Source organism: Accipiter gentilis, chromosome Z (genome assembly GCF_929443795.1).
Source record: "Accipiter gentilis chromosome Z, bAccGen1.1, whole genome shotgun sequence".
Classification (NCBI taxonomy): Eukaryota; Metazoa; Chordata; class Aves; order Accipitriformes; family Accipitridae; genus Astur; species Astur gentilis.
The window spans coordinates 3,209,626-3,281,714 of NC_064919.1; the positions used below are offsets into that span (position 1 = coordinate 3,209,626).

At 39.6% G+C, this 72,089-nt stretch overlaps 1 long non-coding RNA gene across 1 annotated transcript; it reads left to right on the top strand.

Annotated features, from left to right (window-relative positions):
* The first annotated feature begins 4,195 nt into the window (after positions 1-4,195).
* On the top strand, positions 4,196-21,125 carry LOC126036154 (uncharacterized). The gene is made up of 3 exons (XR_007505104.1): positions 4,196-4,302; positions 16,374-16,571; positions 21,012-21,125. It is a non-coding gene; the product is annotated as an uncharacterized LOC126036154 (long non-coding RNA).
* Positions 21,126-72,089: the final 50,964 nt, after the last annotated feature.

The following is a 72,089-nucleotide window of genomic DNA, read 5'->3' on the forward strand; positions in this document are numbered from 1 at the left end:
CATCCCCTCGAATTCTTGCCTGTTTGTTTTTCTTTGTCTTTGCTGCCTTACACTGAAGTTTCCAAACTTGATTGTGTATGCGCTAACATAGGAGTTAGGTGCCTGTTTTCAGAAATAATGGGTTTCTATGAATGCTGCTCAGTTCACACAAAGGCAGATGTGACCTCAAAAAACAGCTATACTTTGGTGCTGGAGATGATATTTCTAGCTTTAGATTTGGAGATATTGGTACTTAGAGACCGGCTCTGATTGCTCTCATATTGCACAGGGATCTGTTCTCTCAGTACAGCCGGTGCTGAGACAACACTCTTTGAAGTCCATGGAAACTCTCCCACCAACTTCTAAAACAGACTGAGTTCTGCCTGAAATGTATGGCCTATTTTTTCCATCTCAGTCACCAGCATGGTCTCCCTGCTGGGTATCATGTGTATGAAAGCTAAATTAGCCACCCCAAAAATTTAACAGACCGTTAGAGAGAGGTGCAATTTCTGTAACAGTAGAACAAAGGTACCTATAAATTTTAGAGATCTTTATAGTGCCAGTCTGCTTTCACTGCTACCCATTTTAATATCACCTGTGATCAGAAGTACAAGTACTCTCTACAGGGTACTTTCCATATACTTTTACTGGACTCTGCCTGGCACATTCACTGATCTCTGCAGCACTTCAACCTGTTCTCTTCTTATAGATGTATCAGACATCTCACTCCTTTAATATATGGCATACCAATAGATGGATGCACCCACATGGACTCTGTTCCATCAGTGTGCATTGACATGGCAGTCAGGCATACAAGTAGAAAGACTGGGGTTTGACATGAATAAAAATGTACTGTCATGTTGTACATGAGATGATCTTTAGTGACTTTATCCGACCATTATTTTCCAAAGCCTGAGCACCCGTGTATGCTTTGTTGGTTACTCACTGTTAAGCACACTATCGTTAAGTTCATACATACCTACAGTTCCAGTTTTTAAATAAACCTTCCTTCAGTGTAAGCAAAAATGGTGAAGGACCTAGAAGAAAAACTTTGCTTTGGGGCTTCAGAGTCCCTTGGCTCATAAAGTAATGCTGATGTGCTATGTGTCTACAACTGGTTGTCCAGGTTAGAGCAGGACTAGAAGGTCTCATAATGAATCCATGCAGAATTGAATGCTTTCTGCATCTCCTCAGGTCATGAAAAGTCACTGTTGCACGCAAAGGTGAAAAGGTTGAATTAAGCCATCATTTCAGGCAGTATGAATCCATCCAATCCATTGCCTGATTTTGGATGGTCATTTTGATACCTACCAAGAGCTGCAGAAAATTTCAGAGGGCAGCCCAGTGGGATTGCTCCTTGCTGGATTTACAAGGAGCTCTTCTGATCCTTCGAACACACTGCAGAAGGTAATCAAGATAGGTACAGGCTTCCTTACCTGTAACTACTACTGTTCATCTTCCCTTTGGCACTTGTCTCACCTGTGCACGTGTTCAGCACAGACTTCCCTGGCTGTGCATTCAGTATGATCTGAATACAGCTGTCAAAATCTGGATCAAGGCACAGTTTGAATTAGATTTCTCTGTCATAGTGAAGGAAAGATTCTTGGAAAGTTGCTCCATGCCATATTTCAACTACCTACAGCTAGTTGTTTTGGATGAAAGTTTTGTTATGGTTAAAAACAAGTATATCTTTCTAGCTAACTTACTGCTTTCGCTTAGAAAAGACATGTTAGAGCAAAGGTGAAGACCACAAAGCTTAGCCTGAAATGTAAAGGCTTGAAAGTAAAGGTTAGAAAAATCTCAATACTTAAATATAGGAGTTTAAAATGGAAACTGGTACACCACCTTAGCCATGGTTATATTCTGTGCTAATCTACCTGTCTGTATGAAACAGGGGGAGACAGACACATTACCAATTTTATGTCATTTTCATTGTCAAGAAAGGGGATGACTCTAACAAAATAATTATTTGCATGATAATATTAATAATAATACCAGAAAAATTAATGCCACGAAGTACAAAAGAATGTGTGAAACAAATAAGGGTCAGGATCAGGAACAGGAACACTGAAATGCGAATATTCAATTAACAATAATAGAAAAAATGTGGGGCATGGTATGTAAATGAAAGCTGCCTGGGGCCAAATGTTCTCAATAGCAAAGCCAACAAGATATTAAAAACACCCCACATGACTTTGTTTTTCAGCTCATGAGCAAATCCATGTTGAAAATATGTTTATCTGTTCTAACAGCAAAAACAAACACATTCCATAATGTATGTATTAAGAGGATGTATAACTTGCACAGCATTCACGGCTAGGAAAATGTGACTACATACAGTAAGTGCTGTGGAAGGGGAGGGGGGAAGAAGGAAAAGTGGTAAGAAGGACAGATGCTTGAGTAGAAAAAAACTTGCTAACCAGAGGTTTTTACATGGACCACAGCATCCCATGTCCCACATGTTGATTTCTCGAGTAGACCTGTTGCCAAGATAAATTTTTTCTTGGACTTTAGAATTTATAGGATGTGCTTGGCTTGCATCAGGAACACAGCAGTTCCTTCCCCACACAAACAGCTCTATCTAGCTAGGCTGGATATAAACAGAAAGACTGCTTCACTAATTATTTATACAAAGACAAAGATAGCTGCATTCTGGAAGGTTTGTAGGAACTGGATTTTTTTTTTTTGGGGGGGGCCTTATTATGTTTTTTACTTTCAGGGCTGTCAGACTCCGCTGAAAACCATCTAGACCTTCATCCAAAGGAAGGTAATTCACAACTTTACTACTCCGAATTCAGGCAGTGATTTCCTCCCCACCCCTTGAGAGTATTGAAACTGCTTATTTAATAGCAAGTTATTTATATAAAGCAGGATCTTTACCTGGACAAGGAGTTTCTCTTCCTACCCACTCTCCTGGCTTTTGAGACTACCTGTGTGATCAAGGAGTACTGCGTAGCTACCGGCACCAACCTCACTGTACATGTTTGCATGATGAGAAGACGACTTTTACATGTCCTGGAAATGCACTACACTGACGTGTTCCAGCAAACAGTGTCTTTTTAAAATCAATATGACTACTTTTATGAGTCAAGGAAAACTCATTCATAAGTGTTTTCAGATTCTAGCCAACAGTTTTTTTTTTTAAATTATGCTCCATCTTCTTTCCCTCTTTCTCCCCACTTTTAGACCAAGGACTTGAAATACTGAAACAGGCTTAGCAAGGGGAGTAAGAGGAAAATAATTTTCTGAGTGCTTCACATACCATTATCCTCATCCTCTCACTTGTGCATGGAATGCAGCTGAAGTATGGAATATATGAAAAAAGTTCCTAGAAGTTTACAGCAAAGCCACAGTGAAAGGTGGTGAGAGAAGAGAGAATAATGCAGCCAGTGGAAAAACAAGCAGCATTTTGGACAGGCAGAACACTGTTGATCTGCAGTCACCTAGGCATGTAAACTGAACCTTGCAAGTAGTCTTACTCCATTTAAAGCACATTTTAAGGGCCTGTGGGATTGGGTCTCAGTTTAGGCTCTGGGATTAGCATTCCTCTTGTGCAAAGTACCATGGAATTTTAATGAATACAAGTAGTCAGAATTTCTGCTGTCTCCCAGAGATTTGTTTATTTACTAATTTAGAGACAAGTTTAATATCTTCATGGTGCATCTGCACCAGCACTATACTGCGGCAATGGTTAAAAACCTGGTGTTGAGAAAGGAGTGGTGTCTGTGAGTCATAAATAGTCCTAAGCACACACATAAATGATCTCTGAAAAAACTCCCCAGCTTACATAATAAGTTATTAAAATATTACAATGGACACAAAGATATGGCATCAAAGAGTCCAGTCCAGTTTGCTGTGGGAGCTTTCTGTGTTTAAAAGAAAAGAAAAAATTAAGACATGGTATGAGTTTCTGTTGTAAATACATGAGTATTTTTCCTCAAGACATGGATGTCTCTAGGACCTGATTAGGTTAGCACCTGGTTTGGTCAAATAGAGTTTTTATATTGAAATAACACATCAGGCCCTTTATCGCAGGTCCTCAAGGGGAGTCAGGTATTTAACTCCATTTGGCAGAACTAAACAGTCACTTTTAAAAGTCTGTATTTCAGCTGCTCCTTTTTTTTTTGTTTCAGGTTTTCCGAATTCTTTTCCTCTTTCAAATCTTCCTTTAGAGTCATAGGGACCCACCAGCAGCACAAGCGAGGGGAGCTGGGTAAGAAACTTTCTGAAGTCCTTGGCCTCATAATGATTAGCCAAAAAACTTTGTCTAGCCTGAGAATCAAGATGCTTGGCCCAAGTACCTTGCTAGATGCAAATCTTTGGGTAAGTGGGCTATATGGTTTTAAGTGGGCTGATCAAGGATGTTGTTTTTAGCTTTTAGATGAGGCATTGTGATCTGTGTAGTAGATGTTTTGGGACAAAGTTTTAAACCTTTCATTGATACTTGCTTTTGCAAAAATTAATTAGCTGCCTATATGAAATCTGGTCACACAGTCCTGAAAATCTGGCTGTACTCTTTCTGTTAAACAGAACCAGGCAATAATACACAATGTGGTCATTTTTATTTCAATAATATGAAATATTTTGGATATTAGCTGCTTCTTAAAACGAATATAAATTTCAACAAACACCAGGAATACCGACAACTTCAAACAAAGGTGGAAAATAACACCTCACCACAAGTCCCAAATCTTCCCAGAGCATTTTATATGGTTTCTGAAGCTTAGCTGCACTCTTAGCTACCCTCTGGTTCAGCTTCTGGAGCTAAAAAATCTATTCTCTGTCACTTAATTTGTCTCATAATGTCACAGGTAAAAGTAAATTATTATTTGCTGAATTTTCATCTTGAAAAAAGATACATGTTTTTGTTACAATTTAAAAAAGTCACTTGAAAAAAATAAAAATGTTATAGACTGCTGGAGCTAAGGCAAGCTTTGGTAAAATCTGGCTAGATAATATATTCTCTTTATGATAAATTCAGCAGAGTGAATATGCATAGCTGAAGTTGTGTTCCCTGAAATACAAAATTTATAATAGAAGTGCGATTGTGTTCTTAACAGCCTATATGAGGCAGTTTTTTAAAAAGGAGCTATCTAATTACCTTTTAAGTCAATTATTCTGCTTGTTCCTCCAGTGACTCTACTCTTCCCAAAATGTATCAGCTGAGTTTTTCATTATTATTTCCCAACTAAGAAAATAAAAACTATGAAAAATCAATAACAAAGTTCACATGAGCAGATGTTAATCTTCTGCATAGTTCACCATACATTCAAGATAGCAATCTCATTGGCATGGGGCTTGATATTTTTAATGGAGCTTTTTTAGTTAGTAAAGTCAGTAGCAGTAAAGACTTGGAATTGGTAGCAAAAAGTCAACTGCACATTTGAATACTTAATTTTGTGGCTATAAACAGCCACGTCACATTTCCAGCAACAACAATGGGATGGTTTTCAGCACTGCTCTACCAAGCAGGCATGTTTTCTATTTTCTTCTTGTATATACAATTAAAAGCATTCCCACCAGAGAACTCTGCCCTGCATTCACTTCTGAAACAGAGCATGAGAGATGTCTCTCAAAAGTCAAAATCCTGCCTTTCCTTGGGCCAAATAATGAAAGAACATCCCAGCAGTGCACCATTACTTCTACGGCTTCTATTAAAAGTTTGAATTCACTGACCGATTGTCAATACTTGCCCCCACGTGCAATTAATAAGGAGATCTCTGGTCATGAGAAAAGTCTTTTTTTTCTTCTGTGTGGAAAGGTGAGTTTACTTTTTATCAGGCAAGAGATAAGGAATTGCAAGCATGGAGTATGGGCAGGTTCTTGTCTTGCTCTAGGGGATACCCACCAGTGCCTGTGTTCTTGTTGAGTAATAATGAGATACCATAACCAAACAGTAGAAGATGCATGTCAGATGGTTCTCCAATAACATTAGAAAAAAAGCAGCTGATGTATGGGATATTGAAGGCAGATTAAGTTGTTAATGTATATTAGTATATTCTTAATTTCCTTTTAATTGAAAAAGACATATTGACTTTAATTAGAACCATTTCACAGGAACTGTCAATTAGCACATGTCAAACTAGTTAATTCAGAACAGAATTCTTTTAATTAGGGTCTGCTTTCCTTTAACTGTGGGGCCAATGAAATCAGCCTTCCCTTATCAAGATTTTAAATGTCTCTAAGACATACAATACAAATGTAGTCTCTTATCTATTATTAGAAGCCCATATGGATAACATTAAAATGATGATGCTGGCATTGTTCATGCAGCACAAATCAGAGTTTTCTTTATGACTGTTCGAAAAAAAAAAAGAAAAAGATGGCTTTGAAGAAAGACTATTTTAAATACACAGATTTATCCTACTTTAAAGAGACTACAAAATTTATGACACGCATGTTCACATTTAAAGTATTATTTAATACGTCTGCTCAAATAAATGGGCCTATTCAAACGTTTTGTGTGTTCTATCAGCCAAAGACACATAAAACATTTTCAAAGCATGCAGTAACGTTCTTCCCTTAAATGAACTGTAATCAAAAGGAGAAAACAGACTCAGTGATTTTTTTGGGACAATATAAAACCAGCATTGTTAACTTTCATTGCATGTGAAGATTTAACACTGATTGCTAATCCAGTGGCTGTGAACACTAGTGAGCGAATGTCATCTCAGTCATCAAACAGAATATAATCCTGGTCTTGACTTTCTCATACATTTTCTGAATATGTCTCGAGTTTGCTGATGGATCTCGACTCTTGGCTGACATACTGGTGTCAAGACCTTCTCCATGGTTTCTGGGAGCTGCCCTGTGCAACATCTGTAACACTGGTCACATCCCTTCAGGAGTAAGAACAGCTGAGAAAAATATACCAAAAAATATAATAGGAATGATTGCAAAATCTAGACTTAGTTTTATCATACAGGCTTTAGCCACTGTTTTACTGACCTATATCAACAGAGGATTACAGAGATTAGTGAAAGGAATACTTAATAACTGAACTGTGGATTCCAAAGAGGATTATCTGGTAAGATATTTCATGTGTCCTGATGCTTTGTTGAACATATTAGGGACCTGATTATGGGCCTGAGTAACTCAATAATAAAAGAAGCATAATTTACCAAAATGAATTACAACTGGGATGCACTAAAATTTAATGTGTCCTAGAAGTACACTTTGCCTAGGATCCTAACCGCACCATTTTTCCCCCCTGGGGCAACTCTTTGGTATATGGTGAGTAGTACAGTTTTAAGAGTGCTATGTGCTAAAATGTGTGTTAAGATTTCCACGAACTTTGAAAAGTGGATGAACTTCAACTAGGTGATCTGCAAAATTGAAAAAATTTGTCCTGGGAGTTCTTCAGCTCAAGCAAGAGGCTCTGTAGACATGTCACTTCACTGCCTACTGTCCTGTATGAAGCGTACCCCAAGTATAACTAACAGCTGTAGTTCTACTTTTAAATGTGATTGTAAATAGGTAACATAAGACCCTGATATTTATTCATTAATCCTATTGTGGCCCATATTAAATCTCTGCTTATCAGTTTAAATGCTTACCATAATTTAGAACTCTTTAAGCAGATCTAAGTCACTTTGGCACTGAATTGCATAATCCAACTTCTTTTATAACACAGCAGAAACAATGCTTTGGATTTTGATCATATTGCTCAACTGGCAATATATTGTTTGTTTCAAAATGGCAGTTAGCAGTAACTCTTCTTTTACAATCATCCCCACATTGGCTCTGCATAGGAAGTATGGGTACGTTCTCCACCAGGGTTATAAAACCTCAGGTGCTTGCCTTTATGCTCACATACGATGCATTATGCTGAACTTCAAACTATAGGAATATTTAAACAGTATGAACTATAGGAAATTTTCAGATTATGGTGAAATTTTTAGTCCTTGCAGTATCCCAGTCAGGTGGGTAATGATTTATCCAATCCATACCTTATGGCTGGGACAACAGAGAAACAGTTGTATGGAGGAAAAGTAACTTACCCAAGCCCCAAACTAAGTCAGTTAGAAATGGAGTTAAAAGCAGAAGTTCCCTATTCCCTGAAGTTGCATGACCCACTGTGTGCCATGCCCTTAAAGCAGGGCAAAGCATTTTTTTTTCTAATTAATACTAAGGCGATTCATTGCTTAGCAGCAGCACTAATATTTACACACTTATGGATCTCATGATTAAGTAGCAAGCTTTGACTTCAATTAAACCTGACAGTTTCTGATAGCAAAAAGTCATTACAGAACTTCAAAAGCACTTGAACGGCAGCAAGATCTTTACAATTATCTATATAATATCTTTCAGCCTCTGTTGGCTCCTTGATCTTCTGTGGCAGGCCCAACTTCTCTGTCAACTTTGGTCTATGAGAACTTGAACCTTAATGCATGCTATTTAAAAAAAGAAAATACAAAAATGCTGCAATATACAATGGATTTCACCCACTCTGACATTCTTTTTGGGATAAGTGCTTAATAAAAATTGCCCACGTGAATCATGTACTGTTCATATATTGTTCATGAATCAAACCAAGAGCCATTTAAAAATGACTAGCATTAGGGAAACGTAATAGCTTTTTAACAGATTATTTAAATGACTGTAGCTCTGATTTCCAGTCATTTTATCCAAACAGCTATGGCAGAACTATCCCTGAAAAGGGAGTAACTTTCTGATTAAACTCTTTTGTTGTTGGATTTAAGAAATATTTTAGAAGAGAGAATTTCTCAATTATGTATTCATCTTTCAGAGCCTGGGCATGGAGGGTGTAACAATTTGATCAAACCCAGCTGAAAGCACTAATGGTTTGGAGGATTCATTCTGTTCTTACAATCACGGCAAAGAAAGCCTTTAAATACATTCAGAGCAGAACAGACAGTTTGTTCAGACTGACCAGAGCATAAATCACTTTCTAGGTAGTTTCTGGTCTCTACATCTTGGCTTGCCTGGTACTTCCATAGCGTGATGTGACAGCGATCGAGCAGTTCATTTGTGCATTTCTACGGCCAGATTGTCAACCCATCCAGTTCCTCGGTTTTTGCTTTGTTGGCTGTATGCATCCCAATGTAATTAAAACCAGCAGATACCCTCATCTGCTCGTGTGCTGTTGGCTCCTTGGCCTGACGTTGCCCATGGCTGAACTCTGTCCCTTCCTCCTTTTCCCAGGAGAGGTTTTTAACCATGACATTTGTGCTCATGTTAAACCATTACAGCAACTGGTTTGCAGCACCCGAAGATGGAGCCCCCTCCCATTAAACTGGGAGAGTTCCTTACTCTGAGTCCTCCAGACTGATGCCTTTCATTTACTGTTGTTTTGAAGCATAGCCCAGATTTTCTCAAAACCATGGTCTTTTGGACAGCTCTCTATTCTGCCAGCTATTTTTGATAAAACATGTGCATCTTCATGTTAACGATGAAAACTACTTAGTGGAAAAATAATGCTAAGGCACCCAATACATGCCTAATTATTTGCAATGCGGTTTAGTAGCTGCAAACAAGGACAGTCAGCCAGCTGCCCCATCGTCTCGAAGAAAGGACCTGCAGACCATCAACAGTTCACTGATCATAGACGAGGAGCTGCTGCTCTTGCTCCCACAGTGTCTGCGGGCATATTCCTCCAGGTCACATCGCCTCATGCTACAGCAGTGTTAACTACTCCTTTATTAAACAATTCTCCAAGCATAACTAAAGCATTTGGGTTGTTAACATACATAATAAGTTATATTTAAGAAGGTTTCAAATCAGCACATTGTATTTTGCAGCGAAGTCATAAAAATATGCTAACATGATAACATCTAATGAGGGAAATGTTGCATGCAGATGTCTGTTTGCCTATTATCCCATAAAATGACTGTATATTTTTATTTATATGAGTAATGTTAGACACAAACATGTTACCAAAAAAGCATTCATTTAGGAAATGTATAAACACAATGAGTCTAATATAAGAAACTGTTTTAAAACATGTTTTTTAGTGTTTATAAAATGAAGAGAAATTAAAAAAAAATTGTTCTAAAGTACATTTTTTTCCCCCTCATGATGAGAAAGAAATATAGGTCCTCAGCTGGCATATTATTTGCGATGTGGCAGCAAAGTGAAATTTGTGCCTCGCGTCATGTATCCTTTACATGATGCAAAGGAGTATAATTTTATTTTTGTTTTATTTGAAGGCTCTGTCTGGGCACATTGGCCACCAATTTCATTTTTATTGCAGTGCATGGATAGCAAAGTCACATATCCTTACGTTAATGCAAAGGGCATAGGAAAGGAAAGGGAAAGTATAATTTTTGTTGTTGCTGTTGTCATTTGAAATTTCCATAGTGTCTGTGCACATTGGGTACCATTTCATTTTTATTGCGCTGCACTGATAGCAATGTCACATATCATTAAGTTAACACCAAGTTAGAAAAAAAAAAGAAAAACAGATATTTTTTTCCCCCGCTATTACCATTGTTTGAAATTTTTTGTACTGTGTGAATATAATTTCTGTGGGGTGGTGGAAGAACTGAAAAATCTAATATCCAATGTAAAAAAGGTATACCAGTTTATGTTTTTTGTATTGTGGCAGTGGATAGAAAATGTAATGCTACTCACATTTCTTATCAGTAGGATAAAGGTTTGTTCAATTTCTAGAAACGGTTAATGTGGAAATGGCCATTTTTCAGGAAAACTGGAATAATACCAGAGTTTAATTTCCCCAAACCAGTATATTTTATTAAAGTGCTTATCTCATGCATGCTAAAATATCTTCCATGTCCACCTCACTGTCTTTTAACCCCTGAGTAGAGAACATGAGACCCACTTTGGGATGTGGAGGGTTAATCTGTAGTTGCGGTGGACCCACTCCTCATTGCTGACATGTGTAAATAACTGCCACCAGTATGGACATGGTGCTCTTCTACATGGGGAGTATCAGGCAGCTGTGTGGTTGCTCTGTTTTATGTGACAGGTCATTATACAGGTCAGCACTAATAGCAGGCAGGAGTACAGCCCTTGGGCTCCTTTGGGAAATTTGTGCCAACAATTGTCTTAGTTTTGGAGAGCAAAAGAGGCCAACTTGTTTTATTTTATCTAATCTATTATTAACCATTCCCATATGATGCCCAGCACTGCCTCTTTATCCTTGACCTTTGGAACAACTCTGTTGTGGTCTCATAAGCCAATGTCCTTTTTTAAGGAGTGACCCTTGGACAGACAGATACCAGGCAGCCACCAAGAGATGGCAAGCTCCAGTATGGTCCTTCTTGGTCTACAGTTCAGATAGGTGCACTAGTTTGAGATAGATAGACCCGATGTCTTGCAGCTGGTACCCTACTCTGCAGAAAACCCCAAGCTGAGCAACAAAGCTGCTGAAAGGGTGAGAAGGCATGTCCTATGAGGACATGTCACTCTCTACAGCTTCCTGAGGAGGGCAAGTGGAGAGGGAGTTGCTGAGCTCTTCTCCCTGGTACCCAGGGCCAAGATGCATGGGAATGGTTCAAAGGCGTGCCAGGGGAGGTTCAGACTTGACGTTAGGAAACATTTCTTTACTGAGAGGGTGGTCAAATGCTAGAACTAGGGAAATGGTAGATGTCTCATGCCCGTCAGTGATTAAGAGGCATTTGAACGATGCCCTTAATAGCGTGCTTTAACTTTTGGTCAGCCCTGGACTGGTCAGGGAGTTGGACTAGATGATTGTTTAGGTCCGTTTCAACCTAACTCCTCTTCTTTTCTTCTCTTCTTCTCCTCTTTTTCTTCTCTTCTTCTCTTTTTCTTCTCTTCTCTTCTTGTCCTCTTCTCTTCTTGTCTTCTTCTCTTTTCTTCTTCTCTTTTCTTCTTCTCTTTTCTTCTTCTTCTCTTCTTCTTCTCTTCTTCTTCTCTTCTTCTTCTCTTCTTCTTCTCACTAGCTGCTGTAATTCATACTTGAATTAATGGCTGAAGAGAAGGAGGCTGCATCTAAGGGGCACCCCAGACACTTTGCATTGCTCTTGCAGTGTTCCCACCTGGTGCTCACAGTGGCACTCAAGCCATGGAGGATGGTCTCAGACAGCATATTCAGCATCCGTAATGTCCCTTTCTTCTCTGTCATACAACATTTTGAATGTAAACTTTTTTTGGTGTGCATGGTTTGACCTCTGCATGGACAGACACAAAGCTGTGGCAATTCCAAGCTTGTCCGTGGGCCTTTGGAGACCTTTTAACTTGAAGTCGGATAAGACAGTTTCCAGGCTCTTCCACTCTTGACAAGGAGTAGGACAAAGAAGGATCTAGATGGAGATTTGTGGTTTATGAACCAAGCTAAATCTGGAAGGACAAGAGAACCTTGGCCAGCACGTGTTTAGTGAAAGCTATATGACATTCAACAGCCACAGATGTATGTAATAGATTTTGTGGTGTCACAATAGACTACATCCCAATAAGCCACCTGAACACACAAATATGTGACAGCTAGCATGGTTTACATTTTTAATGCATTTCTTTGTGTGAGGCTTGGAAAAGCCTCTTCCGCACCCGTTGCCACAGGCTACTCTTATGCAATAGCAGCAGCACTCCATCTTCAGAACACCATGTATCACGAAAGAGAAAATCATAAAAGAAAGGCTGGCCAGAGGAATCCCATGAGTCCATTCATTTACACCAAATTTGAGGTGTCAGCACCTGTACTGCTGCTGCTTGGATAATGTCCATGAAACAAAACACCCCTCTGCAAGTAATGCAAGGGCAGCGGGGATGGCTTGCTTTGGCAGCATCAGTTGCAGAGATGGGCACAACTTTTGATGGTGCTGGTGTCCTTTTCTTCCTGTACCTCGAGTGAGGCAGAACAAGCGTGGAATATTTTTTAGCAGGTGTTAGAGAAAGAGGGATAACGCGGCAGTTTTGGAAGAAGTGCTGGAATGGGAATATGCTGCTGAGCTCTCCATCTGGAGACAAACCCCAGAACCACCCTTTCCTCATGAGCTGCGGGAAGAACAGGGGACTGTGTGTTTGGGGATTTGTAGAAGACAAATTTTAGCTTGTTTCTAAATGTCTCCATATGTTTTTATTTGTGTTATATACTTCCCTCTTGGCTGTACCAGAGCTCTTTTGTTTTATACTGGCACATCCCAGAACATTTTTAGGTTATAAAAAAATTACTTATCTCAGGGCTTCACAAGTGAACTTTTTCCCCACCCTGGGTTTTTATTAAGCTCAGTGGAACTAATTCCCTACTGCTCAGCATGTTGTGTAGGCCTTTACACTGAGGCCAAATGGGTGTAAAATGCTAAAACTACATGACATGCCTCTGACTGATCGAGCTTAAGGCGTGGGATCACACATCAGAAATTTGTGTCCAAACCTTACCTCTCCAGAGTCGTTGAGCCTCTCCAGATGGCAGGTGATATTCCAGGTGTTAATAAGCCACTTCCTCTCCCACTTCTGTCTCCATAGCAAAATGGTGACAAACCTTTCTCATAGTCCTTTAAATTAGGAGAGATCATACACAGACACACACACACACATATGTATATATACAATTTCTTAATTTTTAAGTCAAAAACATTATATGTGTATATGATCTATTCTGCATACATACATCTATATAAGGTATTTTAAAATGAGAGGCTCTTAGGAAAAAAAGAATTAGTCTGAAGTAACTGTTATAGAACATGAACTTAATTTTTGTGAAAACTATGATATCTAAAAGAAGTTTAGTTTGCTGCCTGTGCCAGCGGTAAGCCAAAGGAAGAAGAGGCTGGAGAAACACTTTGTGCAGTTTAATGCTCTGCCTGTGGCAGGACCTTGGGTACCAGGGACAGCTGTTTGCAAACAGTTTAACTCTTTGTCCAGAAGGAATGGCAATACATCATCTCCCCTCAATGGCGATCTACTTGCTTTAGTTGGATACGAGTCCTGGCAATTTTTGACAGCCAAGGGATACCATGCAGAGTACAAGGGCTTGGATCGTGAGGACTGGCCAATGCTCCCAGAGGGCCAGAGCTCAAACATCAGTTTCACATTTTTTAGGGTCCAGGAGACACCTGGGTGGGGCTGCAAGCAGTCTGGGTTTGGAGCGTGGGATAAGCTGCTCATGTTGACATAGCCATTTCTCATTATAACCATGTTGACATAGAAATTAGCAAAGTTCGGTTTCAGTAATTTCAAACCCACATTGCAGTGACTGTATAATGGGAGGAACAATAGAGAACTGGACTCAGTACACAATGCATTTTAATAAAATTCTTCATATGGTTTGATTTCTAAAGGATCTCTCATCAGTCTGTTCCCTGCATTTTTGTGACAATCACCACAAACATTGGCATGAGACTGACTTTGAATGGAAAATATTAGCAGGAAAAATGGGTTTTCTCAATATGTTGAATACACTGCCAAAATCCCTTTGCAATCCACCTGCAGTCTAAAGACTTACTTGTTAGCGTAATTGGAGTTAAATAACCAAGTATGGACTTTATCTACTCCTTAGATGCTAAAAAAAAGAAACCCTGAAAAAATAAGAAAACAATTTTTAAATCATAGTCAAACTCATATTCATAATATAGATTAGTAATGACTTTCTGTGATAAAATTCTTCTGTGTAAAGGTCTAGGATAGCTGTAATGGATGGTGATAGACACCAGTCCTCAAATAAATTTAGGGTTTCTGCCAGAAAACTTATTCTTGGGGCCTTCTGATTAGCATCTCTTTTGACCTGGTATCAACCCACATCTCTCGTCTCGGAGACTCTTCAATGGAAGATCTCTGCTCTTGTGCACTTCTTGAATAACAATTTGTTGCATAAACTTCAGAGTGAAAAAATTCCTACTTCTCCTGATTTGATCATTTATGCATCTGGCAGCTGAGATACAAACAGCCTGGTGTCATAACCTTTGGAGAATTAAAAAAAAAAAAAAAAAAAAAAAAAAAAAAAAAAAGCAGCTGACTTATAGTAACCAAGAATTGCTTTTGCCCCATTCTTTACAAATAGGACAAATTAGGTACTGATAGCTTATAAACATTAGCATGCTCTGGAAAAGCCAATTTATTATGAAGCACAATGTTGAATAGTAACTGTCTTGATAGTAACAGCAGGAAAACACGTAATTGTTCCGGGCTCTATATTTACCACAGTCAAATCCCTATTCATCCTTCACTCAGGCAAGACTACATTGAACAGGAATTTTCACTGAATTGGAGAAATAGGGATTTGGCCATATGTAGAAAGTTAATTTCCCCCCTTCATGAACTCAAGCTCTGATTAAAAAAGAAGTAATTATAATTTTTCAGCAAATTAAGTTTATTAAAACCATTCAGTCTGATAATCTATATTGTCAAGTTATGTTTAATACTTATTATGAGATTAAACCACTAAAATATCTAGTTCAAGGAAATATCTTCAAACTTCAATCATAAAAGAACTATATTAAAGCAAACATTCAGATTAATTGATGATGGGATCATTTAGTGTCTAACAGCAAAGAAGAAACCTCAGACTAAATCTATTAGTACTGGGTGAAATCTTGAGGTCATCACCTACTCCTTGCAATCACTCCCCCCAAATGTTTATACATCTAAGTACTCACTAAAAATGAATTAATAACTTCAAGATTTAATCTGATGTTATTAAAGTTTTTGATGATTGTTTACTGTGTCTGATGAGTTTATGTAAATACTCTAAGCTATTGCATCATCCATAATTACTGTGCAATAGATGAGGTTACAGGCTAGTTAAAAGCATGTGTCTTCATTATAAAATGAAAAGAATCATTCTAACTTAATGTCAAAATGGCTGTAAAAATAAATGTATCAAAGTATAGTAAAGCACCTGAATTTTTAGACCCAAATGTTAAAATACTGTTAAAATCCTAATTATATAATTATTAAGAAGTAATTTGGAAAGAGATAATTTTCTTTTATGTTTTAATACAGTTAATAACCAAAATCTGCAGTAACAAACCAAGAGGCTGCTGGCAAGTCCTATAGAAGACTTGCTAATGTTGTGAAATACAGAGAAAACATGCTGGTACTTCTTTGAAAGCAACTTTTAATGTGAAAACAGTATTAGCACATTTGACCTGTCATGAAGGGAGCAGAATATGATTCGATGCAAATACAAAGAAAAAGTTATTGGAATGAGCCAGAAATTCAACAGAAAAGGCTTTGTGCGTAGCTTGATAAACGTTATCTTTCCAGACATCTGGTACAACATATACAATTATTAGTAACATTCATATTTCCTTTCACTGACAAATATCAGGGTTATTAAAATGGTGTTTGGTAGTCTGCTGAGGGTCTGTCGTTTTCCTGGCATACCAAAGGAGTGAAAAGAAAATTATTTGGGAAGAAAATTATTACTTTTTTGCCCCAGGTTGATGATTATATTCATCATAGGAACTCGTGTTGCGTTGTGCTGTCAAGTGACTTTGTGTATTACCCAACAGCTCTTCTACCTGGCTCAAGGATGCACTCCAGAGATTGCTCCAGAAGGAGAAGAATGCTCTCTGAACCAAATACTTCTCTCTTTTTCTCAAAATATGAGTGTCAGAGCATTTATTGTAAGACACTGCATCCACTCACGGAGAACTCCTTGCAGCAGAACAAGAGGATAAGGAAAGACCTGCAGATTTCCAGGTGATTCTGTAAGTGGCAACACTGCTCATGCATGGTGCTGTGGTCCACAGGTGGAAGTTACTTTCCATTAGTAATTGACCTTGCAACATGCCTTAGTCTGTTTTAGTGCCAGATAACCTCTTTAGTTTAAAGAAACACTGCCAGGAGCTCAAGAGCCATAGGTTTTGGTGAGCACTAAACAGGCTATGACTGGTCTCTATTTTTTTTTAGAAACACATGAAAAACAACTACTGCTGTGATCCCAAGGGAATAGTGAACCCTCTCCATAAATTCAATTTGTTCATAACCTTTTGACATGGTCCATAAATAACCTTCATATATTTCACACACATGGACACATGTAATAAATTACATGAACAATATATATAAATATTTACCTTACAAAAATACAAACTAAATATAAAATGCCATATGAACAATCCATCTATTAGCAAATGGTTAATTCCCTGTGCCAGTTGATAACTGGATTGCATGCCTACCTGCTCCTTTTGATATGCCACTGTACTGGTTGCAGGTACAAAGTGGTAGAAAACAAAATATTAATCAATTGGCAGTGGGGCTGTTTCAGCAAAGGTTACACCTTTGGAGACAAAGGAAAGGGGAGGCTGAGATCTGGCCCCTGGAAAGTCTTGTATGATTATCTGGAGCAGGTTATGAATTCTAGAAAAGAAAAAAAAAAAATTAAAAAAAGTGCCATTTTTATTTCTGAAAATTGTTCTCAGTGACCTTATGTGATGCATTTTATTTGCACACATGATTATTATGATAATAATAGTAAAAAAACCTAAAAGAATGTACCAGAATTCCAAAATGCTAAATCAGAAAATGTTTATGGAAGAGAAGAATTGTTCCTCAGCTTATACCAAAACCCCAGGCATTCTACAGGAATTAAAAAACTCTTTGCGCTTTAAAACCTGGAAGAGATATCCTGTCTGATGAATTGGATGCTTTATTTTTTAAATAATATCATTAAAAATGTTGATGAGATTTAGGGTAGAAAAATAACTGAAAGTGGTATATGTGAGAAAGTGCTGAAATTTTTTACCTGTTTCAATGGTATCACAATGTCTTGCTGAAAATTCAGGGAAAGAAAAAGGATTAAATCATAGACTAATTCATTTTGATTTTTGTTCAAAAGAATAAAAACTAATTAAATCTGTACCTTCCAAATATAATGATGCCCATTTGCATTTTCAAAGTAAAAATAAATAAATAAATAAAAATTGTTAAACAATGGGAATCAGAGAATCATTCCTACTGCTGGAAATGTCCATAGTACTTTTTTTCATCTTTGTTGAGCATGCAGCTTCTTCTACGAGAAACTGTCAGTTTGTCCTATTGCCATGAGACAACACAGGGCCAGACAGACAATGGCTAGATTGAACAGTCACACCAAAAAAAAGATGAGGGCCATAGAAACTCTCTGTTTCTTATATACCTTTAGGTGATCAGGATCATGGCCCTAGGCACTGCAAGAGCAAAATGGGCAGAAAGCAGGCATCCTCCTCCTTCCCAGACACATCCTTCAAAAACAATGACCAAACCGGTCCATCAATTTTAATTAAAGAAGACTAAACTTCCCAGTGACAAACGCAACACCGGTGCAGACACTGCTGCAGGTTTGGTGTTACCTGCAGTAAGCCAACTGCCACTGCTGGGTCTTGGAAACCTGAGGAGGGATCTGATCTGCAAGTAATGTTTATGAGTCACTGTGGACCAGCTGAAGTTGAGAAGGAAAACTTTCTAGGACTATTAATCAAAAAGGTGGCCTTTTGCTAGTAACTATTTAAATGAGAAGTACACTATTTGGTAGTGATTAACCATTTCACAGCACCAACTAGTTAACATTATGTGATGACAAGTAGAGGAAATGATGGTAGCACAAGGCATTCCCTTAACTGAATAATAAAATCTAGAATCATAGAATCATAGAATGGCTTGGGTTGGAAGGGACCTTTAGAGGTCATCTAGCCCAACCTACTTCCAACGAGCAGGGACATCTTCAACTAGATCAGGTTGCTCAGAGCCTCGTCCAGCCTGACCTTGAATGTTTCCAGGGATGAAGCATCCACAACTTCTTCGGGCAGCTTGTGCCAGTGTCTCACCACCCTCATCATAAAAAAATTCTTCCTTATATCTAGTCTGAATCTACCCTCCTTTAGTTTAAAGCCATTACCCCTTGTCCTATCGCAACAGGCCCCACTAAAAAGTTTGTCCCCATCTTCCTTAAGAGCGCCCTTTATATATTGAAAGGCTGCTGTAAGGTCTCCCTGGAGCCTTCTCCTCTCCAGGATGAAAAACCCCAACTCTCTCACCTTTCCTCACAGGAGAGGTGTTCCATCTCTCTGATCATTTTGGTGGCCTTCCTCTGGACCTGTTCCAAGAGGTCCATGTCCTTCTTGTGCTGAGGACCCCAGAGCTGGAGGCAGAACTGCAGGTGGGTCTCACCTGAGCGGAGCAGAGGGGCAGAATCCCCTCCCTCGACCTGCTGGCCACGCTGCTTTGGATGCAGCCCAGGATACGGTCGGCTTTCTGGGCTGCAAGCTCACATTGCCAGCTCACATCCAGCTTTTCATCCCCCAGTACCCTCAGGTCCTTCTCGGCAGGGCTGCTCTCAATCCCTTCATCCCCAGCCTGAATTGATACCGGGTGTTGCCTCGACCCAGGTGCAGGACCTTGCACTTGGCCTTTTTCAACCTCATAAAGTTCACATGGGCCCACTTCTCCAGCTTGCCCAGGTCCCACTGGGTGGCATCCTGTCCCTCAGGCGTGTCAACCTCACCACACAGCTTGGTGTCATCAAAACATCAGATATGTGAGTGCAAAGAGTGAAATGGGAAATAAATCTGCAATCACTACACTGGAAACTATTACATGGCTCTACCACAGGTTTAGTTGTTGTTGCTCAATCTCATTTGGGTCTACCGTTCTCTGGAACTTTCAGTTTATAACCAAATAAGGGCCAGTCATGTACGGTCGTAACAGTCAAGCTGGTCATAACTCCTATGCCTTCATGTTCCCCCCAAAGCAGTTGAAAACAATCCTGCTTCAGCTTTATTTGTTTTAATTTGGGTTTAGGAAAATATAAAGTTAAAGTAGGACCTCAAGAACTCGAAGAAATTTTGGAGCTGAAACTCTGCCAGGTAACATAAATAGATTAGAGCATAGACTGACAGGCCAGGAGCAGTTAAGAAGAAAAGATCAAAGAAGCTATGAAAAATAAAAATAGCCGGAGATCTCTAGGACAGATATCATATTATTAAATTAATTACCAGTGCAAGTGGTACATGTGTAGACAGTACCATGTGCTAAAGTGAGGGCACAGCCAGGTCGGATGTTGAATTTCCCTGTTCCTTCATTTCTTCCTTTCTCCACTTCATTAATCCTCATGTCAAAGGAGGGCTGTTTCTGACCATACATTTCACTGGAGTTTTACATAGTTAGTGGGGATTCTGCAAATTAATCTGGGATGCTGCAGCATAATTCAGTGGATTATGCTTTCAAATAAAATTTCCAGACATATCCCTCTATTTTCTTTTTCATATTTTCACCCCATTATCTCAGTTGACTATCTTACCGGGGTTGTGATTAAAGATTTAAAATTAACACCAGTTACCACACCACAGTGTCTGAAATACTGAACTCATTTTCTCCAATAAGATAGATACATCAGGATAAATATTTTAATGACAAAGTCTGTAATTTTTTTTCTTCGTGATTACTGTTAAAAACCCTCAAATATTTATAATTTTTATTACATCTCCTCATTGTCAACACTTACTAATACTCAGAACTTAACCTTTTTCTAGTGAATCAGCTCCCCCACTCTTTTAATGTATTTTGTTTCTAAATTCTATTCCAAGGTCACTTTTCACAGGAAATAAAAATGTGGCCTTAACAGGCTGATGTATGGCATGAAAACGATGGAGCAATTTGAGGGATTCAGTAATAGCAAATTACCAGGACTGAATGATCTCCCTCCAGAATTCTGAAGCTAGAAAATTATTAAGTACAGTATGTATAGATGGGAATATACGTTGTCTTTTTAAGATAGTAATAACAATATATAACACCCCCCCCCCCCCCACCGTTCATAGTGATTGAAAGGTGCTAATACTATTAACTTCAGGGTTTTGAGTTTCTTTTAAAAAAATGGTGTGAAAATACAGACTCATTTTGGTGCTGGGAAAACCGTTGAGTTCTTCTAAAGAAGATGATAATGCAGGATTTGGAGAACAACCTGAAAGGACTAAAACAACACCTCTTGGAAAAAGGAGCCGAATTAGGGCAAAACAGGTAAAAGTGAGCAAGGAATAAAAAACTCCTGAACTTCCCAAAATATGATGATAAGGATAATCTAAAGAGATTTTTGAAGGAAATAAATTGCTGTGTAGGAAGGAATGAACTCCTACCTTGGATTAAACAGGGTATTATTCTATTATTTCTAGAGCATCGATCCTCTTCCCCCAGCATGAAGATGAATTAAAATTGTACTAGAAAATGGTTGGAAGCGATAATCGCCTCTGCTGTGTTACTCCGGGTGTGTCCATACAGCTGACTGGGAAGGAGAAGGTAAGAGCTAGTTACTGTCAATAAGTTGCTTTGAGGGGCTGTTGGGGCAACTGAGATGGCTGTCGAGCTCCAGCTGTCTCTGTGAGCTCCTAGCAGGGTCCCACATGGCAAAGAAACCTGTCTGTCTGTCCATGCCCAAGCAGGGGCTGTGTCTGCTCCCGAAACTGAGCTTGACTCTCCTGCTCTGTCCTGTGGGAGCAGACTGCAGAGCCTACGAGGATGCCAACGGTGCCAGTGGAGACCCATCCAACATCTACTTCTGAGGAGCAGTGAGCTAGCTTGCGTAAAGGCAATCCCGTATTTAAAAGAATAGCAATAACTTAACCAGCAATTAAGTAAGTTTTTTTTGTGTGCTCTAAACCTGTAAATAATACAGGCATCAGTGTCATATTGTCACACTAACCACATCTTGTTGGGTGTAGGAGCACATCTAGGTTTGTTCACCTCACTTTAGGAAGGACACCTTTGTCACTCAGGTGACACACTTTGGACATAGGTTTTATTTAGCGTGTTGGATTGCAAAGCAAGTGGTCAGACCTCAGTCGGAGACTGACTTACCTTGGATTGACCCAAAGTCTGTAACAGAGAAGAGTGGTGGAGTGGAGGTAGGGAAACGACAAAGGGCATCTCCTCTGCTCCATGCAGCCCCACAGACCAGAAATAGAAGGGCACACGGATGGATAGAAAGAAAGATTAATTCGTCTATCTGGCTTGAAATCAAACTGCAATTCAGTCAAATATTTTGACTGGATTTTTTAAAAGGGCTGGATTAGTTCATTGTTATTATTCACTGGAGCTACTCATATAAACAGATAAATATGTGACTATTTAAGCTGAATGCTCTTTTCCAGCTTTGAAATTATACAACTGAGAGCAAAGTTTGGCTATCTAAAAGTAATCAAACCTAATGCTTCATGCTGTAAAGTAACCCTTTTGCTGAAGAGGTCAGGAAGGAAGTATTTTCCCACGCTAATGGGTAACCTCAGTTTTATTTTTCAGCAGTTGACATGTTCTTGAGGTACTTGCTTGTTAATGCTGGAGACACAATGTGCCACTGCCTAATTCTTTGTGGCAAAGGTGTTACTAGTCCACTTAGGAGAAAACGTTTAACGTGCCAGAAAAGAGGGAATAGCTGTTCCCTTTGCTTCTCAAGGTACGGCTCGGTCATTCCTCTGTGTCCTCCAACTTTTGGTCTACTTCCTTACACTTTCAGTAAATCAAATGTAATTTTTAAGGTATCCTGTAATTCTATATGCCTGGGCTTTACCTGTTAAACCACAAGCGAGTGCGAAAGTGATGTAGGGCACTGGGTAACGGCCGCTCTCCTGTGCACATAGGTACAAAACTTGTAGAGTACACCTCTGCCTAATGAGAAAGCACAGGTGTTCTGACAAGCAAGAATAACAAATAAAAAAAAAAAAAAAAAGTTGCTATCCTGTCAAATACTGTGTGCATATCAAGGATCCGGAATACAAAGCAGACTTAACAGCAATCACATTTTGAGTAGAATTTGCTTGAATGTAACACCTTCTCCCTCTAAGGTTTTGAGTGTGGTATCTTAAAGAAGATCACACAAATTACTCATTCTGGGAACAAAGGCTCTTTTTTGAAAGCTGTCAGCTTGCTGACAGTTATGATGAGCATTTACTTCAGGCTTGTAAAACATATTAATCAAACTTGTTCCTATAGCTTCAGTCCAAGGAGGGTTACTGTTTCTTTTAGAGAAGTGTTTTACATAAGTGAAGAGCTCTGAATACGTATACACCTTGAATGCAAACCACTGTCTATGCCATTCATTTATTCATAATGAATAAATACTAGTCTACACCAGGCTTAAGGAAGATTGAAGCAGTATATGGAGATCTGTTTATTACAAGGCTATTTGCCAAAGACCTATGCACCATTCATTGAACCTTGAAAAACATTTGAAAATATGGGTTGCATTTGCAAACTTCAATGTATGACATGGAGAGCTGGCAAGCTGCCTGGTTTCTACTTAAAGGATTGTCATTCTGGGAAAAATAAATTTCTCTAACTAGACAAAAGTCAATGTTTTCATGTTTTACTGCAATCAAACTGATATGGCTGACAATTTAATGTCTCAACACTTAAAATATCTGTGGATAATCAGTTACCTCAATCAATCATAACTACAAGATTTCTCTATTTTCAAAGCCTGTATACATATGACTGAGATATTTAACAGTTTAGAGAAACCTCCCCATCCTTAATCCTTCATGATTTCTCTTGAGCCGTGCAGTTTTTTTTTTCCCCAAATGCACAATTTTATAATTGCTGGGGAAAAAAAAAAAAAAAAAATCCAACCCTGCACTGTAATCAGATTTTGAAACCTTTGTGTTAATGTCCTATTTTATTTAATTTTATGTATATTTTATAGTCTGCTTGCCTGTCAAAAAGATGTGGAAATGTGCTGGCATTCCAGCTGAAGACATCATTATGAGTGAGAAAATGCTCAAGGCTTTTTCAAAGCGGGTGCTGAAACATACGTTTCTCTTCTTTGACTCCAGGGGATGCTAACAGCTGCCCCAGCAGACAGGTATTGCAAGGTCAAAGGCTAGGAGAGCTGTACACCTTCAGGATTTGACTGCCAGCAAGGAAGATGGGTAGTTTCTCAAAACTAATAACAAAAATAGCAACAATGATGAGAAGAAGAAGGAGCTGACAACAAAAATGAAAAGGAACCTGCAAGAAGTGAATTCTGGGTAGCGCAACACTTGGCAGAGCTGATTTTAATATCTGACAGGTTGAGTTCACTAATCTTTGCTATTCATATTGACGTGAAACTTCATACAGTTTTAGAGATTTGTATCTATTAAGACATGCAGCAGTGTTCCTACAACATGGGAACAAGTTTGCTAGCGCCTGGCGTTCGTCTTCCTCCGTGATAAAAATTGATATGAACTGTTTTAAACGTCTAGCAGATAATTACTCTCAACACTCAATAAGGAAAGCTACATCTTTAGAGCCTCCTTTATCTTTAAAAAATAATAAAAAAAACCAAGCCCCAAATCCACCAACAAGACAAAACAACATTCGTCCCCCCGTTTCCCCCCCTCTCTTTTGTTTCTTTGATTACTTGGAGCCTTGTAATCAAACTAAGCTTAGTTTCGGGACCCTTGGGGCAGTATCTCTTAGTTCCCTGTCAGGCTGCGTTGCAAAACAATCAATCTTGCTCTTGTGCTGGCTTGGTGGAAGTGCCACGACACGAGGACTGCAATGCTTTGCTCTTGCTGTGAAGCTTCGATGACAAAAGTTTTTATCAGAAGCTGACTGTATTTAGGGTTATGAATATGCAATGACTCTCATTAGTATTGAAGCACAGGAGCATGGGCTGACATCCCCCGCCACTTTTAGCTGCTGCAGAGTCGTCTAATGAATTGTCTTGCTCTTTCACTCGCACAGACTTTGCTGTTACAGCTCCCCGTTCCAAGGGGAGTTGCCCAGTTTGAGAATACTATTGATGGCAGAAATTAATTGCCAAGAACTGCTCTTGATTTTGTTAAACAGTGTTGAGACAGTGTTTAAATTGTCAAAACAGAAAACCATTAAACTCTACAGGAGACAAAATCATTGCGAGTGAGAGGAGCTGTGTGTCTCTACGCATAGCCACCCAGAAGCATACAGGTGTGGCACAGGTATGCGTACAGTCTTGCAATCACACCTACACACACAAACATGTGCGTGTGTGTCAGTGACAGGTCTCAGAAACCTGACATCCTGCTGATTTACCTGTTATTCTTCCAACTAGAACAAACGGGGATAACAGAAAGTTCTCCAAATGAGCAGGAATCCAATACATTGCTATTTGATCAAGCCTTTAATACTCTTTCTTTTCCCTTTGGGACCCTGCCAAACATTTTTCAGCTCACACATCTGCAATCTTTATGAATAAGTTACTGATAAGGATGTTTCCAACAAATGATTAAGATATCTGGCTTGATTTGTTGTATTTGAGGAGATGTGTAAGCTTTCAGAAACAAGTGGAAATGACCCTTTTTTTCCCAATTGGTTAAATTAAGTATTTTTTTTTCCCTATTCATCTGAAATTTCTTCTGACATAAAAGGAGCTTTTGTGGCTCTCTGCAGATTGTGAAGGATAGAGTGAATTGAAATGGATAATATATTCCAAGAAGCGTAAGTAGCATTCTGAAAGGTGTGCGCGTACTGCAAATAATAAAGGATATGAGGTTCTCCCAAGAACATGTCAGCCCCGCACAGCTCTTTATCCATTTAATCAGTAATGGAAATGGTCCCAGTGCAAGGAAGGAGGATCTGTTTAATTTTTACTGCGATTTTTGGCACCGTTGCTCTAATGCGAGCTTGGCTTACCTCTTGACCCAACACCAGGAGTGTCTGTTCTCATCAGCTGGAGAAAAAATAAACATAAAGAACATCTACATGTTGGGAGTATCAAATACAAGAGCAGTTTAAAATAAATGCAGTTCTGACAAAAGTGGCTCAAGTATCATACATCAAACACTTGTTACCTCTCTTGGCCTTAGTGATTGCACGTGACTAAGAAAGAGTGAGTGATAAAATCTGAAGAAAGATGAAACCAATCTGGGCCTTTTTAAAGATCATCAATCATTCTGCGCAGCCATGGTATTATTAGTTCCAGTAAGCCTTGTTCTCCCATTTTATGGACATCATAAACCCCCCACCCCTAGACCAATGTTACCATGGGAAATCATTTTTATGGGCAGCATCTTAGTGTGGGCCAATCAGATCCAATCACATAACAAGCTACTGAATTATTCAACGTTCTCCCTAATTTTGCATTCTTCCTGCACTTTGCTGTCACTGCAGGGTTTTAAAAGTATGTGTTTTTACAATATTTATTAAGAAGATAACCATACACAGGAATTTTGCTTTCTCTATGTCTTTCAATAATTGTTTGTTCCCTTAGATTGTTGCAGTATATACATTGCCATATAGAGAATATTTTTTCTAAAAAGAATAGCAATCTGCAATGTGGCACTCGGCTTTAAACTCTTTCAGCTTTTAAAATACTGAACGTAAGGAAAACAATAGTGAAACTATTGTGTTCAAACATAAAATATTCAGATTTACTGAGCAAACTGTAACCAGCATGTCTCTTAGCTGTTGCTATGAATACAGGGCTCACATTGTATATGAAAATATTTCAGTTTTAATTGCAAATCTGTGCAGAGATGATTTGGGGTCTGTAATTAGCACATAAATTCCAGACTTTGTGACTGCTGTGAAAACACACATTATTTATGGAACTATTATCTAAATATAATTCAGTGTTTTTTGCTTTCAACAACTACTGTAAAAGTCTGATTTAATAAAATGTGAAAAATTTCCTGTCTCTTGCACTTCTGTTTACATTACGAAGCATTCATACCGCTGCACTGCCATTTCCCACTTGATCTTGCAGTGGACTTTGCTTTCAGTGGCTCCATACTTCACTCACACCTCGGGGAGGTTTCTTCACAACCATAAAGTGCCAGGCACTTAATTTGTTTAAAATGAAAGCTTGGATTATGCAAATAGCTCTGAACTGCATGAACAGAGTGAGTTTATGTGACCTCCATCCTTGTGCTTTTCATCCAGGCTAGAAGTGGGAATAGATAGGAGCCCTGTCTGAGCTGGTTTTAAGCTACCGTATGCAGATTTCCAGTTATCTGGACAGGGTTACTGGAAGGACAAAGTGGTCTCTTGTTCCCACCCACTTATTGTAAACTGCAGGCTCAGCCACTTCTAGCTCCCATCAATGTAGGGTACAACCAGCACAAATTTTGTCTTTTTCCTTACCAGCAAACCCATGCGTTTTGGAAGCTGGTTACTTGCACAACCTGTTTTACAGCAATAATTTTTGAGACCCTCTTCTGTTCTAGAGTTTAAAAGCATATTTTCAGGTTATATGGAACCGAACATTTCCCTTGCCAGTTTCGTGTGTGTCTCTAGGTTAAGGGCTGGAGCTGCTGGTGAAGGGGCTGGACACCAGGTACGCACTAAGGCTGCAGTAACAACAGCAGCAAAATCCATAATGTGGACCTAATTTACATCAGAATACAACAGACCTGAAACTTTCTACTTTCTTCCTTTTTTCCTCCCATCCTCTTGGGTTGCTCTGTACATAGTTTTGAGGTCTTTGAAGAAAAATCCTTCCCCGCTTCCTAAGCTGAGAGACAACCTACCACCTTGCTGTCTCCGGCTGCTCTGGCAGCAATGTGCAACGTCAACCTCAACAGCCTCCGCAATAATAATAGCAATAATATCTAGCAGAGTTGCTTCACCTCTCCCAGGACTGCCTCCCCTTCCACTAAAAGCTGTGCCTGCAGGAGCGTGCCCCAGCCCACCCCATGGGAAGACCGTGGGTGGGCTGGACACTGTCTCAGTGCCAGAAATGTGCAATTTTTTTGCACGAGACTACCAGGATTTGACCAGACCTGGGAGCACCACCTCCCTGTATGTCTGCCCGGTTGCTGGTGATGGAGTCAGGCAGGATCCATGCACGGTGTACCTCACAGCCCGGCCCCCAGGCATGAATTTCGATTTGAACAGCGATATCAATGTCATGGCGCACACGCTCCGGGAAGGGAGTTACGATGAGTAATTGAGAGATTCAGCATGAAGCCACTGAAAGCTGTAATTTAAAGTTCCAGTACTACTATTACCATTGAAATTTAAAGTGACAGAGGCCCAATTATGAACGGTTATTTTCTTAAATAAAATTACTTTTTTTATCCTCTGCGAAGCACTCATTTCTGCCTAGCAGTTGCTGTCACCAGGATCTGTCTTTGTGGCTTCTGGTGTCAGCGAGATGCTGAGCCTCCTGCCCCTGATGAGGAACAGATCAACAGGGCAGCGAGGCTGGGAGCCTTGTGGGGGATGGCAGAGCAGAATGCTTTGCAAGGAGATCTGCAAGCAGTCCAGCCCGCTCTCCTGACAAAATTAGGCACAGCTTTGATATCTGAAGGAGACCCCAGCCCTGCCCTTGTAAGCTGGAAGTGGCATCCAGGGACAGAGTCCCTGGAGTACATTTTTGGTGAGGAAAATAGGATAGGTGAGATTGGAGATCTTTTCTGACAGATGAGTGGGTTAGTAATTATTATCATCACTTTCTTCATACTTTTAATGCAAAAATTTGCTGGTTGTTTACATGACAAACCTTAGCGTGCAGTACAGATTCTTAGATTGCCTACTCAATAAAAAAAGATTCTCCCGGATATTTATTCGGCTGGTGCTACACCTAGTTTCACTTCAGATGAATAGGGTATAACTGTCTTTAAAACATGAGTGGGACAGATGGCAGGAAAGCTACAGGACCCAAGTGCTTGCAGTGGTCTCACAATATTGGTACATTTTTCTTAATGCCTGGCATAAGGAGACATCACGAGGACCTCAACTTCCATACAAGAAGGAAGGTCCTGCTTTCTGGGAACACAGAAAGATTTAATAGAGAACGTCTTTGAAAAGTGGCAGAGTTCTGTTGCTTTTCACACAAGGACTTCCGAAAGTGAGAGCGGCATTTGGCTCACAGGTAGCAGAAATGTAGTCTAAGAATCTGGGGAAGTAGAGCTGTCCAAAGAATATCAGCCAGACCATCTGATGTATGTACATACACAATTCAGATCAATCAGTTTGGGGTTTTTTCCACTTTATTATCAATATAAGTGCATTTTAATTCCAGATGCAGAACAAAGAATCCAGTGATTTCAGGTAGGATCAGTGACACACAAATAACCTGGGCAGTCACTAAAAAATACCCAGGTAGAAAGGAAAGCAAAACACTTTTTGCAAACCTGACAGAATCAATTGTTTCTCCTTACAAATGATATCAGCATATTAGGTTATTTTCCTAGACACCTGTCAAGCAGCTGCACACAAGACCATAACATACCATTCTCACCTTCAGCAATGATGCTGAACAGAAGAGTATCTGATGTTTTCCATACATTGGTCATCACCAGCCTGAACAGTTTTCATTTTTAATCTTCACGTTTAACCAAAATGGGAGGGATCAGAAGAAAATACCTGAGGAATCCCTCAGACCACACTAGAGAGCATTCACCAGGAAGGGTGTAACGTAGAAGCAGAAGGATGTTCTCTTTGAAGGCACCTCTGGGGGGGCAGAAAATGGTTGCAAGAGCAGAAGACAGCAATACACCCACCAACTCACAGAATAAACTCTATTTGATAGTCAGGAGTATCCATCTTACAAAAGAAAACCACAGAACAGGGAGACCATCTGGTGATGTGGTGGACCTTTTTCCTGGCTACTCTCTATAGCAGAAATTAAGGCCGTCAGTGGGACAAGTTTTTAATTATGGACTGTAGACAATTGTTGGTGGTTACCTTCTGCAACACTGGCAAAATCAGTGTTGGGCGTTCATCCACTACTTTAAATATTTGAAATGGGACACCCTGTAGCAGCCACGGGCCAGCATTCCTCTGTTTTAGCTCCTGTACAAAAACAGGACCAACACGTCTGTTCTTTGTGTCTAGGAGTTTGCAACACAGGGAGTTAACTGGAGACACTTCGCTGTCCTGTTAAGACCATGCTGGCAGTGACGTTTGTCCCTTATGTCACTCCAGTGGCATCCATGCACTCATATCATCACGTATTTGGTTCTGAGTTTGACCTGGCTGGGGCTGGCCCCGCACTCGAAATAAAGCACCACCGTGTAACATCACCAGAGCATCTCCTCCCGGCACCATTCTCGCAGCTGGCTGAGTACCGGGCCAAGTGACCTCCATGATTCAGCCAGGGCTTTCCTGCAAAGACCGGTAAAGACTGGTCCCAAAGAACGTTAATTAGTGTTGGCCTAGCAAATGCTGGTGAAATCATTCAAGGAGGGACACATGCTCTGTGCAGATGGACAAAGCTGTGATCTGCTGCCAGATAGAAAAAAAATAATAGATTTTATGTTATGCACTGTAGATGGTCTTTACCTCTTTTAATTTTTAATGGAAATGTTCCTTTTTAAGTACCAGGAGCAATATGAATTTAATGTGAACTCAGAGGACCATGCAAAACAAGCATAATTGACTTGCTGCCATCACTTGCTAGATATTTTTTTCCTTTCCCTTTCCTAAGTCTTAATGTTTCCTAAGTTCTTAATGGAAAGAGAACATGCTAGAGAGCCAGCGTTTGACACAGAGCTTACAACCTAGTAGTCAATATTGAAATTGGATTTGAATTACTGTGTAAGTAATTGCCGATAAGAAGACTGGAGTAAAAGGGCCATGGAAAGACATATAACACCTGCAGGTCATAGGCAAAAAGGAAAGCAGAAATAATAATGTTTACAGAGGTAAAAGGTTTAAATTTTTAATTATTATTACTGTATCAGGGAACGGAGGCCACTTTTTATGTGTGTGGTTTTCCTTTGTAAAATTTGTCTTACATGGAAGTTTGGTATCTTTCCACTAACCAGTGTCACAACTGAAAAGACAAACAGATGAACAATATTTACACTGAACCTTTGAACTGTTGGCCTGATACTATCACTCTTTTTAATCACAAAGTACCTCAGTGTTTAACTAACCTTACTTTCATCTTCTCTGTCTCTGCTTGTGCTACATTACCCTATCTGCAATAAACAATGAAGAAAACTGTAACATCCTGAGTAGTGACTGTAACCTGTCCTCCCCTTAATGACAGGTTTATGCAGTTCATCAAAACCCATCATCTGAACAGATAAGATTGAATTCAGTGACTGCTGGATTGGACATATTCTGAGCTGAAATAAAAGCAGCAAAGTGTCTGTGTTTATTAGGGCCTTCCTAATAGGAGCAGTCTTGGTGTCTTACTGAACGGCAGCTTTACTGTCATCTATGGTGTTTTCTGGAAGCTGAAACTATAAAAATGAGTGAGAAACAATATCTGCTCTATTCACCAGACAAAACCTTATAATACTACTTTAACTGGGAAAAGAACATCACTACTTAAAAAACCCTGGAGCCACTCCCAGTTTTAGGGGACAGGTTAGGGGAGATGAAGTCATCACATCCTCACCCAGGACTACTAACAAGGCTCTGTATTGCACACAAAGCTCCCAACCAGTTGATTCTGTTAAAAAGTTCAGTGGTGTCAGCTGGGATGTAACCTGCAGTTCCCAGTTAGGTTTCAGAGTAGAGAACATGCTGGGCAGAATGAGAGCTCCTCCAGTCTCTAGGAGATTTTTGTTTCTCTTTCTTACTTACTTACTACTTGCTTGGTAAAAAGCAAGCCAGAACAAAATTAATATTTGTTACATGTTTTTGCAGAGAAGGATGGCTTCACAGTTGTTTCCTGATCCTGCAAACAGGACTGACTAAATGCATATGAACAGTATAACACAGTAACTTTTGGATATTACTCCCTACACTTAACAGCACGGAACAGAGGAGGGGGTCTATTTAGGTGCAGTCTGGACCTGTGGTTCTATCCCCAGCTTTAGCAACAACTTTATGTTATTCTTGATAACGACATTTATTTTTTTCTGCATTTCTGTGTACTCACATGAAAACAAGTATAATAATACTTTTCCATTGCCTAGTGGAACTAGGAGTCTTGATTTATGCAAACGAAGTATTTTAAGGTCCTCATAGGAAAGGAGGTATAGGAAAGGAAAGCTGTAATTGGAGGTTAGCTGGCAAGTAACACCAGCTTACGGTACCACCACCATAGGGTGATGCCATCACCTCACAGTATACCCTTTTCCCCTTTCCATTAACAGACCTTATCTCAAATCTTATAAAGATATTATTTGCACAGATGCAGAGGTGAACACAGCCCTCAGAACTGTCTCTGAGACAAAAGAAAATGTTTTCTTGTTGAGAAAGCTCATTAATAGTCTAAGCAACGATGGAATCAGCACTTGGGGTAACTCCAAAACCACCTACTCAAACTGGCGAGGAAGAGAGTCAGAGACAGATCCTGGTGGCAGGATTAATATTTCCCCTGGCTTGGCTCTTGTGATTTATGTTCACAGCTATTGAAAGCAAAAGAAAGAAAGGTTTCAAAGCTGTGTTTGTATTCCCCAGCAGAGCTGTTTGTGATTTCCATTTTGTAGGAGATTTTCGTTTCTCTTTTATCCATTACCAGGCAGACAAAACTGAAAGACTTCTACTAATTCTTATTCCCCTCCGTTGACATCACCACCAGATATAAATTTGGGAAAGCTGCTCGCAGCATTCGGCTCAATTAATATGCTGGTGCTGTCCCTGGACTGGAGAATGCATGTAACTACGTATGTTTGCTGCTCACCGTTCCTTCAGCAAAGGAACTGGAGACGAGAAGGGAAGGAAAGGAAATTTTTAACCTGTTCATCTGCAGTGCCTTTCCTGCCAGATAAATGGAAAACTAGGATGCATGCCACTCGACATCTTCATGAATAATAAAATGCCTGTATATACGGGATAAGCAAGTGGACACTACTCTGAGGTTTTGATTTTGTTTGTTTATACTTCTTCTTGGTCCTATTCCTCCTTTTGGTCTTTAATTTGTATAAGCACATAACACATGGAGGGCATTCATGCAGCCAGCCTCCCAGTCCATAAGGTGTGGAAGAGAATGAAGCAGACATCATTACAACACCTTTCGCTTAACTGTATCTGCATTAAGAGTACCTTATTAGGCACACTGATGACAACATTGTCAGGAGCAAAAGGCGCTTACAAGAATCGACTTCAGTTTTGCCATAATTACTGAGAATTAAGCATATATTTAAGACTGTCTTTGCTCAGGAAAGTCCTCACTTAAACCTGTTTGAGAAAGGATGCAAGACATCCTTTTAAATATAAGCATATGTTGTTCCCAGCAAACAGACTTTGCATTTCGTAAATTTAATTTGCATCAATAGTGAAAAAGAAACGCACATTGCTGTATGACTTTCATTTGAGCCCCAGTATCATACCCTCCACTTCCCCAGGTATAAAAGGTAGTTTAGACTGGTTTTGTAAGCATATGATTGGGCAGTACCTGCGCTGATGTTTTCCTTCATGATAAGGCTGCTCTAATGAGCGCCAGTTACATGAGCTATGGTTCCTGGCTACTGGGACTGCTGGGGCACTGCTCCCCATGCCATCTCTACCCATGCATGGCTCTCACTGGAGGCAGCAAGAAGCCCCCCGGGGTCTCTGAACAGAGGAATGGGAATGGTACCATCCTCCCATAATGCAGTTAAGGGGTCTGGGGTAGTCTGACCTGAATTCTCAGCACAGACCTAGCCGTAATGCTTTGTAGGATCAGACCCTTGGTTTAAAGCAAGAGTGGAAATCTTGAGCTAGGTTAAATTGTCAGATACAGTGAAGCGATGACAGATCTGTCCATGGATGTCCAGCTGAAAGCATGGATGTTCCTCAGTAACACTGAGGAACACAGCAAGATGGGCACATAATGGGGGAAAGAAAAGAAAAACTCTCCTTCATCCCTCACTCTCTCAACCCACTACCCTGCATAACCTCTTGTAGCTTGAAGCAAGACAAGAAAGTCAGCATTTCACACCCTCCAACAGCTCTGACATGACAGGTATGGTATTTTCTTACCCACAGAATTGCCAAGGAAATCCACCCTAGCAAAAGTGCAAAAGTTTTCACTGTAAGGAGGTGGGGTGCAAAAACTGGCTTGTAGGCAAAGGTTGAAATGACTCAATCTGAAACAAAATGTAAAGCAATTACTGCTAAGAAAAAAAAGATCATGCTGACATTTAAAGGCTGCAGTGATAGTATCTGTCCCTTCCCAGGCTGATATAAGCAGCCTTGATTTGATCCCCTAATGTTTTTGGTTTTTTTTTTTGGTTGTTGGTTTTATTGTTGTTGTTTTTGTGTGTGTGTTTTTTTTTTTTTTTTTTTTTAATATTTACGATACCCTTTATTTGGAGGTGGGGGGGCAGTGGGATGGATTGCCTTAACTTCAGTTGTTGATGCAGAGAAATAATTGCCACCCTGGAAAGGTAATTACATATGCCATTGTTTATACACATAATAGGCCTGGAAAAGCATGTTCTGCAGATAGAAAAAAAAGAAAATCCTGCTTTCACATCAGGGCGGAACACTATGTAAAGTGACAGATTGCCACAAATAGCATTCAAAGCCTTGCACATTAGTGGTTGATTTTTCTTCTGGGGAAGAGGGGGAAGGGATGAAGGCTATGGAATAGGGTGGAGAGAAAAAAAGAAGACAATTTTGTTCAACAGCCATAGTAACATATCCAGTGGTTTTTACTCTCCTGATTGCTGCTAAATGAACCTGATCTTTAAGAAGTTGTTTTTAAAGTCACTGCCTCAAAGGGACATTTTCTGTTGTTGCCATCTCATGCAAATACTACTTTTCCTAAAGTGGCCTTAATTTGAATTGCTTTGAAAGCAGACCAAATAATCTGGTAGAATATAGTATGGCATGATACATCTCCTCTTTCTGCCTTTAGTACCACATAGAGAGTGAATTTAGGTCATAAAAGGGCAGCTAAAGTCTCTTTTTTCCCCTCCCATCGTAATGTATCTAACAACAAAAGAATAAAACAAACAGTGTGCTGTGATGTCAAACCCATTTTGTTTTTTTTTTTTTTTAAATGCAAAATATGTATTTCTTCAAAATATTGAAAGTATCAGGGCTGAACAAAGGAAAAAAATACATATGTATTTCGATATTGAACCGAGCATTGTTAGATGCCGAAGCAATTCATAGCAGGGCTATTCTCTGCTGCAGTGTCCAGCAAATTGCATGACCTGCTTGTTAGGCTTGACAACAGTGTTTTACCTAACAAAGGCCTCAACAGCTCAGAGCAGCAGAGGAATGTCAAAATGAGCACATTTCACACACAGATGTGTGACCATAATAGTCTATAAGAAGATGCATGGGGTGGAGGGAAGGGGCTGGGGGCTGGGAAGGCTAACAGTTAGCAGTAGGGACATGGCCCTACTGACCACATTTAATCAACCCTTCTGTAAACAATTCAACATTTTCATTGTTCTCTAAAAACTAATAAAGAGAAACAAGCACTTTTCATTCATCTTGAAGTAATTTTCTGTCAGGTTTGAGCCCCTTGTGGCCTACAGCTTGTGCATTGCTAGCTGTGTGATACAACAACTATTTCAATTTATTTTACAAACTCTGGCCATTCACATGTCAGTTAGTGTTCACCAAGCCGGCATCTGAAATTGTGCAGTTAACGAGTTTTACAACATTTCTATCAAGAGAAACTGTTTAGCATAACTGACTCTTAAGGAGTTATTATACCTCTAAAAATCCATTTTAAGGGGCATTATTTAAATAAAATAGAAAAACGGTTCACTGCCTTTTAAAGGGGCTACAAAAAAAGTCCATCAGATCCAGTGCAGTAATCCTCAGCTTAAAGCACTCTTGAGAGCACTTCTGGGAATTATCAGCATAATGAAATGTTTTGTGAAATGTCCAGATAGATTCCTCTACTCAACAATTTTACTGCACCATATTTATTTTCCTCCTAGTTTTTAAAGAAGTGAATTACTTTTTTGAGGGGATGACTCTACATTGTGCAGATTAACTGAACACATTATTGCCAAGACTGTAGCATAAGTGAGGGGTTCAGTCTGTGTGCAGTCTATATACATTTGCAGGGGGGAAAAAAAAAAGTCAAGCCCTTTATGCTACACTCAGCTCTAAAAGGGTTAAATCACAATGAGGCTTATGCAGATTTGCATTTCTCTTGTACTGCATTTTTCCCATACTCTTAAACAACTTTGTTATACAATGGCACCTGTAAAATACTTTATTGAAAACAATTCTTAAGCTAATTAAACAAACAAAAAAGCTTATAAAACTGAAATTTGGTTTTAAGTGCTCTGAAAAGGAGAATTTTCTGAATTTTAACTTGAAGAGTAGATATCTATTTACTGCGGTGACCAATGATGCAAAACGGCTAATACCAGGAGTCCATAATGGTAGAAAAACTGCAGCATATGAGTGAGTCAATCTCAGCATATTGTACCACCTAATGGAGTAAAACCCACGCTTGCCATGTAAAGTAGTGAGTGTTTCCACGTAAAATGAGCATTGGTAAGAGCAAAATTACATTACAGTACAATTACAGATACAGTAGGTACAATATCCAGATGTACATATACAACATGCACAGATATAGAGACAACATGTATACAGTGGCCTATCTGGCATTATTTGTTCAATATCACTTCTACCTAGTTCCACTATAAACCTCAGGATTAAGTGCCAGGAAAAAAAATTTTCCCAGATCTTGAGAGTTTTTTGCACCGATTCTAAGACAAGAGTGCCTAACATTGTCAGTCCTGGAGATCGATGGATCTTTGATCCACAAGACACCCGGACAATAATTCGTGGTCTTGACACCTTCTCGGAGCAAAGGTATAACCTTTCCCGAAGCTTTAACCTTTCCCCAGTCACTGTAGGCAGTGCTACAGCAGCAGTGACAGAGGAGCTGTCTCCCAGGGGCTACCAAGACAGAAATGCATGCAGGATGGCTTCTAGACTGGCAAACCTATGATTGATCAACAATATCGAGTGAGATAGAGGACACTTTCCTAACAACTAGGCTACAACTCAGTTTTGCAAGATGCTAAGCATTTTGGCACTAACTCTGTACATATTATGTTTTAAACACACAGTCACTGGCAGAGCTGGTTACCCAATGGTTAAAGTAGTGGGCTTGTTTATGACTGAAAGCTTTACTGGAGTGGTGTCATGCTCCTTAGCACTCTGCTTCAAACCTTGGTGTAGCAAAACACATAAAACAGGAGAAAAAAGGAGAGGGTTTTAAAAATATATTGCTCAAATTTATGTTAGAATCAGTGGAAAACTTAACTACGCTTAAATAATGCATGGGCGGTTGGACTGCTGAAAGGTAGGGAAGGATGAAGGCTATCAGAATTCTGGATACAAAAGATTTCGGACAGTGAAATTTAAAAGCACCCAATGTACAGAGAAAAAGTGTGTCCAACTCCAGAGAGCAAACCAAGGAGGGACAAGACCAGAAGTGAATGCTCATGTTGTACAAGACAGCTGATACAGGCAAACCAGTTGAAGAAACAAAGGAGCGAGCTGAACTTAATCCTAATGAGACTTTCCAATCTTATGCATTAAGGCTTAGTTGTTCCTAGCTTACTGCATGGTCAAGTAGTAGATGTTGTAGCAGGAGCAGGAAAGGTCTATTGGAAGAAGGTGGAAATGGGTCATTAAGATATCCTACATGGTCCTCCTGTGTTTATAGCATATGTCTCCTCCTTTTTACAAACCCCACTTCTTTCTGCTTCTTGGCCCAAAGAGGGTTTTGATTGTAAACTCAGAGCTATATCTACAACCAAGGGCAGTGGCAGGAGCTCTGAAATGAAAATGAATGGAAAATCACAAATTTGAAGACCTCAGAGTGGCCTGCTTTGCCGTGTGCTGGGGAGATGGAAAAGATGCAAACACCTAAGAGGAAGACAAGGATAGGAAGCAGCTTGACTGCAGTCATGTATTTCAGCACAGCTAGTTGCAGTCATGTATTTTCCATGAGTTTAAGTACTATGGCAGCAGGATTTCTTTGTCCTGTCATTATTTATACCTAAGTATTTGGCCAAAATGTAGGTAAATATTTTTCAAGCATGCACAGAGGGGTGACTGATTTTCTGTTCTGCAGTGGAAGGTCTTTTCCTTTTGGGGAAACTTCTATGTAAAACAGAAAAAGAAAAAAGAGGGTGAGTTTCACATATGACAGGTTCATTTGTGTCAGATGAAAACTCAATAACTGATTTTTCAGGTGAGCAAAGCTTTGCTGCTTGCTCTACTGCTTTTTTATTTGTTCACACAGGTTCAACTTTTTGCACAGCAGTTGTTTCATTTCATTTTTCTCTTTTCCAAAAGGACTGGTTTCCCCCTCACAAGTAACGTGCACACCTAATTTACAGGAGACTACAGTAGGGCTTGGAGGTACACAAGCTTGAAAGGGTCTAAGCTTGGGTGCAGACAAGCTCTAACTATGTCCTCCTGCAGCCCCGTGCTGGGTAAAGCCCCTGCCAATGAGTCGTGGGTGGGAAGCACCTTGGCTGAGTGTGTTTGTCCTTAGCTTGGTGTTGCTGGGAATAGGCTGTTGCCAGTTCATTAATTATTCCACCAAAAACTAGCTTGGGTATCCTTCATCCTACACTGAAGTCTACAGTTTGGACATCTTGAAGCTCTAAAATATGAGAGAACATTATTCTTTTAACCCTGTATCTATAAGCACAGGCAGTCTTTTGGTCCATATTCCTCTGTGCTGCTGGGCTAGCTGTTTTCCATCCTTATTCCCTGAAAAACATCTCCCTTATAAGTAGGCAGGGAGCATGGTCAGTGGAAAGCTGCATAAGTGCACTGTACCTCACTGGGGGATTTGTTGTCCTTTTTAAACCTTTTCCCCTTTAGAGAAGGCTTGTGAATGCTTTGTAACACCAGGACTGAACTAAAAGAATAACGATAGCAGCATTTGAGACAATTAAGACACCATAATTTAGGTTTAGGTAGACAAGTCTGTCTTCAAATTATAGTTTAAAAATATTTGAAATCATATAGAAATAAACCAAAAACTGAACAGCCACAACATCAAAGCTGACACTGGATGGTGAAGAAGACACTTCTATTCACAACCTCTGTCCCTTGGTTGGTGACAATTTAAATGCCAAATTCCCTTGAGTTCAGCAGAGCTATGTATCAGGATAATGAGTTGCAAGTCCATGTCAGTTTGGTACTACTAGTAATAATATCAAAAAGCTTTATTCTGAGATACTAGTGACCTTTGATAGTCAGGAAGAAGCAAAACATGAAGGAAAAAAAAGGAAAAAAAAACTTTAAAAGAAAAAAATTCCAAACTTTTCTTTTAGCTCATCTTTTATACATTGTCAGGTGGCTTAGGCCAACTTTCCTTAGCCTTTTGGGATGTGATGACACAGCTATTTGCCGCAAGTCCGAAACTCCAGTTACAGACTTTTAAAACAAAGTTTCTTTTGCCTGTGAAGTTGAATCTGGTTGGTATAATTACCTCTGTGAGAGCTGGAGATGCAGCCTGCTTCTATCACTGCTAGAGCTGCCTACAAAAACAGAGGCATAACAGTAAGAATATCCCTTTTGTTGCCTTTTTCTACCCTGGCTTCCAAGAAATGAGTTTTTTTTGGTCATAGAAAGGCCACGTATGTGTCATAATAAGATTAGAACCCACTAGCTAATTGCAGCTGAGCAGCTAAGTGCATGGAAGAGATTGTGAACCTAGAAGCAGAGCAAGAAACTGTTTACACTTGCACCTCACCATGGTCAGGTACATCCAAATGATGCATGTGGTAGGTACTGTCCCATCCCATAATATGCACACTGACTTATTAATATCCAAGTCAGCTGCTAGATGTTTTCCCATTTATTTCTGGATCACTTCTGGATCACTGGTTTTGCCCATGGTCCCTTCCCCTTCTCTTCGTCTTTCAGCCAAGTCAAGCACCACTTGCAACAAATGGACTAGTTTCAGCCTCACGCTATGGGTTGCCATAAAAATGCAAGATTAGGCTTGAATTCACTCAAAAAACGCCACTTGCTACTTCACAGGCAGGAAGGTCTGCTTATTTTTAAAGGATGGTATAAAAGAATATATAAACCCCCCATACTTTTGTAACCAATTGCACCAACCACAGACAGGAGAAATAATGTCTAAATGATTACCACTAACTAAAAAAAAGTCCATAAACACAACCTACCACAACAGGCTTTTGAAACCGCTCTGCAAAGGTAGCAATAAAAAGCATAGTGCACCCTATCTTACAGAAGGAAGAGGTGAGTCAGCAGAAGAAAGAAGAGAAAGCATCGCTGTCTAGGTCGTGAACCTGGAAGGTGACTGGTTATACTGGAATCTGGGATAAGACCAACACCTCAGTTGACAAAAAACGTGCAGACACACCTGTTGCAAGAAATGTTAGGGAATTTTTTCTGAGAGGCAATGACACCTAGGACTGATGATGCTCCTCTGCCATTGGCTGCTTGTGGGTATTTTGGCCATGGGGCAGCCCTGGAGAGGGGCCTGACCCACAAGTACAGTCAGAAACTGAGTTGGGTGGAGGAGCAAAATGGAATCTTAGAACTCATGTGATTTAATAGATTTCTGTCATCAAAGTGGTCTGGGACCTGTCCTGGCATATGAGAAGCTTTTGACAGCAAGCTGACAAGGAGACTGAGCCACGCATCCCTGGGGCGGTCTGAAGCCTTGTCCTTCCTTTGTCATCTTGGCTGGCATAGGGACTGCTGAGATACATTTCCTCAGGGAGGAGAACACCCCGTTTGTTTGGGCACTGCCATTTTCTTCAACTAAACCACTATTTCTGCTTTCACTGAGTGCAGGATTCACATGCTTTCATCTATCTGCGGGGAATTGTCTTCATATGAATAACAATGGCATCACTGATACAGTGATTTTCTTGGGAAGGTCTTGCAGTAGGTTTGCAAGTCAGACAGAAGCTCTAGCTAGCAATCACTTGAGCAGCAAATAATATCTTTAATGTCCTGGAATGCCGGTGCTTGATGTTTCAGGAGTCGCTTTTATTTATTATTCCATATGTCACCTACCTACCTCAGATGATAGTGTTAGCTGTTCTTTCCGGATGAAAGGCAAAAATAAAAGTCTCTCTGTATTTTAGAGGCACTTCAAACAGGTATTTTTGCAGTGTGAAATCTGCACCATCTTTAACGTAAAAACCTTCTGAAACAGAAGAGAGTGGACACTTAATTAACATTTAGCAACATCTTGTAGTTAGTCAAAGCCTGTAGTCATAGCCACATTGTGCCACAGCTCAAGTGACAAGCTCTGTTTTGTGGGACCTAACCTAAAGCTCGCAAGGCAGCTGTCCCCGTGCTCCTGCAGACAGTACAATATGGAGCAGTGTAAAAGAAAATTGCAAGGGGATCTGTCAGTCACTGCCAGTTCTTGGTTATCAAAGTTCACACTGTAATATTCAGATGAACTGAGGCAGATGCCTTGAGTGGTCTGATCACACTGAGGCCAGCAGATGTTGACTTTGGTGGATTTACACTGGATTCCTTCTTCTCTGTCAGTGGAAACGTGACACTGGATAATTTATTAATCTCCTAATGATCTAGGATCTTTAGTGAGCCAAGGAAGGGGAGAGAAAGGGAAAGTGGAAAGATTTTCCCTAAAATGCTTCTAAGAGTGTTTCCTTCACTCTAACGAGATCTTGCAGTATTTCATGTGCTTTTGCAGTAGTTTGGCTAAGGGTGAAACACATATTTGCAAGATTCACCTGTAGCCTATGAAGATGGGAACTGAGTCTGTGTGTTACGGCTTGAGCAACAGGTCAAATTCAGATTTCAGAATTTCATAAGTGTGAGCTGACCACAACAGAAAAAAGCCAGGAAAAACCTAACAACCAGAGGTCATTGAATAGTGATTTGTTCTGTCAAAATAAACATAAGTAAGAAAAGTGCAACCTGTGGTATTTTTTGTTGTGTAATTCCATTTGGAAGGCCATAGGAAAAAAATTGCCCATCTACAAATATTAGTATGTAGATGCTTGACACAGGGCTCTCTAAAGTGATTTGCCCAATTCTCTTGAGTGTATTTTCCAACTCTGCATCAAACTACTCGCAGTTGCAAGCTATGCTACAAATTTATCACATCACATGGTTCTGTGATGCTCTTAAGTACTTGCTAATGTAAGTTGTTCTAAATGAGCTCTCAAAGAGATAGGAGTAACTTTCTTAAACATCCTGATGCTTTCCTCAAATATTACAGTGCTGTCCATGCATAAAATGTGCATCCATTTACCTAACTTATTTTACATTTATTTCATTAAAATGATGCAAATGCTTCATGTGGACTTTTAAATAAATTTATTCTAGGTTTATACTGATTTCTGAACTTAGTTAGTTACTAAGTTTTCCTAGTTTTTTTATCAAAATGTGTTCTTAATAAGCTTATTAAACTGATAAATTAATTTTAAAGTGGTGGTTGCACCAATGCACCTTTTGTTTAATGTAAGACAAGGTCTAAGTTAGGATACATCTAGAAAGTCAAGTGGTAGCAACAAAATGCATATCCATTACCAAATGATACCTGTATTTTTTTTTATCACAACTGACTCTTTGTCTCTGTGTCAGACGTTGTTATATTGTTTACCACAGAATAGGTCCATCCAGGGCGTAAAAGGTGGATGTGCGGCTTTCTCAAATTCCTGTGCAATAATTCCTACGTAAACTCTGAAAATGTAACTGATAATATGTCAATGATTACTATACAAAGAAGTTAAATATTACAGCTAATTTTCTCACTGAAATCCAATCCAGGGATTAGCAACAATGGGGAATCTGTTTTATTTGCATTTAATTTGTACCTTCACACTATTATCTCCCATGTTTTAGTTTCAGGAAATGTGGTCTCAGGCTATTATAACCACATTTCATGCTGCAGTTGCACTGTTATTTGAGCTGTATGCTTGGAAACGACTTACTGAAAAAATAAAGCCAGCATACTTTATTTTAATTATACTAGAGCTGTGTCTAAATACAAAAAAATACTACAGTATATATTTAATATGGAGCACAGATTAACAGTTTTATGAGACATAAAATCTATCTATATCATTTTCTATTTACAAATCAGTTATATATCTTTCAACAAAACAAATGCCTATAGTGTAAAAATGAATAAGGAGAGCGTCAAACTAGCAATCACGTAAGCAGTAAATAATGTCTTAATTGGTCCGGAATGCCGGAGTTTGATTTTTTGGGGACTAGGTTTTATTTATTGATCTATATGGCATATTTATCTTTCCAGTGATTTGTACAAGTCTATTCCCTTTCCTCAATATCGGATCCATGTATGGTTTTATATTGCAAATCCCATCTGGGGAAACAGCCAAGTAAGAGAAGCACTGTTCCTTCTGGAAAAGCCATCCATTTAAAAGCTTTCACCAAGGCAAGGATAACTTCGCAGTTTTTACACTTTGTCTTCTGATGAAAAAGAAGGGGACAGAGGGAGAGGGAAGAAATGCCGCTATTATGCAGTTGCCATCCAACGCATGCTTCAACAGTCCTTTACTCTTCACTGGTTTGGCAGCAGCGAGAAAACAAGAAAGGATCCCGTGTGCACTGGGAAATGACTTTTAAATGCTCCTGCCTATGTTCCATTTACCAGTGAGGCTAGCAGACAGAAATGGATAAGGTGGGCTTTATACATTGTCTGCAAGCTCCGGATTCGATTCTTCTCAGGACCATTCGTGCAGATTTGTTCTTAATACTCCCGTCGTATTTCAAGCCAAGAGGCACTTCATCCCACACATCGCGCTCCGCCGTGCAGCTGAGAACTGGCAAACTCAATCATCCTTAGCCAAGGCGGCTGGCAGGGGTTTCTCCTCTTTGCTAAAACATAGGTGTCTGCTGCTGAAGTCAGCACTGGAGGAAGAAGGAAATCTATCAATGACTCTCTTGTTCCTTATAAAAATGTTGCTGGAAATGTCACCCTGGAGACATTTCTTGGTTGTTTTGCTTAGGATTGTTAAAGACTGGCCCTTAAAAGCACTTCTGCTGTTGACAGTGGAAGAAAAAGTTTACAAACAGCAGTGTCGCACTTGCCTGACTTCTGCTTTTGTGAAAGTGATGTTATAAACACGAAAAAGATTGTGCTCTGATAGCTGTCATTGCTCTGGTATAACCTTAGCTGTCTGGAAGTGAGCTAATGAAATTTTTTGGTGTGTCTTTTAGAGAATACATTTGCATTTGACAATAATTAGTGGTAGGCAGATCCTGCTACATCCAGGGGGAATCTCAAGACAACTGCTTTGCCGACTATTAGTGCCTAATTTCTGAATGTCAAACCCTGCACATCTTAATTTCTAGAGAATAAGCTCAATTGAACTAGCTCCCCAGTTATGCAAAAACTGCTCAGATAAAACCAAGTGGACACCAATGTAATGAATGTGGTTATTAAATTGTTTCAATTGAAAGAACCCTATTCTTACACCATCATAATGGGAACAATTTATCCCCACTGATCGGCCTGTCTCTTTTTTCTGAGCTCTCTTTGATCTTGAAGCATATTGCAGTGGTGTGTCCTATTGAAAAGCAAAACTGGGGCAATTTTAATGCTTTTGTACCTTACCAGTGCTCTATTTTTTCGCTGTTTAAAAATAGCTGTTAATTATAAGTGCAGTTTAAATGTCTCAAGTGACCCAGAAATGCAGGTTGGAATGAGACAGATTGTGTGTCTCATATAAAACAGATGTACTTTCACAGAGCAGTCTGAATTCAGTCCTCAATATGTATCTTTCTTTAAGGTTATTTCAGTCAGGTATTGAGCTTGTCTAGCACTAAGCTACAAAATCCCACACATTTTGAACAATGAAGAGAAAACTGGATCTATATTTACCTCAGGAATAAAAAGCCTCTTTTTTTTTTTTTTGTGTGGGTGTATTTTGCTGGTAGTGGTTGATGGGATGAGGGCATTTCCCTTCGACTTTGGAGACCCAGGAGACCAGATGCCTCATTTAATCTCCACCTCTTCTGCCTCTTGACGTAATAAGCCCATGCTTTTAAAGAACATTTAGTGGTAATAAACTTTCAGGAGCTCCTCTTATTGCGACTGGATTAAGCACTGCATGAGTACCAGCCATACCTTGCAGATATAAAATTTCAAGCTTTTTCCTGTGCTTTGAGTGGCTTGAAGAAGTCTTTTTTTTTTTTTTTTTTTCTCTTTTGCCAGCAATCCCTTTTAATTTCTGTCTGTGATGAGGTTCATCAAGAGAAGTCTGAAAAGTAGCATGCAAATTAAATTAAGGCATGTTAAGGATTTACTGGAGGGCCTGAACAAATCAGTTATTTATATGTCTATTTATTTGTATGTTGTTAGACAGCAATTTACAGACGTTTCAATTCAGCAGCAAGACTTTGTTTCAACTTTCTGATTAGAATAGGCTGTCGAGTGCAATGAGTTTGATGAGCTCTCCCTTGTCCCCAAAGATCAGCGGTACACATTTCAAAGCCACCACCACTTCATGAAACTGAATGGTTTAATGGTGAAGGAAGCCAAGGGTCAACTGAGCTTGGATTGTACTTTCAGATCTCACTCATTAAGAGAGACTGACACCCAGTTAAGGGGTGGACGCTGCAGGAAGGACCAATCTGCAAGTGTGGAAGAACCTACCTGCTCTGCAGCTGAGCAGGAAACCTGAGCCAAAAGAGAATTTTAAACTTTTTCCTCTCTGCTTGGTTATTAAGCATCACACACCTTTTCTTCTCCATGCCACCTAAGAATAAGGGGGAAAAAAGAAGAGGAAAAGGTCCCTCAGCATATTCAATTCATTGGCTTGCAAAACCTTTTTCTTAAAAAACCAGAATTTTGAGGTTCATTCTCAGACACATGCTCACCTAGTCAGATATTCACATGATGAACAGAGAAATATACACATTTGATAGTGGGATTAAGTGCACTACTTTGTTTTCCACACTCCTGGAAATAATTTTCAATGCAATGCTTAAAAAAAATTCTCCCGAATCTCAGGGGATGCTAAAAGAATAAATTGGCTATGAGACATTGCAATACTGTGAGTCCAACTTCAAGAGAAGCCACAAGACCTCACTAGTTTTGAACATCAGTCCCCAAAAGACCACAGTGATTATATCTGCCTTTGGGAACTTTCTAATTGTGGAAACAAAAGTGCTTCCTTTAACTATTCCCACATTAACACTTAATGCTATCACAATGGAAAACACAGATTTGATAGTAGCTGAAAAAATAGCACATCTATATTTGAAACAAGAAAACCGGCATTTGGAAAAAAAAGTGTTCACCAGCTATCACTATCCTTCTACCTCTTTGGGACTATATTTTGGAGCATAAAGAATTTCTCAAGACAGTGGTGTCAAGAGAAAATTTTCTACTAAAACTCCATGGTATTTGTTTTAGCCTGTAAATTTTCACATTGTTATTCCATGAAGCACCCCGATTGAACCTCAATTTAAACATGTGCTTGAGTTAACCACCTCTTTGACAAAGCAGTGCACACTCAATCTCAAACATATACTTAGAATTGAGTGCTATGCTGATGTGGGATGGAGACACACTTAGAAGTTCTGCAGCACTGAGACCCTTAATTTGAATTTAGGTGAAAATATTTTAACTGCACTCAAAATAATACCTCTTAAACTGAGTTAAGGAGGGATAACTGTACTTCTAGAGGAACTTTGCTCAGTGCAAGAAGGCTTCATTGCAGTGGTGGTTTGGGCCCATCTTGCCTTTTGTGCTTTAATTTTAAATTTCCCTTCACTACTGGATGACAGTGCCTACCTTACTACACTAAAATAAAAATCTTTTTATATATGAAGTAATGACTATTTTTTTTTTTTTTACACAAAGAAAGGGCAATCAGCATAGAAAAGGTTTTCATGTTTTGCTTTTCATAGAAATAGGCAAAACAGAAAATTTATGTTTCTGAAATGAAAGAAATGACCTTATGAGAGCAGAATGGGTCACAACATGTGAGGAGAAAATATGGAGAAACAATTCTCTAAGGTAGTAGAAGTCACAAAGACTTTTCTGAAATCTTCAGGAAAGACTGTACAGATCATATAAATAATAAATAGGTAGCAAAGAAGAGCAGACTGCAAGGTTAACAGCCAGCAGTGGTAGAGGACTGTTGATTACGTCTGCCTTCATGGCAACACTTCCCTGTGTAAAGTCCTGAACTGGCCTCCGCTGGACAGCTGAACTGGTTTTATCAACCAGTAGTTCTATTCAAGCTTGGCAAAGTTCGTGCAAAGATGCTGACTTTTTTGTGTTGGTAACGTTAATTAGACTGATTTTTTATTTTAGTCTGATAAACAATCTTTTAGTAAATTCCTATTTGTCAGGGAAAAAACCCCCACTGTGTCAGGGAATTCATTATGCTTGCTGGGAGTAGTTCTGTTATGATTTCTCCCCTTATTTCAGACATAAAACAGAACAGCTGTATGTTGCATATCAGACAGAACATACACATGCATATAAATGCTTTCTATCTTCAGCCTTTGAATTTGCTGTCATGAATTGTAATGAGTGAACCTCAAATATTTGGAGACTCAGTTTCAGAGAGGGACCCAATGATTTAAATATCTCGGATCCCTTCCATGAAGCCATCTTTCCACCCAGCATTAATGAAGCTTCTGCTGTTGTCCTTTATCTTATTTCAGACACTACATGACTGAGGGCCTTTGGACAAAGTCCAGAGAAGAGGAGCAAGAACAAGGTCAGGGAAACATGATTCGTGAAGAAACCTTGAACTGAAGGTGTTCAGCCTATTAAAATGAAGACTGCCAAAGGACGTGGTCACAGTCTTCCCCTACTGAAAATCCTGGTGCAAAAGAGCACAGAAATTTGTCCTCCCTGAACACAGAGGGTAGAAAAATTAATTATAGGCTTTAGCTACAGAAAGGTGGAATCAGGCTGGATACTGGGAAAAGGCCAGTTTTTTTGGGGGTGGTTATGGGAAGGTATTAAAACCATAACATGATGAGGTGTTAAGGGCAGGTTAGAGAGAAATAGAAATAGTTTGTCCTACTTTGGGGATGAACTTGAAGAGTTTACAAACCCTTTAACTTTATTCTCTCCTAACTACACTTTCCATTTCCCTTCCCAGTAATCCGTTGCATTACTTCCTACTGTAAGAATTCCAAATAAACATTGCCTGTCTTCCATAAAAAGGCATTTATCAGCATGATGTTCTTTCCCTCTCCTTCCCCTTCCCTTCTGCAGTTTTCATCTCTCCATTGCAGCTATCTGTGAAGATCTAATTGACAAACCAAAATAAATTGAAAAAATACAATGTGAGGCGGTGATGGGATTTTTGGTGGACCACCAGCTTGTCCCTGCATTTGTGTTTCCAATTCTCTCATAATCTGCAAATTTATGATTTACATTTTTTGTTTAAATCCAAACTGATGGTCCTAAAAGTGATGCCAATGTTTCAGCTGAAGCTAGATGCATCTGAGTTTTGTAACTGTAACTGCTTTATATTATATTTTCCTAATGAGACTAATATTTTGCTTTCATTTTTGCCCACAAGTTCCTTGGCTTTTACAGTGATGAGGAGGTTGGAGCCAATTTCATGCTTATGTTATGGTAATCCCAAAACTGTTTCATATAAACTAAATAAACTCTCCTTACAGGAGGGACAGAACCAGGATCCTTTCCAGCCAGTGTCCTAATGAGTAAGCTTCTTTTGGCTGTCTCTAATTCCTCCTCTTTTCTTTCTTTGTCACACTGCCTCTTACTCCTGGTTTGATGAATTTTGTTTTGGGTGATGGGCTTGCTTCAATAAGAAGAGCGGAAGATATTCTGAATAAGGGTTTGCATGGTAGATAAGGCACTTTTTCAGGGAGGAGGGCTTTGAATACAGAAGTAGAAGATAGTCTTTAGATGGGATGGGGTCTCCCATCACTGAGCTATTGCAGAGACAGGAGGGAATACCACCCCTCCTCTGGCTGTGGTTTAAAAGGAAAGAATGAACACACATTATGCTTTTGGTTTTCTGGATTTAGTCCCAGATCTGAGATACTGGTGATACTAACATTCATAGAAATTTTAAGAACTGGAGCTGGAGCAAACCCCTTTTAGGAGAAACCAAGTTGGTGATTACCCATACCGGTGCTCAGGCATCGCTGTCTCAGGCGCTGGATGGAGGCCAAGTCAATGAATCTGTAACATGCTGTAATCCTGGACCGTACCAAACAACATCTGGGGTTTGATTAAAAATATATTTAGTTACATGCATACTTTCAAATTCTTCTATGCAGTGGATTTATCATAAACAGCTTAGTCCCATTTCCCAGGACTTGTGCTTTATGCTCCCGCTCGTTGCATCCCATGGCTGCTACAAGCACTGGTACCCAATTACGGTGCCATCAGCCACATGTTTATCAGGTGTTGTCTGTCACCACGGAGAGAGCTGTGGGCAGAACTGCCAAGCAGATGCTGCTTATTACCCCTTTTGCTGTATTTTCTCTATTTGTGAGAAAAACTAAAGAAAAAAACTCCAATAAGCTGCAAAATGCTTCTGTAAATTATATTCCATTTAAAATGGCCAAGCAATTTTTACTGCCCATGTTTTGTGCCACGCCACCCTTTGACACAAACTGTGTAAAGCTAAGGATGTTTTCCCAGGTGCTAAATCCACACTAATCACTGAGCAGGTAGGAAAGAAGAAATCTGAATTTCTGTGATTCCTGACCCTTTACTCCAAATCCATTAATACACATGGATTTAGCATGATTGGACCTGCTGGCAGCCAACTAATGGATTGACTCTGTAGTTAGTGATAAGGAAAATGATTCCACTACAATTCAAGCACTTCATTACCTCCTGCCCCCAGTCCATCTTATACATATTTTCTAAATTTCAAGATTGAAAAGATACACACAGTCTAAAGACAAAAGCTTTATGCACATCTCTGTGCACAGAAAATCATAATACACTCCTTGATTTTTTATTGTACACTGAAATTAGAGGACAGTTTTCTTCTGGCACGATTCCTTGCTGCCACAGTGCCACAGGGGAAAGCTCATTGTATGTTTGGTGGGAGGAGAAGGGTTCCAGTCTCAGGGGGCGGTTTAGTTAATACATCATTGTAAATTAACTTAGTTGGTTTAGATGGGTGTGTTATTTGTGCCTTTTATCCATAAACTGGGGGCAAAAAATTATTCAAGGAAACTTAGTTCTGTTTCTAAAAGAGTAGAGAAGATGTAAGCCTGATGCAGTGGATTTGTTTCTATTGGATTTGCTGACTTGCAGAGAAACTTTGGATCAATCGCATAACACTTCTGTGCCTGCATTTCTGTTCTCTAAAATTATGATTATAAAACTCCAGAATATCTTGGAAAAGGGTTCAGACAAAGACCAAAATAAAAGCCAAGGGATACTACTTCCATAAAACCATCTGGGGTTGGGTTACTGAACCACCACAAGATATAAATGGGGATTTTTTTTTTTTTTTCTAGTAATCGCAGAGGTAGCTAATGGCAACAAAGCTGTGGTGAAAATGAGAAGTTTGGGAAGATCTGATGTAGCGGTGTGAGAGGAGACTGAAAAGATCAATTAGATTAGAGGAAAAATGAATTAAAGCTGGATCTTGTTCTCCCTTGAGTCAACGGCAAAACCCTCATTGACATTATGAAGCATAAAGATTCAGATCCAGAAAGTACAAACATGTATACATGAATAAATGGTGTAGAGGTACTCAATCCCTTAAGGTAAAGAAATGGCTCGTCAGTGAAACTGCAATGCAGAAAACTTACAGCAACCAGAGAAATTCTTGTCCTTACTGAAAATCTCTTACAGGTCAGTGCTGCACAAAGAGTGACAGATCAGAAAAGGAAGAGTATCCACAATAATATTAAATAAAAATGCCTAAAAACTGAGAAGATTGGCATATTAAACTTAAACCTAGCATGGTGTAGAAACAGCTTAGAGTTTTCCAGAAACTGGTGTCAAGGTAATTTGTCTATTTTGAGACTTCATGCAACTTTGGTTGTCTTGCCACTATCAAGGCCTGAGTGGACAATTTCATACATTTCTTGTTCTCATGCATCCTTAAAGCGTTCTTTTCTGCCCTTTTCACATAGTTTATGTATAATGGATTTATTCCCCTTTATTGAGAGCAGGAAGTATGGCAGACACCAGAGTTAGAAATGTAATAATGGGAATTACTTACTTTTTTTTTTTTTTTTTTTCCTATGCATCACTGTTTGGCTCCTACACAAACCTTTGTTTTTTTAGACTAACTTTTGAAAGCTGTCAGTTTGTGTTGGCGTCATGGGAACTTGGATCTTACATGAAGAACTGCTGAAAGTGTGTGGGACTGCCACACAGCCAGGTATTTCCATACAACCACTGTTACGTCTTCTCTCTGTCATTGGGGATAATAACATCTGAATCAGACACTTGAATTAGAGCACAGAAAAACAGATGTGTCCTCCAAAACATTATGCTATTGTCTTTGGATTTTTCCCTTTTTAAATTGCTCAATAAAGATTTTAAATGTTTTTTCCTACAACATTTAACACAAAGAAATGTTTTTCACGTGTAATTTGTACATCGAAGGGGGATCAAAAAAAGATATGTTTTGATGACACATAAAAGGGTGGTGATAATGCTTTGGAATTGTATTTGTAAAAACCTTACTGTGAAAGTTTTTGAATTGTTTGTGTGGGAGGAGAAAGGAAGAATAGTTAAACTATTAGTTGAAGTGAAACTACTCAAGCATCTGAATTAAACATTATTTATCTTTACCACAAAATTGTGGAACTCATTGCCACAGAGTGTTGCAAAGTCCAAAGGTATAATGTAAACCAGAGAGGAATTTGATAAATTTGCTGGGGATTGACTTGATAATGGCTATTGCAAGGTTGAAATATGCAGGTCCCACACTCACTCGGGTGATTCTGGAGGCTGAATCCTGTGTGTACGTGGTGAAGGATGCCCCTCCTTACTCTGCTAGACTCTTTCTGTAGGAGTCTGGTTGCTCTTGGAGAAGGAACTGCACACTGCTTGAGTCAGTACGGTCCTTCTTAACCTCTTACGCTCTGCAATTTGTAAGTAAACAGGGAGATAGATGCAAGGATGTCTGGGGGCGAATGAGCAAGTGGTGGGAAATAATGACATGGTGGGTAATTTGGAGAAGGCAGAAAGAAATAGTAGACTCGAAGAGTACTTGGTACCTCATGTGAAGGAAGAGGCTTGAAATAATAGAAGGAACTTTAAATAATAAGTTGTTCACAGGTTTTGGATAAGGTGTCTCCTTCCCTCTTTCCTCACCAACAGCTCATAGAATTTGACAGTCTTTAAAGGAGAGGGCGTCAAATGCACAGAGGAAAAAAGGGGGATAGGGTCACAGAGGAAAGGATTATATGCAAAATTTTACAGGTGAAATACATGTTCAAACAGCTGATGAGACACTAACACTCTTCTTTACCTGGACATAAAGACCAGTATGCTTAAAGTGAGTGCATCCAGTCTTAGAAAGTGTAAAACAAAAGCAAGGGCAACGTTTTTCAGAGAGCTGTGTACAGCAGCCAGAACACTAGACCTGTGGGTAATCAGAAAGTAGAGGTGGAAAACCACTTCACAGAAGTTGTGTCGTTTTAACTAGTCCTATGGGAAATGATGCTGATAGTCAGGAGTTTTTGACAAGTATAAGCAAATCACTGCCTCTCAATCTATAGGTTAGGTAGTGTGTTAGCTTAGATCCTCCTAAATATGCTGAGGTAACTAACTGAGCATCCAAGAAAACATGTATTGAAAGTGAAGGCACTGCTTAAAAGTGATTCTAGTATCTGCAATGCTAAATAATTTATTTTACATAACTCTGCATGTGAACAAAAAGAAAAGAGAAAAAGCCACCTAGAAATAACGGGACACAATAGGCACTGAGCAGCTGTTTTTGCAGGCTTTGTGAAACCAACTTCTTCACTAAAGCCATGTGAATATGTTGAAGACTGCAATTCTGGGTCTTCAGGAAGAATTTGAAAAGTAACGAGAGATCCAAATATAAAGAGTCCTTAGTGCAATTCTCAAGCTAGAAAAATGATGGCAAAAAAGGTCATAATTTTTTACAAATGGTGCCAGAGGTATTTCTTAGTTTCAGACTTAAACCTAGAGCTAGCATGAATATATCAGCTGGCCCGTACAAACTTGCTGAAATTCTGCTTAGTCCAGTTGTTAACCATTATACCTGGCAAAGTGTAGGATGCTTCGTTCAGGAAAATATATGGGTCTGAGACTGACCCCTCTAAAGAGTGAGTTTCAGGGTTCTCAGGCTGTTTATTCATGAATAATGCAAAAGAATACCATCAAAACTGTGGAGAGAAAAAAGCATTTACACAAGGTAATCCATGTTATTTGTGAGAAAACAGGTAGTGAAACATGAACTCACCACTCATCAGAACTCATGTCATTCTGATATACAATTTCTCTTTTTTCAATTAAAAAATGTTTGACCGAATTATGGGGTCTGACTCTGATGCACCTTGCTGCTGTACTGGTTTTACAAGGGTGCAACTCATCTGAGTTAGCCTGGGATCAAAGCTGGCCTCCTGACCAGTCTTTGCTTCTCCTTTATCTATTAAAACAAGTTGTTTACAACTTAGACTCAAACACTGTAAGATTTGATAAATGAGTTTTAACCTCAGGTCTCTTCTTAATTGGGGTGTCTGAAACTTGTTGTTTCAGTTAAAGCAGCCATCTTCTGAAGGTATTTGGGGACCAAGTCTCATTCCAGGAAACATTAATTAATTCAGTTCCTAACTGCTTGGAGGGTAGAGCCCACTGGCCATATGATGGAAGTACCACAACTCTTCTCATAAAAAAATGCTGTTCTTTAGCATAGTAGAAGCTGACTCAAACTCTTAATGAACTTACTCTTTTATCAGTACATTTCTTTACAAATTATTGGTGCCATTCAAACTGCATTACCGCTCAGAAATGCTTTACTATTTAGTATTTAGTAGGCACGGTATTGCACAAGAGCTACTGGGCGCAGAGTGGACCTGTGGTGGGAGGAGGGAGATCCTTGTGTGCTCTGGGCTGAGTGGTGGCATGCTTCTCAGGGGACATCTGGGGCAGGGGACAACAAGCAGTGCTGACGGCAGGGTGCTGGCTGTGGGGAAAAGCCTAAGGATTAGGCAAAGGGAGACAACTTCTTGCCCTTGGTGCTAAATTTTCCTGCTGGATCTGTACCCTTAACCAACAGTAAATTGGGTGTGTGTGTGAAGGGTTCCCTTTCTCTGCTGGGGAAGAACCAACTCAAATCAACTTGTATTTTATTGTGAGCATGTACAGATGTAGTTGAAGTTGGAGTGATTGCTGCACTCGAAGTTCACAGGAAAGTCCAGCTGGTGATAATTTATTCATACACTCAGGTCTTCAGTTGTTGCCATCCTGAAGGTAAAGATCAAAACAGCTTAATGCTGTAGGTGTAACATTTCAGTCAAGTTAAAGGTGCATTTTGGGCTGTGTAAGATCCTTGCTCTATTTATTTGCTTATTTACCAAGTCACTGTTGATTAATATTATTAAGTAAATTGACAGATTTACATAAATAGAGAAAAAAGCTAAATGTTTTCTGTGAGATGGCTGTTTGAACAAAAATTCAAAACTATAAATCAACAAAATAGTACTTTCTTTAATTCCTTTTTAGGAAATTTTAATTCGTGTTGGCCATTTAAATGAAAGCCAAAATAGAAGTGCTTAAAATACAATTTCTTTCAAAGCTCTACACTTTCAAAGATGATCTCCTTTAGCTCTATCTATGAGGAATCCTCCACTTCAGAGATCTTTCTTGGTTTTGTCCAGAATCATTGAACTTATTTCTGAGTGACCTGTAACTTTGTTAAGGATATGAAGGTAATTGAATAATACATTTACCATTCCATAAATTGAGCAATGTATTTTAGCTGCGTAAATATAGCTGACTCAGCGCTTTCCTTCCCAGTTTAATAGCCTTTTCACTTGCAATAAAAAAAGGGAAGCCCTGGTTTCATATTATACCACAACAGACTTCTTGCAATTGATTTGAAAACATGAACCGGAGAGCCTGTCACTGGGAGGGGGGGAAGAGCACCACTAGCGCTGTCCCCACTGCCCAGGGATGCCAGGAATGCCAACCAAGCAATGAACATGATTTACTGAGTCAGACCTGCCCCCAAATAGCTGGCCAGAAGAAACACATCTGGAAGCCTGCCCACTGGAAAGACAGGAATGGGCATTATTTAATGCCAGAGATTTTTTGGGAACGGGACCAAAAACATCTTCTGTGGGAGGAAATGAGAGAGGAAATGGCTTGTTATTCAGAAAAAGAGAGAGAAAGAGAGAGAAGTGAGCTGTGAAGGTGAGGATATGGCTGGCGAGGAGGAGAAGGTTCATGCACAATATGCAGGGAGGAAAAGAGCTGCTGGAGTAGGAAGTATCAACGAGCCAGCAGAGATAAGGAGGAAGCAAAGCCTGTTTGGAAGGTAAACAGTTCACGATGGAAAAGTGCAGCCTCGCCAAGAATAATAATTTACAGATAATTAAGGGAAAAGGCTAGCATAAATATGAGAAAAACGACAAAAGCCTCAAAGCGGACTTAAAAAAACCCCATTAACCTTAGGATTCAGCATGTTACAATTGACAGCAAACAGGAAGAGGAAAGACAGACATTATACAATTAAGTCCCAGACAATCTACCTTTTAATAAGTGTTATCAGTCAAATTTTTATGTTGACTCAGACAGTAGAGGTTGCTTTCAGCCCAGAATTATATCACAAATTGTTCAGTGCTGGAAATTGCCACTTACCAGGAAAAGCTGCCCAACACTACTGGTTCCAGGGACCCACATTCAGGGAATCAGCAAAGTACTTTAAACCCCCCACATTTTTACATAAAAGTTCAAAAAGAGGTGAAATCATTTCGGTATTAAGGGGAGCCAGATCTTGCCCAGAAATATGTGTTCCAGGTCAATATTAAAATATTGTGAGGAAGCTTATAATATTGTACCTGATCTGTAGATGAAAGTGGTAGGATTTCATTCTCTAGTGCCCATTCTCAGGTACTGAAAATTGCAAAAATTGCAAGTAGGAAAAAACAGATTTTCATCAAAACAATTTGAAAAAGGCTGAAATGGAAGGTAGGAGTGTCAGGAAGTAAGCTAGAGAGCTTTGTATGTCTCTGTACTCTCTACACAGTGTAATAGCTGCTCTAGAGGAAAAAAAAAGCATTTACTGTAGCAAGTGGCACAAAACATGGTGCCTGGCCTCAGCACTGCCCCTCTATCTCTGCCCAGTGGCCAAGCACCGTCCTTTTGCCTCTAGAAAGTCTCCCAGAAGAAATAAATATTATCATGCATGATTCCCTTAGGATGATAACAGAACTAAACAGAATCGTTTTCCTTTCCAGGATGAGAATCTTCTCTTGTTCACTAAAACACCAGGAGAATGAGCATCCTTACAGCATTCTAACAGGAAATAATGACAGAAGTAATTTCTGTTAATATTTCAATGTACAGCAGGGTAACAAAAACCTACAAAGGTTTGTGAGGCTGAATATATATGTACATAGATTTTTTTTTTTTTTTTTTTTTAACACAACTTCTGACATGGAAAATATACTATTAGCAAATGGATCTTTCTTCCTACACTTTCAGATTTCATTGGTGCTTAAAGGAAGGTTTAATTCTTTTATCTCTGGGGGTTGAGGATAAAACCATTTTCTGACACACACATCATTTTTTGTGACATCTTAAAAAACTGTATGGAAGAAAATGTGAGAGTGTGGGCATGTCAGTGTCTTACCTAGCACGCCCCAAATCCAAATGTAATTGATAATTTCCTATTAAAATAATGTGATAAACCCACTTTTTTTTTTTGTGTGTGTTGCAGAGGGAACGTTTGGTTTCATTAATACTTATCTACTACTTGTGTATACATGCTTGAGTTGCTTCACAGCCCTCTTGTGTGTTCACTAGGATGATAGCTAGAGGCAATCAAACGGGGGCCAGTAGTACAATGCTCCTTTGAACAATGTTTCACAGAAAAGACATCTGTTGTGCATACAATCCGTCTTTCAATGACTAAAAGAGGTGTTACCAACATTTCACTTCCTCATACAAATCTCTAGGTTCCTTAAATTCCACATATATGCCATCATAAATAGTATAGTTTTCTTTGTGAAGACACACAGCTTGATTTGGATATTAAAGGCATCTTGAAATTCATACATCCGGACTGGATAAGACATTTCTTCATCTGTAGGGCCTATATAAATATTGTTCTAGGGGAGATTCAGCTGAACCAGCAATTGGGAAAACTGAGTCCGTTGAAGGCAAATGTATTTCTTATTTCTTGGCTACAATATTAATAAGTGAGGTGTGAAATTCCCCTTTCATGACATGGTATTTGCAAGTTACTCAAAGCAAAATATTTGTGCTACATTCTGTTCACCTTATTCACTCCATTAGTCCTACCACCTTCAAGGAGGCTAGCACTATGCATACAGCTAGCGGGATTTGGCTCTTTATTCTACTTCAGCCCGCTGCAATTTGGTTTTGCACAATGACAGACCAGGGAGATAGATGCGTGCATTAAATTTAAATTGCATTAACTTCCCCTAGTCTGAACTGCTGCTGACATTTAGGTTTGGGTTTCATGGTGCTGCAGCCTTGTACAGCAGTTTTGGCTCTGCAGCTGCGACAGGTTTTCTGTTCCCGAAAAGTAGAGGCGTTGGAGGAGTCCCAGTTTTCAACCACCTTTGGGTTTACATTGTTACGTACCAGAAGACAAAACTTGTCCACCTCATTCCTGCAGGGCCAGTGGTAAAACAGTGTTGTGGCAATATTTAGGGGTCTGCAAGCTAAGCTAGATAGTAGCGTTACAAGAGAAGTCAGAGAAATGCCTAAATTTAAAGGAGCAGAAGGGAAAATGGCAACCCCATACACAAGCTGGTACTGAGAGAGAAATATGTGTTGGCAAATGCAATGGAGACCAGTGGCCATTCAGCTAGTCCCACTGCTATAAAGCACCTGATACCAGCCATCACTAACACGACCTTGTGTAGGGAAAGGCCAGTGTTATTGTGAAGTCTGAAGGTACTAAGCCATGTGTCTTGTGAGGAGGGAGTACTTTCTTTGGAAAGGCTACAGCCTTCTTGTTAAATAATAATTTAAAAAAGTTTTTAACCCCTGTGGGTTTCTGCAGCATCTCAACATAAGTTGCCAAAGATTTCTTTTATTAAGGCGCTTTCCAATACTAATCTACTTAGTCAATATCTTAGAGTTCTGCATATGTATGTGAGGGTTTGTAATTTCAGCTTTAAATACGTATAAAATTTATTCTGACTTTCCTATCGCAGTGCTCCTCTCTTCAATTTTCAGTGGAGCGGCTGCGGTGGGTGACTACTGCTGGGGCATGCTGCGATAAGAGTAGCTGCTGCTGAGCCTTTCAGTGGCAATTGCCTCTAAGCCGGAGCTTCATGGAGCAGCAGCTCGGATGGGCCAAGGCGGCTGACTCAGGAAACACAACTTGAAACGTCATTATAATAATGAATTCAGATCTTGAGCGGGCTGACAGCGCTGGATTTACAAATCCCTTCTAAAAGACACAGGGCTGATGCTGTATTTTAATTAGCAGCCTGGTTGATCCCAGACTTCCAAAAGGGCGATGCTGCCCCGTGCACAGACGTCGCTGAAGTAAACAGCACCTTCGCAAGAGCTGCGCTTCAGCCTGGCGAACATCCTTCAGGTTTCCAGGTTGGCCGTTTGTCAAGCCCGCAGCATTTGGTGGCTGGTGGTAATGGATTTTTTGTTTGTTTTATGAAGAGTTTCATTCAAACCCTTTGAAGAACCTTGGCAGTACTTAAGTGAGCGCAGCTCGCGGTGGAAAATGAAAGTCAGAGCAGCAAACTGTCAGGGTGTGCCAACAGCCCGCGAGTTCAGAGGATTCAAAACTCCAAGGCGATACTTTAGTTAGTTCACTGTAATAAGAAATAATTCTGCAGATCTAATCTGAATGCAACATACTGAAATGCTAATGTGCCTTTGGGTCTGAAGAACTCACAAAAGAGTGATGCCGGCATTGTGTCGGCAGTGACATTACCTACATTATGATTTTCACAAAAACATCCAGGGGAAAAAAAAAGAAAAAGATGAACTGATTCTTCATTTTAAACAGGAACAGGCTGTACTTACTTATTACAAGTCTACAGGCATATGAATAATCTTCCTCCTCTGATTCCTTATGCACTTTAGTAATCCTCATCTCCTCTGCTCCTTGAGCTGGCTGAGCTTGTGCACTGTGAGCAGAATACATACCCTACCTCCCGCCCGTATCCCAAATTTGCATGTCGAAACTAGCCACCTAAATTCGTATTTAGGCATCCAGTTTCCAAAGCCACAGAGCCTCTGAAAAATACTTCTGCAAGTTTGACACCAGATCATGTATTTGACACTGCTCAACACAGAAATAATAATTTGAAGTGCACCGTGACTGAGGCAAAAATACAAACTTGCCTGGCATTAGTTGTCATTGCTGACTGGTCTATCAACTGTGTCACGATGAGGAAAAATGAAGGAAGGATGACAAAAAAATCCTAAAAGTATCTACAATGTGGATACTAATTAACAATTCACGTTGAAAATTGACTGTCTTCTCTTAAACGCTTCCTACTATGACCATTGACAGCAACACGTGCAATAACAGGGCAAAAGGAGAGATGGTTCTGGAAACCCTCACAGCCTAAGTGGTGCTCGTGTCACTAAGAGAATGATGAACCCAGAAGCCTACGGTAGTCCATCCCCGGCTGCACATGGCATTTGCTCCTCACAAATGCTGCTCTACCAGGGGTGTCCCCTGAAATGTTAGCAGAAGGGCCAGTGAAGAACAGGGACTTTCTGCCAGAAAGCTGCCTTCTGTCTTAATATATACACACAGCCCTTGACAGGGTGATGTGCTCCCCTCCAACGGAGTTTCCCTTGTGTAAGCTCTTTCAGCAGTTTTTAAACAGGGAGGGAAATATAGTCTGCTTGTCAAACACCAACTGGACACATATAAAATACACTCAGAATTCTTTATAGATTCACAGTATTTTATAAAGGATTTAGTTTCACACACTCTGCGAGGTCAAAAAGCAACATCAAAAGAGAAAACTCCTTCTGGGATCATGTCTTCTGCACTGAGCATTACCACACGCAGGCAAATAGTGGGTGACTCATACCTGCTGTTTCTTGACTCTGGGTTAAACTTGGAACATAAATTATGTCAATCTGCTCATGTAAATTTTCCACAAATCATGACTGGCTTGAGTTATATGGCACGCTTTATTTTCCCCAACTGCAGGTATATTTGAATTCAAGTAGGCTGTCAAGTAAATATTTAAAGGTGAGACGTATAAATGAAGACAAAGTGCAGCCACTAAATGCTGATGTTCTGGTCCTTTTTCATGGCATAAGAGCCAGAAGATTATCATGCAAATATAAAAGGATATCTTGATTAAAAATAACGTGTGCTACTATAGCGTGTCTTGAGCAGTGAATAAAGATTTGTCATTTGAAGAAGTTATAGTTTTAAAATTTAAAATAAAATATTTTTTAATTAGAGACTGTCTTCTTTGCTTTCAGGCCATGATTATATCATTATTGTTCAGGATATTACAAATGCCAGAAGATGCGAAAGAATTAAGAATCAATTAATTATTAATAAATTGTAATTGTATTTGAAGGTTGTGGAATACTGAATGTATAGAATAAGAATTGGCTCGGAATAATGGTGGAGAAGAAATTGTTAAGGAAAAAAAAAGATTTTTTTTTTTTGAGACTTTCTCTTTTGCTTTTTGATCATAGGCTAAGTTACAGCCATCTGTCTGTTTCTGCATCTATCTAAATATGTGCCTGAATATATTTTGGGGGGTTTTGTCTAATTTACCAGGCCAGCAGAAAACCACATCCACTCTAGATGTATTCACTTCTTAAAGCTTCAGATAAAGGGGTCAAGGTCATAGCTGAGCCAGCTTGTAGAATAGGAATTGAATCACAGTAACTTTCCTAGGTTGAGAAATGTAGACAGGAGTTTTGCTCAGTGATTCATTTCTTTTTAAGCGCATCCAGTTCCATCTCTCACGCTTGAGAATTTTTTTAAGCTATCCCTTTGTTTTAGATCTTCCTGAGCACAACTTTGTGTTAGTGCTGAGAAAACAAGAATAGGTCGGGTTTAAAAGTGCTGCTGTAGGTTTTGAGTGCTTCTGTATTTCAGGTGATCCAGGGAAAAATTCTCTCAACAGATTCTTGGAGAAGTGACCATCAGTCCAATCACAATAAAACTCTTGTGTTTCCAAAGGAAGTGTGCCTCTTAATGAGTAATGCTCCAAAGTCTACCATAAACAAGGATTTTGGAAAACTCAAGTTCCACCTAGCTTGCAGAGGTTAAATTTTACCTGGCAGCCAAATGGTTCTCTTTGCATGCTGCATGGTGTACAATAAGGATTAATTATCAGTTTGGAAACCATGTCATTTACTATTAAAGGCTTTCATCACCATAGATGAAGTACTGAAATTATCATGCTGCAAGCTTTGTCTGTAATTTAGTCAAATATATCACCTTAAATTAGAACAATAACTATGGAGATTAAAATTTCACCTTTTTTGAATCCTGATGGTTGGAAGCCATGCCAAGGTGCATGGCTTAGGTGTCCAAACATGCTTTTGTTAAAGAACGTGCTAGCACTAGCAAGCAGGAATCATAACTGGCATGGTGTCCCGAGTTGTTAACGATGGAGAAATTGCATAAGGGACAATTTAATTAGGAAGACATTCTTCCTCCACAGTTCCAGGCAGACCACTGAGAATCAGCAAAGTTGCTTTTGACTCCACAGGAGGACAGTATAAATGACTGGGCACCAGAGGGTTGTGGGACATACAGATAAAACACACAATTAGGCAAATTTACAGGACATGTCCTATGCATTGTGCTATGCTATGGGAAACTGGTGCAACACAGTTGTTGGCAGAACCCACAGATCAGTGGCAGCCAGGCCCCCCAAATCTACCCTATTTGGCAGTGGCAGATTTACCAGGAAAAGACCGTGTCAGTGCCAAACCCCACAAAACACAAGACGCTCCAAGAAGAGGCATCCCACGCTCCGTGTGATTATTTTGGTGTGCAATTTCAGGTCATTTATCAGTGGAATTTGGGCATAAACAGACCAACGGTTTTAGAAACTTCAGTCCACGGCTGGTAGAAGTACATTTTAAAAATGAAGTAAGACAGTAATCAGCTCATCTGCAAAGCTCTTTGTTCACTGAATAGTACATAACAGCTTCTCTTGAAAGAAATCATAGCAACTGAATTTAAGATGCTATTTTTATTTTGCAAAATGAAGCATAATTATTTAGAACATTTTCTAAAAGAGCACTTTGTAATCTAAGAAAAATATAATGCAGTAACAACATAATATCTTAAGATATTCTCTCATTCTGAGCAGTACTGCCTCTGTGTATATTCAGAATAACATTAAGCAGAAATATAAATGACTTACAATTGTTTTTCTGGGAGGTAAAAAGACTCAGGGACCTATGAAAGACCAGAAAGTACTCCAAAAATCATGCTGTAACTCCTGTGAGGCTTTTGGGTATGGGATGTTAGTTTGAGACTCCATTACCTTGCTTTATAACTGCTTTATAGCCCACATGCCAAAACAGCACTAGTTTAGTTTTGATATACATGTTAATGTATTTCTTTGGAAATTATTACTGCTTTTATTTGCTAAATTGGGGAAAATTCCAAATCATGTGCCATTTGTTTTGTATGTTCAACCTCTGCCTGAGTTCACTCCTTATATTTACAGTCTGTGTTTCACAGTGTATGCTGTTGCTTCAACGTTTTATTTAGCAAAATAGAAATAGAGGAACAAATAAAGGCACCAAATGTGAAGTATAGCCAGAAGGCTTTGACAGAAATAACAGCAGGGCTACTTCATCTTTACAGCATTTGATTCAGTGACATTGCAACTGACAAGGTTTCTGCTTTGAGCATTTAATTCTGTAATTTAAAGTACAGTTCAATACAACATAAAAAGGAGGAATGCCCAATTCAGTCACACACATGAATCCAAAAGTTTAAAGTGATATAAACATGCATACTTGATTGTATTTTTAATTTGAGTATTTTATATTCAAATATAAAATAGGAGAAAATAGTGGTAGTCAGGCACTAATATATTTTGCAGATGTCTGAAACTTAAGTAATACTTCATAATGCAATTGTTTATTGACAGAACATGATAACTAAAATTTTGAAATCATGGCAACTTCATAAATTATACTGAATTTCAGAAACAGATCAAAGCATAACAGTAAAATTCCAAAGTAATTCAGAAATAATAGAAAAATCTATTTGATTGAGGAATCTTTGTCCAGTGTATTATGATACTCACTTTCATACATTAGATTATAACCTTATAGAAGGAAATATTAAATTAGATAAAACAGACTAGTATGAATGTAAGAGGTCAAAATTTCTGAGTGACTCTTCGAATAAAGAGAGAACTATGACCTTCTCATTGTTATCTGTATTTCTCTTCAGGGATACAACATTTTGTCACATTAGCTTCTGATTAGTTACACATATGGTGAAAAATTATTATTCTCAAACAACAACATAGTCCCCACCTCCTTGTAGAAGACAATATTATTATTATTACATGTGGTTTCACTTACTAACTCTGATATTGTAGAACCTGATGCTATAAAAACAAAATGCCTGGACAGTCTTGAAAGGTTTGCCTGCAGCATATTATGAATAAAGAGACAGAGATGATTGACTGGAAATAACAAGGCAAAAACTTAACTCCACAGTATTAGCAACGGCAATCATGAAAGAAGAGAGCGGGGCGATACTTCTAACCTGTTACGCCCTGTGGTGTCTCCAGTGAGATCTAATTGCCCTATCTCACCAGGTCTATTGTAATATCATTTTAAAAATCAGAGTAATTACATCTACTCCTAGCTGAAGATGGTACAGGATGAAAGTAAAATCCAGATTGCATAGGGGTTATTTAGGGAAGATCCAACTGACCTACAAGAAGCATCAACTTCAATGCTGGTGGAGATGTCCTGGCTGTCTAACTCTGCAGTGCCTGTGTAACAGAGTGTCTGGACATTGCAGGTGCCTGAGCTATGATAAATAAAGGCATTTGCCAGAGGTGAATTGGTTATATCCACTGGGTACACCTACTCCATGTCAGCTGCTCTGTGGGAGTTTGTTTGTTATTAAATTTCTTCACCTTTCTGATATGGGAAGTAGGTATGGTCATGTTCATCTGATCCCCAAAAGAATATTCAGAATTACATAGGAATTTGGAAAAAAATCCTGTTTTGAAGTATGAAAATGGTTGGGACTGTTTACCTCAGACAGGTGGGGCATGAGAAGAGATGCTGTGCAAACATATAGTGCAGTAAATGCTCTGGAGCACTCAGATCCATGCATTTCCACTCTCTAGCTCATCAGGAGAGTGTGAGGGGGCATTTCATAAAACCCAAAGGTGGAAAATTAAAGAATGATAAATTAAAAAAAAAAAATCTTTCACACAAGATATATAAAAACTGTGAAACTCCTTATCACAGAGGCTCTTGGAGGACAAGAAAGTAATAGGATTTAAAAAGGATTAGACATTTATATGCATATCTGGAAGAGTCAGGGGTATAATTAAAGATACCAAACATTTCGGAAGGGCTATTAAGCCTTGAATTCAAGCCTTACACCAGCCTCTATTAATGATGGTATTTCTACATGGACTCTCACAGTCAGACATGGGCTGGCTCTGCCCATACTCTGATGCCACTTGACATGAAACAGCTTCACCTACTGCTGCCCTGTTAAAGCAGCATGGAGCTGAGTGAGGGAGGTTGAGCAGAGCTGTCAGCTTGCAAAAAATGGTAAAACCTGGAGGTCTGGCAGTTTTGACCATCTGAGAGTGGTACCGAGACCCTTGGGTGTGAACTGCTGTAGCAACAGCAATGTTCCTGAGTGCTACCATTCCCTTTCACACCTGCATATTTTCACAGATGTTATTCCCATGACATTTAGTTTCAGCACCTGTGCAAGGTAAGTGCAAAAGCAGAGCTACCTCACACTTTAAGAAAATACACAACATGCAAGGTCTGGAACTCCTGCCATATTATATTTATTTTTCTCTCTAGGTTGTTCCAAATCTAGTAATGCCCCTTTTGTATGTTGCTGCAATAGTAAAACAGATGCTACAGTAAAGACTACATCTTCAAAAGTTGGCTTAAATTTCTAAAAATCAAATTAATATTTAGTTGCTTCTATAATTTATTCCCAGAGGGCTTTTCTAGGGATGCTGTATATGCAAGAAGAGCTTTTCCTCCCTCCAAATGGTTACAGCTACTTGCCTGACAGGCAAGAAGAAATATATTCACACAGACATGAAAATATGTAATCTATAGCTTGTTTTCTAGGTTTGGTAATATGACTTTTGATACCCTTTCCAGCTGACTATTGTAACAGCATAGAGAGGATGAACGCTGTTCTGTTTCTTTGTAGGTGGCAGGGAGTGGTTATTTGTTTCTTTGCACCATCTGTATCTCATTAGTGGGACTCAACACAGGCAATGGCTGAACAGGGACAAGAAGGAACCATGCTTTCTCCTGCAATGCTGTTACAGGTGCAAAAAGACATGTTAGAAGGAAGGAACTTACTGTAATAGCTGTGCTATACTTCTTGGCTGACTGTATTGGACAAGACTTAAAAAATGGTCGTTCAGAAGTAGTCTGGAGTCAAAGCAAGTTGACTGACTTTCAAAAGCTAGAAGGAGTGTTTCACGGTGCTCTTTGTCAAGCCCAGTTCTCTATGGCAACTAGAATGCAGTTCTTGATTGTATTTTCAAAAGCAATTGCAAAACCTGTGATCTTTTCTTCCCTGGTCATTTTTGTGAATGTGCTTTAGGCTCCTACATTGTCTTCGTCCCTTTGCAGGATAACCAGACCAACTGTGCTGCACACTGTCATTAAAGTGTGACCATCTCCCTATTCAAATTAACTTTCACGTACTCAACCAAATGGGTATTACCCTGATCTTAGGTCTACTGCACTCTGATAACAGGACATGGCATTGTGCTGTTTTACTTGATCATATTGTCACTTTCATAATAGTTTTGCATTGCAGAATTATATAATTTCTTTCTACTGTTGAAGACATGATATATACTTGATGAAGAAAGTGCTATTTGAGAATTATGCAATAACAATGTGTCGTGGTTTAACCCCAGCCAGCAACTAAGCACGACGCAGCAGCTCTCTCACTCCTCCCTGGTGGGATGGGGGAGAGAATCTGAAGGGTAAAAGTGAGAAAACTCGTGGGTTGACATAAATACAGTTTAATAGGTAAAGCAAAAGCTGTGCATGTAAGCAAAGCAAACCAAGGAATTCATTCCCCACTCCCCACGGGCAGGCAGGAGTTCAGCCATCTCCAGGACAGCAGGGCTCCATCACGCCTAACCGTGACTTGGGAAGACAAACTCCATCACTCGGAATGTCCCCCCTTCCTTCTTCTTCTTCTTCCCCAGCTTTCTATGCTGAGCATGACGTCCTATGGCTTGGGACATCCCTTGGGTCAGTCGGGGTCAGCTGTCCCGGCTGGGTCCCCTCCCGGCTCCTTGTGCCCCCCCAGCCTGCTCCCTGGTGGGGGGGGGGGGAGAAGCAGCAAAGACCTTGGCTCTGTGCAAGCACTGCTCAGCACTAACACATACAGCCCTGTGTTATTGACACTTTTTCCAGCACAAATCCAAGGCATAGCCCCATACCAGCTGGTATGAAGAAAATTAACTCTCAGACAAAACCAGCCCACCATGCATTGAGATACATGAGGGTTTTAATACGAATGTCTTAATATACAAAGGATATCATAAAACATAAGAGCTTCTTCTGTTTTGCGGGATAGTAAACCAGAAGCTGCACTAGTGAATTGATGTGACATATTGCATTTTTGTCAGTTTACACTGCATTGAGATCAAGCTCCCAGCTTTAACCTGGTGAGGTTAGGAAATCCTGATGGTTATGATATTAAAGTATTCCTTAGATTCAGTTCCTGGAACTACTACAACCTTTGTGATTAACCTGGCGCAAATCTCTTAGCTCTTCTGTGTTTCATTTCTCCATCTAGAAAGCAGGAGCCGTAATACCTTCTTACTTCGCAATGATACTGTATGAATTACTACATGAGCATACATATATAAATGATTGTGTATCATTTGAATCCTGCAGTAACTGGGAGCAAACCAACTGCTGGAGACGTATTCACTCAAATCTGCAGTAGCTGTTTGGCCGCAATGGGAAATCAGTCAGCAAGGTCTGAATAACTCGGCAGAGAAACATCCCAGAAGAAAAGGCTTTCTTTAGCACCGTTTTCACAGAGAATGATAGCAGAAGAAGACAACGGTCTTTCTCCCTGCGACCAAGTTAACATTTAAGTACAATTCAAGAGAAGGCCAGAACTGCATTAGTACAAAGATGGGTAATGTTGAACTGCTGATGGCTCTTCCATGCCTGCTTGGATGATCTCAGCCACCAGAGCTACTGAAGTTGGGAACATTCGTGAACATTAACTGTTCTGGGTTTTTTTCTACAAAGCATGGGCAGATTTGGCACAGTTATTCATGCAGTACCTCAGGTGTGAATGTGATAAACACCTTGCTTGTAGTTGAGGATTACTGGAGGACCATGTTCACAATGAAGGTCCTCAGTGCTCTCCCAGGTGCCAGACCAGACATATCCATACAGCAGGGTAGCTGTATGGAGCAGGTCAGAACCATTAGTTACACATGTGGTAACATATGATTAGAATAGATTAGAACCACTTGATGCTTCAATCCTTCAGCCTTTGTTGAATGTAACACAGCTATAGGAAAAGATGGTCTAATTTCAAATTTTACATGGGCCTCTGCAGCTTGGTAAAGACCAATAGGTGTCTAGAAGACAATGGGAGAGATTTGTACCACATATATAAACATCCCACCTGGAAACACTTAGCAGCCTTCTCTGTGCATCCACCACAGAACAAAGCTTTATGATGAAGCCCATAATTCCCATCTATCTACTTCTTTCATATAAGTATATAGCTACCGCAGTTGCATTAGGGGACTCCCACAGCAACTGGGCAAATTTTGTTCATTGTCAGTACCACACCGTTTTTGTCTGTATTGTTACTGGATGGCACGCGAGTGAACTGCACGCCTATGCAGGTTAGATGCTTACAGAGCAGTAAATAGGGGCTGAAACAGCTGTGGCCAAAGGAAGCACAGCTGACAACAACCCCTGATCCAGGTAATGAGCCCTTCATGCCAATTACTTCTTGTGGAGGTCTCACCTTCACTTCCTCCACACGTACAGCCTCTGCCAAAATTAACAGGAGCTACTTGCATATAGTGATAGGCAATCTTCTGGTGTATCAGGAGTGGGATCCAGTTTACAAGTAGAAAAGGAAGAGTGACAGAAAACCCAGAAAATCCTCAGCTCGCTTAAGAAATCCCTTTTCTCCCTTTCAGAGTACTCATTGCTTTCTCACAGGTTGGTGTTTTTCTTTCTACTGATGCTGAATGCTGATAAGACCATTCTTGGTGCAGCCTCTGGAACTCACTCAGCTGCTGAACAAACCCAGGGAGTTTCCTTTTCACTATATTGTAGCAAATTGCCTGATTTATACACATCTCTGGCCAAATGCTACCTCAGTAACGCCAGTATAAATCCCAAATAATACCACTCATGTTGGCAAATATGGCACAGGATTTGCAGGGGGATAGCAGAGTGGCAACACTGCAATAAACTGAGTTAACTACTTTAACACCGTATTTAAAAATAAGCTTGCTTTCTGTTGATACTTGTGTTTCTGTTGCCCTCTATAGCACCAGTTGTAAGTATCAGAAAGGTTTCTATATCTGCTTTTAATTAACATTCAATAAAGCAGATCTTACATACTATAGATTTAGCTACCTGAACTTAAGTCTGTCATCAGGCAAAACTATCATATGAAATTATTGCATAATAATTATTAAACTATTTCCCTGAGATTTAATGTTAACTTCTTTATTCTCATATTAAATACAAGCAAGAATTATTGCAATTGTGTGGTCCTAAAGTTTTATGCAGTTCGGCAGTGGAAAGGCGGCAAAAGCCTGGTGTTTTAATGGGACTGGCAGACATACATTCCTCCAACTGCATGGGATAGAGGTGCTGCTCACCCAAGGTCCAATAAAACTCTACATCAGCCGTGAATGAATCATATGTTCAATTTAACCAGAAACACTATTTTTCAAGTGCATAAGGATTCAATATGTCCTGATTTTGCACTGATCAAAACTTCACTGGCTTCTGTCAGTGTAAGGCAGGGGATCTGAACAAAAGAAACCCACATAAAAGTAAATCTAGCAGAGAGAATACATAAAATAAATGGCATGTTAGCTGAGTACAGTCCTCCAAAATGGATTAAGGGATCAGGTCACCCAGTGCCTCAGGACAACTTCTCAAATCTGAAATACCCTGGTGTTCACTGTCAGTAAATGTCCTGGTGGAGGCTTCTTAAAAAACGGGAACCCTAACTGATCATCCCCTCTGGAAATGTACATAAAAGTCACAGAAACAGTTTAAAAAATAATAATAGAAGAATAGGTTATTTACAAGTCAGTCTTTGACCAAAGGCCAAATCTCCATCTACTGATGTGGAGTGGCAGTTCTTTAAACCTTAGGCTAACATGTTGCTGTATTCCCAAGCTTTAAATAATTTTCCTTTGAAACGGGGAGTTTAAAACCCTCAGTAAAGTATGCACGCGCAGCCTTCACACTGAAATCCAAATCTGAAGTGCTTGCTCTGCAAAGCATTTTGTATTACACACCTGGGGCATAACATACATGAAAGGCTCTATATGATTCACCTCACCTCCCCACATAACCTTGTATTTTTTTAATCTTTTCACTTAGCAAGAACAGAAAGATCACTTGTAAAGATTACAGGAAAAAAATACAGAATCTAGAAAATGGCATTTTTTTGCTTTAGGAGTAAACAGGGGGTGGTTAAATGTGATTGTTTATCTCAAACTTTATACCAGCTTTGCCGTGGGCTTGTTCACAGATCTTCTCTCCTGCCATCGGGATGAGCCAAAGAGACTCCATTTGCACAAGCATATGTCCCAATAACGAGTCCTAGGGGTTCTCCTTGCAAATAATGTCCCAGCCCCTGTAAATGGGACTAAACAGCAAAAATGACTGATGTAAACTTGACAGGTAAGGTATTAAACAGAGAATTGGATAAGAGGATGGGTGGTTTTCTATACAGAGAGCTGATACCCTTTTCTAATTTAGAGCTAATGCTCATTCATCCCAAGAAAACCCTGGCGATGTGCCATTCATTTTGGATAGACACGTACAATTTAATGTGATTTGTTCTTTGCATTCAGTAGCAAATATTTTTGGCAACTAGTAGCTTGCAGATCCACAGGTCTCTCCCAGCCCAGTAAAGATTAAGAAAAAAATAACAGAACTTTATTTTTCAACGGATGAAAGATATCCGAATAAATCACATTTTATCATTAGAAGAATAAGTTATCACCTATTTAAAAGGTAAGTGCATGCTCTAGCTCATTCTTCATCTGCCGTTCAACTGTAAACAGGCATTTTACCCAGCCTAAAGCTCTGCTATGATCAGACCACAGCTGACAACAGAAGGGATGGCTATTGTCCTGCTGCCACTGCATGCAAGGCTGTTGAGCTGCCCTTTATTAGAGAAACTTCAAATCAACTGATTGTACAGTTGCCTTGTATAGTAGTGACAAATAAATAAATGAAGTCAAGACCCGCTATCACCATCCTGCCTTTAAGTCTGTTTCTAGTTATAGAAGACACCACATGGGCTCAGCCTTGTACAACAGAGTATTGTACAATCCGGTAAAATGAACTTTGGGGGTGCAATGCCTATGGGCGGGTGGATATCAGAAATTCAGAATGCTGTTGATTTCAGCCTGGGTTATTTTGCCTGTTGCATCCTTTGCTAGTGGTGCAGAAGGTGCCCTACTCCTGGCAGCACCTGCATCGGGAATATTCCCCATGCCTGTTAACATTGCACGAAGAATTAAGGACTGAGGAGGAAAAAAAGTCAGGAAAGGGGCTTTATATCCTTTGGCATTCCCTGCCGACGGGCTGCAAATTAGTTTAAAAAGCAGAGCCACAAGAAAAAAGATCAAAACCAGCAACAGGCTGCCACGGACTGGAATTCGGCAAGGCTCAGGGGTGAGAATGAGATAGCAGTAAACCACCTTTGCTCCTCTCTTAATTTGGTGCTGATCTTGTTCCAGTTTAAATTGGAGAATCCTGACGGCTGCTCTGAGTTATAGGAGTTACCAGCATTCTCAGGAGGTTTTCTTCTTTCTGCTGTTTGCGAAGTGAAAGTCACGCAAAGAAAGTATCTCGTGTCAATCACAGGCTGGGATTCCTTTGATGTTAGCATTTACTTAAACTTTTATACTATTTTAATATTTCACAGCTAACTTGTGACAAGGGCAATAACAATTAAATTAAAGCAAATAAACTGGCTGGCTTTAGATGTACCTTATCAATCCCAGTCCTTCCACACATCTCTTAATGATTTTGCCACTGAACTGTCAAAGACATGATTAAAAAAAGGTGCCTGCTAAAAGTCTTCATGCTGATGAATTTGATCTTGAGCACTCTGTTCCTACTCAGCGCAAATGCTAAGCAATTAATTCTTAGCCATGACTTATGCCACTGGCAATTAAAACAGGATCTGGCACAAGAATTTTTGAAAATAAAAAATGCAATGATGTCTTGTGGTGTGTCACCACATTGTGCTGTTTTTTGATCCAATAAAAATATATATAAGTGAAATGGATGAAGAAGGGAAAGAAGAATAGATGTGAAGTTTAAGGACACAGTTAGTCAGCACACTTTTCTGGTGACTTCTGTGCTATTTTTTTCAGGTAACATACAGTCTGGCCACTGAGTGCCCTGCAACACATAGACTGTTAATTTGATCATCATTGGTGCGTGCAGATGAAATACAGTTTTCCCTTTGCTGATGCAATCCTATGCCTATTCTCAGCAATGAAATCAGTTCATTATCCAGTTTCATGATTATGTCTAATTCAAAAAATCATTTAAGCATACACCTAATTATGTCTTTTTTCAGAAAGGTCTTAACATCTCTGTGGTTTTAAACATTTGCAAAAGGTGGTGATTTCAGTGTGGTTTACAAATGTGGTCCAGGAAGTTTCAAGATCAGAGATACTGTCAGGAGAATGCCAGGTCCTGAATGGTGTTGATTTGATGCTGCCGTCTGAGTAGCTGGGCACCATCATATCCTATAGCCAGATATCAGTCCTGACTTCTAGACTTCCAACAGCAAGTTGTTTCTCCTGTTGTCTGACTGTTGGCATGAAAATTGAATTAT